Here is a 62,379-nt window from a genome sequence, read left to right on the forward strand (position 1 = left end):
AAAAAATTTCAAGGTTGACACCAATAGTAAAATGAATCACTAATATAAAGAAATTCGGATTTTATGGTAGGCACATACCCACTCTAACCATGCTTTACATTCGCCACTACTTTAATTAGTAACACCCTAAATTTCAAGCTAGTAGTTTTGGGTTTACCCAAGAGATATGTGGACCCCGTGAATTTCATAATTTAAGTCGTTGGGTTTAATTAGGTTGGAATTAGGCCAAATTAACCTTAAAAATGAGATTTTTAAATAGTTGAAGGATGAGGAAAGACCAAAAGAGCGATTATTCTGTTTTGAAATATAGAACCCTTTTATCTCTTTTCATCTTCTCATTCTTTTCATTTTCTTCATTTCTCTTCATTTCTCTTCTTCTCTTAGACTTCATAGCTTCAAGTGGATGGTAAAAACACTTTGTTGAAACATTTTAATATTTCGATATAACAAATTAAGTTAAATGGATTTTAAGATTTTCCAAATGATTTTCTAAGTATATTCGATATAACTATTCGAATATCAAAACATTACTCCAAATATTTCAAAAATCATTTTTAATTCTTACTTAAGTGTAAAATTAAGTTTTAATCATAAAACAATTTCAAAATAATCTTACAAAGTATTTCGAACCAATTCAAAGCCAAAAATTACAGATTGCTCAGAGGGAACCGATTCCCCCCCATAGGAGGAACCGATTCCCCCTAAATGGTTTTGGCCCCGAGATTTCCAGAATGCTCGGAGGGAACCGATTCCCCCCATAGGAGGAACCGATTCCCCCCTAAACAGTTTTGCTCCGAGAATTCCAGTATGCTCGGAGGGAACCGATCCCCCCCAAGGGGGTACCGATTCCCCCCTTGTACAACGGTCAAAATATTTGAATTTTACACTTAGGAACCGATTCCCTTCAAGGGGGAACCGATTCCCCCTACGCTCCAAACTGTTTTATTAAATGTTTTCACACTAAAACGGCTATAATAGCTTCTCTAATCATCCCCAACGTTCAGAAGTGATCCAAGGTGTATTTAAGCAAGCTTAGAAGCCATTGATCAAAAACAAGAAACATCAAGCAACTAGAATCAAGAGAGAATCAAAGAAAAAGCATCAAACCTCAAGTTTGAGCATTTCAAGCCTATTTTCATTCAATATTCATTTTGCTTTTAAGAACACTTTTTGTGCTCAATTGTATTCATCTTTGAGTGTTCTTTTCTTTGTTCTAGAATTGTGCAAACATCTTACCTTGTGAGGTTTTCTTGTAAGTTTGCAAATTTGTAATCTCTCTTTGAGAAAGAGTGTTCTCAAGAGTTGGGGTATACTCTTGAGGGAATTGTAAGGTTATCTCTTTGGCCTCAAAAGAAAGAACAAATTAGTGAATTTGTTGGAAAATCCTTAGTGTGGATAGCTAAGGTAGTGGACGTAGACTTTGTTTGAGAAAGTCGAACCACTGTAAATCGCTGTGCAATTACTTTCAATTTTCTGCAAAAGCTTCCACAAAATTTTTTATTGCCAATTCACCCCCCTCTTGGCCAATTTCGTCATTCGATTAACTCAACAATTGGTATCAGAGCCTAACTCATTTGAAGGTTTAATCGCCTCTTGAGTCGATTCGGGAAGAGTTATATCGATTATTAAAGTCATCAATGGCCTCCGCTTCAAACTTCGACTCCGGTCTCGATTCGATGCCCGTCAACAAGCCTCCTTTCTTCAATGGAGCTAACTATGCCTATTGGAAGAATAGAATGATGTACTTCATTCAAGCAAGTGACATGGGAGCATGGAATGCTGTAGAAGAAGGATACATCAAACCTCTCACTCATCCAAGGTTGTGGAGTGAAGGAGAGATAAGAATGTTCCAGCTCAACTCCAAAGCCATCCATATTATTTTTTGTGCTCTTGGACCAAATGAATACGGAAGAGTTTCATCGTGTAAAACCGCCAAAGAAATATGGGACAAGCTTCAAGTCACACATGAAGGTACAGATGAGGTAAAGAAATCAAAAATTAGTATTCTAACGCATAGCTATGAAAATTTCAGGATGAAACCAAATGAAGACATCAAAGCTATGACGGATAGATTTTCAACGATTGTCAATGGTCTCAAATCATATGGAGATCATCTCAATGAAAAGCTTGTGAGGAAGTTAGTCTACTCCCTCCCAAAATCATGATAATCAAGAAGACGGCAATCATCGAGTCTAAGGACCTATCGTCCTTAACTCTTGAAGACTTATCGTTCACTCCTCACTCATGAGATGATGCTTGAAGATGAGGTGGACCTTGATAAAGTTGAAGAGACACCAAAGGAGAAGGAGAAGAAGAAAAACATTGGAGTTGCTCTCAAATCCACAAAAGATGAGAGTGATTCTAATGATGATGATGATGACGAGGAAATGGCATTGTTTGCCAAACGGTTTAGAAAAATGATGAGACCTTACCGAGGAAGAAAATTCAAACGAAATGAAGGCCTCAAAGATGAACCAAAAGAGAAGGACCCGATCATTTGCTATGAATGCAAAAAGCCAGGGCATGTCAAATATGATTGCCCACAATTGAAGAAGAAGGGTCAATCAAAGAATAAGCACAAGGCTCATGTGGCTACATGGAGCGATGAAGAAGGTTCTGATGAAGAAGAACAAGAAGTAGCAAACTTGTGCTTAATGACATTTGGGGAAGATTCTAAGGTAACCTCTAACTCATCTGATTTTGATGATTTATCTTATGATGAGCTATTAGAGGAATATAATGGGTTGGGTTCGGATTATGAGAAATTATTTTTAAAATATAAAAATGATGTTTCAAAGTTAAAAAATGAAAATAAACTCATATCCAAAACCAACAATGATCTTGAAAGTAAAATCAAAGATTTGCAAATCAAACTAGAAGAGTTTGAAAGAAAAATTTAGATTTGCAAAATTTACTTTCAAAGGTCAATGATGATCATCAAAAGAAAATTGATGATCTTAAAACTTCTTTTGATAAAGTTGGAACAAAACGTTTTGAAAAAGGAGAAAATTCAAAATCCAACTTTGTTAGAAAAGATTTTAGAAACTACAATCATAGAAATCCTCAACGAACCTTAAATGGTAAAATCTTTAGAAGTATATGGGTTCCTAAAGGACTCATTACTACTAAAGATAAAGATATCCTACACAAATGGATACCTAAGGGAACTAGGATTTTGGAAACTAATGAATATGGACCCAAAAGAATTTGGGTACCAAAAATCAAAAATTAATCTATGTTTGTAGGGAAAGGAGCATTGCTACAAGGCACGGGAAACAAATTCAAATTCATGGTACCTTGATAGTGGATGCTCAAGACACATGACCGGAGACAAAAGCCGGTTCATAGAGCTTAACGTCAAAAATGGAGGAGAAGTGACTTTTGGTGATAATTCAAAAGGTCACATTGAAGGTATTGGTACAATAGGTAATACCTCTTCCATACAAATTAAAAATGTTTTATATGTGAATGGATTAAAGCATAATCTATTGAGTATTAGTTAATTATGCGATAAGAGATTCAATGTCTTGTTTGAAATTAATGGTTGTAAAGTTATTGACATTGCATCTAATCGGATTATGCTTGTTGGTCATAGAATAGGAAACATTTACATGGTGCATTTAGATTCTATTGATATGACTAATTTGTGCCTAGTTGCTAAGGATGAACATGATAGTTGGTTATGGCATAGGAGACTAGGACATGCTAGTATGAGTGTTTTGCAACGGCTAATTCAAGGTGATTTAGTTCGAGGGTTGCCTAAGCTTAAATTTGATAATGATAAAATCTGTGATGCTTGTGCTAAAGGAAAACAAAAGCGCGTTTCTTTTAAATCCATTAATGACGTATCAACTAGTAGAGTATTACAATTGATCCATGTAGATCTTTTTGGGCCAACTAGGACTACTAGCTTGGGTGGAAAACAATATGCTTTTGTCTTGGTAGATGACTATTCTAGATATACTTGGGTTCTATTTTTAAGTACTAAAGATGAAGCATTAGAACAGTTCATCACATTTTCAAAAATAATCCAAAATGAAAAAGGTTACTCTATAACTAGTGTTAGGAGTGATCATGGCACTGAATTTGAAAATCTTGGATTTATTGATTTTTGTAATTCTAATGGTATTAGCCACAATTTTTCAGCACCTAGAACCCCTCAACAAAATGGAGTTGTTGAGAGGAAAAATCGAACTTTAGAAGAAATGGCTAGAACCATGCTTTGTGAAAATAATTTGCCAAAATATTTTTGGGCAGAAGCCACAAATACTGCTTGTTATGTTGTAAATCGAGTAATGATTAGGCCAATTTTAAAGAAAACTCCATATGAAATTCTCAAAAATAAAAAGCCTAACATTAGCTATTTTCATCCTTTTGGATGTAAATGTTTTGTTTTAAACAACGGTAAAGAAAACCTTGGCAAATTTGATGCTAAAAGTGATGAAGGAATTTTTATGGGTTATTCCTTAAATTCTAAAGCTTATCGAGTATTTAATAAAAGAACTTTAGTTGTAGAAGAGTCTATACATGTTGTTTTCGATGATAATCCCCTTCCGAGGAAGGATTCTTGTGTGAATGATGATGTAGGTGTTATAAATTCAAATGACACTAGACATAAAGTTGGAGAACCATCATCAAAGGAAGAAACGAAAAATGAGGAAACTCATGATCCTCTTGAGAATCCAACCATTGAAGAAAGGGAAGTATCTTATCCAAGAGAGTACAACTATGTCAAGGGTGGTGAGATTATAGGTGATCCATCCAAAGGGGTAACAACTCGATCTTCTCTTAGAAATATTTGTGATTATGTTGCATTTATTTCATGCATAGAGCCTAAGAATATTAAAGAGCATTAAATGATGAACATTGGATTATGGCTATGTAAGAAGAATTAAATCAATTTGAGAGAAGTAAAGTATGGACATTAGTTGAAAGGCCTTGTAATAAATCTACTGTAGGTACTAGATGGGTGTTTAGGAATAAGCTTGATGAAAGTGGTAATATAGTGAGAAACAAGGCTAGACTTGTTGCTCAAGGGTATACTCAAGAAGAGGGCATAGACTACGAAAACATACGCTCCCGTAGCTAGGATGGAAGCAATTAGAATGTTATTAGCATTTGCATGTTTTCATGAATTTAAATTATATCAAATGGATGTTAAAAGTGCATTTTTAAATGGTTTTATAAAGGAAGAAGTGTATGTGGAACAACCTCCAGGTTTTGAAGATTCAAAATTTCCGGATCATGTTCTTAAATTGACAAAAGCTCTTTATGGTTTAAAACAAGCTCCTAGAGCTTGGTATGAAAGATTGTCAAATTTTTTAATTGAAAAAGGTTTTTCAAAAGGGAAGGTTGACACTACATTGTTTTTAAAGCATAAAGGTAAAGATTTATTAGTAGTTCAAATTTATGTTGATGATATAATATTTGGTTCTACTAATGATATTCTTTGCCAAGAATTTTCTAAGCTAATGCAAAGTGAGTTTGAGATGAGCATGATGGGGGAGCTCTCATTTTTCTTGGGACTCCAAATCAAGCAAAGAAAAGATGGCATCTTCATTAATCAAGCTAAGTATGTCAAAGATATGCTCAAGAAGTTTGGACTGGAAAATGGGAAACCTCATGACACTCCAATGAGCTCTTCAACAAAGCTTGACTTAGATGAAGGAGGTAAATGTGTAGATGTTAAATTATATAGGTCAATGATTGGCTCTTTGCTTTATCTAACTGCAAGTAGACCGAACATTATGTTTAGTGTTTGCTTATGTGCTAGATTTCAATCATGTCCTAAGGAATCACATTTACTAGCCGTTAAGAGAATCTTTAGATACCTTAAGGACACTCCTAGTTTAGGACTTTGGTATCCTAGAGACTCTAGTTTTAGCTTGCATGCTTTTTCTGATGCGGATTATGGAGGATGCAAATTAGATAGGAAAAGCACCTCCGGTACTTTCCAATTCCTTGGAAATATGCTGATTTCTTGGTTTTCAAAGAAACAAAATTGTGTTGCATTATCTACCACTGAAGCCGAATACATTTCAGCTGGTAGTTGCTGTGCACAAGTTTTATGGATGAAACAACAACTTTTTGATTATGGAATTGAAGTAGGTACCATTCCTATCAAGTGTGACAATACTAGTGCTATTTGTCTCACTAAAAATCCCATCCAACACTCTAGAACTAAGCACATTGAAATAAGACATCACTTCATTAGAGACCATGTCACTAAGGAAGATGTAGTTCTAGAATTTGTTGATACTTTGCACCAATTAGCGGATATCTTTACAAAACCCTTAGACAAGGAAAGATTTTGGACACTTAGGAGAGAATTAGGTTTAACTGACCTATCTTCACTTAGTGTTTAAAATAATTTAGCACTTTTAATAAACACTGAAAAATGCTTATAATAATAATTTTTGATTGCATTCTTGCTATTAGTTAGGGGGAGTTTGTGATTCTTAGTGAAAATTAATTTTATGTTCAAAAATCGATTAAAGATTAATTTAATTGTTAGAACATAATTAATTTTTGATATATGAGTTGCCAATACCACTAGAAAAGATTAATTTAGCATTTTGTGCTTAAAAATCGGATTTTAGCATTTTGGTGCAGAGGGAATCGATCCCCCCTGAGGGAACCGATTCCCCCTTTGAATGGGAACCGATTCACCCCACAGGGGAATCGATACCCCCTGGGGTTCTGTTAAAATCAGGCAGAACACCCAAAAACGCAAAAACCCTCATTTCCTCTCTTCTTCCGCCGTTCCTCTCCTCTAGATAACTCAAATCTCCATTTTTGTCTCAAATCAACGATATTAATCGGAATTTGCTTCAAATATCATCTTCTAAACCTGTTGAAATCATTAAAATCGTGCAAACAACATTTAAATCCCCTCAATCTTCATCTTTCAAGGTAATTTTTCTAAACTCTCTATTTCATTATTTTTGAACATAGGATTAGTTGTAATTATTTCTAGGTTGAAATAGTAATCGGGCATTGATTGTTTAGTGATTAGAAACTAGATATTACAACTAATTTCATCAAAAACACAAGAATTTTCAAAAACTTTTAAATTTTCGAAATTAATAAAAAAAAATGTTTTTTTCAAATTATTGTGTTTTGATTAAATTATGTTGTTATTATGAAAACTATACATATATTGTTTCTCAAAACCATATTTTTCAAAAGTTTCTCAAAAACTTTGCCCATTAGGATTGATTTAGAGAACCTTGAAATATTGAGGACTCAATTGAGTTTTGGGATTAATTGAATTGCATACATTTGTTTTAAAATTGCAGGTTATTCTATCTATTCCGATTTCCTTCACCATGTCAAATCCTAAATGTCCTAGGTCTTCATCTAGTCGTTCTAGTCGTCAACCAAATCCTCCTCCTATTCCTCAAAATCCTATTCCAAATCTTGATCCTAACTTGACTATCCAAAATTCTTGTTTCAATCAACCGAGTCCTAAAGATTATCGTTATTGGTTTTACCAATATTTTGACTCGTATAAGATTAGGGAAAAACGTATCACATCTCTTCAAACTATGGTTGATATTAACTTTAAATATCTCCCTATCTTGCACGAATGGAAATTTGATAAACTTTTCGAACTTGAACCCATTGTCTATCATCAACTTGTTCGTATCTTCTACTGTAATGCCGTTTGTATCAAAAATCGTGACAAAACCAAAACCATAGGAGTGCGTTCCTACCTCCTAGGTCAATATTTCCATCTTGATCCGGATTACATAGCCAATGCCTTAAGCTTGGACAATGAACGTTTATCAAACGAAAAACAAGTTTTAGGCTCACGATATAAACGGAATGATAGTGCAAGTGTTTTAGATCTCCATGAGCGTTTTCTTCATCTTATGATCACTTGGTGGTTTCGACCATCCGGGGGTCGTTATTCTACTCTTAGAGCTTTAGACCTTTGGTGGTTGCATTGTTTTGAAAACAATATAAAAATAAACCTTTCCGAGATTATCTTTGCTGAGATCGTTGAAACCGTTAACTTAGTACCAAATAAGAAACTCTGTTCTTCACTAGTTTACGGTTGTATCCTTAGTAATCTCTTTTCTAAAGCCGAACTCCGAGTTGGTCTAGATGCCTCATTTCCTCTTAAGAAACAAATCAATCTTCTTTCTTTAACAAGAGCGGGATGGGTCAAAAATAAGGAAACCGGTGCATGGGTTCGATCTTCTACTCTGGGAGCTAGTTCTTCACAAGCTCCACCCGAAGCTGACGAAGATCCCGAGTTTGAACAATTAATGAGGGATATCGATGAAGCTGAAGAAGAACCTGAACAACCCGAGGAGCACGTACAACAATCGACTCAAATGCCTCCATATTTTCAATCCTTTATGGAGACATTTGATTTCCGTTATACGACAATGGATTCGCGCTTTTCCTCTATAGAGTCTCATTTATCCACAATGGGAGCTCAACAATTAGAGATTCTTCAGGAGATGCGTGCAAACAATGAAGCAACCAATGCTCGTATTAATGAACTAACTCATGAAATGACTGCTATGCGAGCCCGTTTTCCTCCTACCGATCCGGATGTTTGATTATGTGTTTAGTTTTAAAACTTTGAACAAAAAGAATATTGTTTCAACATTTTGGATATTTTGGATTGTTTGATTTTGTGGATTGTTGGATTTTGGATTTATGAATGGTGTGAACTTATATGTTTGGTGTTTTATTCATTTTTGCATCATTTACATCATCATTAGCAATATGACCAATTTTGTCATATCACATTATTTATGAATATTGATTTATGAAACTAATGGCTAACCTCTCTTTTGATTGTGATCTTAGCAGCTTAAGCTTATAATTAATAAATCAATTGGCTAAATGATTTCAAAACCTTGTTTTACAATGTCTTTTTGATTTAACAAAAAGGGGAGAAGAATAGGTGTTAAATGTTTTACATGATAAATTGAAGAAGTGCTAAAGTAAGGGGGAGTAATTTCAAAACTTTGTTAAAGTAAGGGGGAGTAATTTCAAAACTTGATTTCAAAAATCTTAAAATTACTAAAATGTTTTGTTATATCAAAAAGGGAGAGATTGTTGAAATATTTTAATATTTCGGTATAACAAATTAAGTTAAATGGATTTTAAGATTTTCCAAATGATTTTCTAAGTATATTCGATATAACTATTCGAATATCAAAACATTACTCCAAATATTTCAAAAATCATTTTTAATTCTTACTTAAGTGTAAAATTAAGTTTTAATCATAAAACAATTTCAAAATAATCTTACAAAGTATTTCGAACCAATTCAAAGCCAAAAATTACAGATTGCTCAGAGGGAACCGATTCCCCCCCATAGGAGGAACCGATTCCCCCCTAAATGGTTTTGGCCCCGAGATTTCCAGAATGCTCGGAGGGAATCGATTCCCCCCATAGGAGGAACCGATTCCCCCTAAACAGTTTTGCTCCGAGAATTCCAGTATGCTCGGAGGGAACCGATCCCCCCCAAGGGGGTACCGATTCCCCCCTTGTACAACGGTCGAAATATTTGAATTTTACACTTAGGAACCGATTCCCTTCCAGGGGAACCGATTCCCCCCACGCTCTAAACTGTTTTATTAAATGTTTTCACACTAAAACGACTATAATATCTTCTCTAAGCATCCCCAACGTTCAGAAGTGATCCAAGGTGTATTTAAGCAAGCTTAGAAGCCATTGATCAAAAACAAGAAACATCAAGCAACTAGAATCAAGAGAGAATCAAAGAGAAAGCATCAAACCTCAAGTTTGAGCATTTCAAGCCTATTTTCATTCAATATTCATTTTGCTTTCAAGAACACTTTTTGTGCTCAATTGTATTCATCTTTGAGTGTTCTTTTCTTTGTTCTAGAATTGTGCAAACATCTTACCTTGTGAGGTTTTCTTGTAAGTTTGCAAATTTGTAATCTTCTCTTTGAGAAAAGAGTGTTCTCAAGAGTTGGGGTATACTCTTGAGGGAATTGTAAGGTTATCTATTTGGCCTCAAAAGAAAGAACAAATTAGTGAATTTGTTGGAAAATCCTTAGTGTGGATAGCTAAGGTAGTGGACGTAGACTTTGTTTGAGAAAGTCGAACCACTGTAAATCGCTGTGCAATTACTTTCAATTTTCTGCAAAAGCTTCCACAAAATTTTTTATTGCCAATTCACCCCCCTCTTGGCCAATTTCGTCATTCGATTAACTCAACACTCTTTTCTCAATTCAATAAGTGTCAAATCCATCCTTATTACTCTCTATAACATTCTTTTGTTAAGGAAATCCTTACATATTTGTTGGCCAGAGAAAAATTATGGAAAATCAACCAAATCATAGAGGAAGGGTGTGTGGCTAAGCAAGGAGCTTCATTTCGATTTTATAACATTAAGGTAATGTATTTTTAATCATTTGAAGTGTTAAGGCTTTCATAAGCATGATGATTTGTTAATATTTTGATATTTGAGCATTTTAGGGTTTTATACTTGATTCATGTTATGAATGACGAATTTCATGTAAAGTATGTATTTTAGGACACTTTAAGACCCTAAGCAACTTCGTAAGACTTTAGCACATGATTACGAACCAAACTAAGGCATTTGGGATGATTTTAGGTGTTTCTCAAGCTTAAATAAGCCATTTATGGGTTCGAGTATCAATATTGGATGAACAATATCGATATTGGATGAATTGGAATAAAATTTAGGGATTTCCAACTAGGAGTATCGATGTTGCTCGGGAGAGTATCGATATTGCTCCTACAGTATCGATACTCAGGATATTGGATCATATTTTCAGTAATAGAAGCTATTTTTGGTACCAATACACCTAGGGGTATCTGTTAAAAACATTTTTGATATTTCGATATAACAAATTAAGTTAAATGAATTTTAAAATTTTTACAAATGATTTTACAATTTATATTCGATTCAATTTATCGAATATCAAATTATTACTCCAAGTCTTTAAAGATCAATTTTAATCCTTACTAAATGTGTAAAATTGTGATTTGTATTTAAACTATTTTTGAAACAATTTTTCAAAGTATTTTAAACCAAAATCAAGCCTTAAATCAATTTTTCAAAGGCATGCACCGATGCATCAATACCATGCATCGATGCATCAGTGAATAAATTGAAACATCGAATGCATTCCATGCACCGATGCACTCTCCATGCATCGATGCACTCTGATTTAATTAAAACATCGAATGCATTTGATGCATCGATGCACAATCCATGCATCGATGCACCAGGCTATTTTTCAAACATCGAATGCACTTCATGCATCGATGCACTCTTAGTGCACCGATGCACTAGGAGTCCAACGGTCAAAATATTTGAAATTTTACACTAAAGCACCGATGCATAATGGTCATGCATCGATGCATGAGACGCTCCCACCCAGAAAATTAATTGTTTTCACACAATAACGGCTCTATTAACTCCACTAATTATCACCAACGTTCAGAATTGATTCAAGGAGTATTTAAACAAGTTTAGAAGCCATTGATCAACAACAAGAAACATCAAGCAATTAGAATCAAGAGAGAATCAAAGAGAAAGCATCAAACCTCAAGTTTGAGCATTTCAAGCCTATTTTTCATTCAATATTCATTTTGCTTTCAAGAACACTTATTGTGCTCAATTGTATTTATTCTTGAGTGTTCTTTCTTTGTTCTAGAATTGTGCAAACATATTTTCCTTGTGAGGTTTTTCTTGTAAGTTTGCAAATTTGTATTTCTCTTTGAGAAAAGAGTGTTCTCAAGAATTGGGGTATATTCTTGAGGGAGTTGTAAGGTTATCTCTTTGGCCTCAAAAGAAAGAAAATATTAGTGAATTTGTTGGAAAATCCTTAGTGTGGATAGCTAAGGTAGTGGACGTAGACTTTGGTTGATAAAGTCAAACCACTCTAAATCGCTGTGCAATTTCTTTCAATTTTCTGCAAAAGCTTCCACCAAAATTTTTATTGCCAATTCACCCTCCTCTTGGCCGATTCAGTCAATCGATTAACTCAATAATTGGTATCAGAGCCTAACTCATTTGAAGGTTTAATCGCCTCTTGAGTCGATTCGGGAAGAGTTATATCGATAATCAAAGTCATCAATGGCCTCCGCTTCAAACTTCGACTCCGGTCTCGACTCGATGCCCGTCAACAAGCCTCCTTTCTTCAATGGAGCTAACTATGCCTATTAGAAGAATAGAATGATGTACTTCATTCAAGCAAGTGACATGGGAGCATGGAATGCTGTAGAAGAAGGATACATCAAACCTCTCACTCATCCAAGGTTGTGGAGTGAAGGAGAGACAAGAATGTTTCAGCTCAACTCCAAAGCCATCCATATCATTTTTTGTGCTCTTGGACCAGATGAATACGGAAGAGTTTCATCGTGTACAACCGCCAAAGAAATATGGGACAAACTTCAAGTCACTCATGAAGGTACCGATGAGGTAAAGAAATCTAAAATTAGTATTCTAACGCATAGCTATGAAAATTTAATGATGAAACCAAATGAAGATATCAAAGCTATGACGGATAGATTTTCAACGATTGTCAATGGTCTCAAATCATATGGAGAGATTATTTCAAATGAAAAGCTTGTGAGGAAGTTAGTCTACTCCCTCCCAAAATCGTGGCAATCAAAGAAGACGACAATCATCGAGTCTAAAGACTTAACGTCCTTAACTCTTGAAGAGCTAATTGGGTCACTCCTCACTCATGAAATGATGCTCGAAGATGAGGTGGACCTCGACAAGATTGACGAGACACCAAAGGAGAAGGAGAAGAAGAAAAACATTGGAGTTGCTCTCAAATCCACAAAATATGAGAGTGATTCGAATAACGATGACGATGACGAGGAAATGGCATTGTTTGCCAAACGGTTCAGAAAAATGATGAGACCTTATCAAGGAAGAAAATTCAAACGAAATGAAGGCCTAAAAAATGAACCGAAAGAGAAGGACCCAATCATTTGCTACGAATGCAAAAAGCCAGGGCATGTCAAATATGATTGCCCACAATTGAAGAAAAATGGTCAATCAAAGAATAAGCACAAGGCTCATGTGGCTACATGGAGCGATTAAGAAAGTTTCGATGAAGAGGAACAAGAAGTAGCTAACTTGTGCTTGATGGCATTTGGGAAAGATTCTAAGGTAACCTCTAACTCATCCGATTTTGATGATTTGTCCTATGATGAGTTATTAGAGGAATATAATGGGTTGGCTTCGGATTATGAGAAATTATTTTTAAAATATAAAAATGATGTTTCAAAATTGAAAATTGAAAACAAACTCATATCCAAAACCAACAACGATCTTGAAAGTAAAATCAAAGATTTTCAAATCAAACTAGAAGAGTTTGAAATGAAAAATTTAGATTTGCAAAATTTACTTTCAAAGATCAATGATGATCATCAAAAGAAAATTGATGATCTTAAAACTTCTTTTGATAAAGTTGGAACAAAACATTTTGAAAAAGGTGGAAATTCAAAATCCAACTTTGTTAGAAAAAGTTTTAGAAACTACAATCATAGAGGTCCCCAAAGAACCTCTAATGGAAAAATCGTTAGAAGTATGTGGGTTCCTAAAGAACTCATTACTACTAAAGATAAAAATATCCTACACAAATGGATACCTAAGGGGACTAGGATTTTGGAAACTAATGAATATGGACCCAAAAGAATTTGGGTACCAAAAATAAAAAATTAATCTATGTTTGTAGGGAAAGGAGCATTGCTACAAGGCACGGGAAACAAATTCAAATTCTTGGTACCTTGATAGTGGATGCTCAAGACACATGACCGGAGACAAAAGTCGGTTCATTGAGCTTAACACCAAAAATAGAGGAGAAGTGACTTTTGGAGACAATTCAAAAGGTCACATTGAAGGTATTGGTACAATTGGTAATACCTCTTCCATACAAATTAAAAATGTTTTACATGTGAATGGATTAAAGCATAATCTATTGAGTATTAGTCAATTATGCGATAAAGGATTCAATGTCTTATTTGAAATTAATGGTTGTAAAGTCATTGACATTGCATCTAATCGGATTATGCTTGTTGGTCATAGAATAGGAAACATATACATGGTGCATTTAGATTCTTTTGATATGACTAATTTATGCCTAGTTGTTAAGGATGAACATGATAGTTGGTTATGGCATAGGAGACTAGGACATGCTAGTATGAGTGTTTTGTAACGGTTAATTCAAGGAGACCTAGTAAGAGGGTTGCCTAAGCTTAAATTTGATAATGATAAAATCTGTGATGCTTGTGCTAAAGGAAAACAAAAGCGAGTTTCTTTTAAATCCATTAATGATGTATCAACTAGTAGAGTTTTACAATTGATCCATTTAGATCTTTTTTGGGCCAACTAGAACTACTAGCTTGGGTGGAAAACAATATTCATTTGTCTTGGTAGATGAATATTCTAGATATACTTGGGTTACATTTTTAAATACTAAAGATGAAGCATTAGAACAATTCATCACGTTTTCAAAAGTAATCCAAAATGAAAAAGGTTACTCTATAACTAGTGTTAGGAGTGATTATGGAACTGAATTTGAAAATCTTGGATTTACTCAATTTTGTAACTCTAACGGTATTAGCCATAATTTTTCAGCACCTAGAACCCCTCAACAAAATGGAGTTGTTGAGAGGAAAAATCGAACTTTAGAAGAAATGGCTAGAACCATGCTTTGTGAAAATAATTTGCCAAAATATTTTTGGGCGAAAGCCACAAATACCGCTTGTTATGTTGTAAATTGAGTAATGATTAGGCCAATTTTAAAGAAAACTCCATATGAATTTTTCAAAAATAAAAAAGCCTAACATTAGTTATTTTCATCCTTTTGGATGTAAATGTTTTGTTTTAAACAACGGTAAAGAAAACCTTGGCAAATTTGATGCTAAAAGTGATGAAGGAATTTTTCTGGGTTATTCCTTAAATTCTAAAGCCTATCGTGTATTTAATAAAAGAACTTTAGTTGTAGAAGAGTCTATACATGTTGTTTTCGATGATAATCCCCTTCCGAGGAAGGATTCTTGTGTGAATGATGATGTAGGTGTTATAAATACAAATGACGTTAGACATGACGTTGGAGAACCATCATCAAAGGAAGAAACGAAAAATGAGGAAACTCATGATCTTCTTGAGAATCCAACCATTGAAGAAAGGGAAGTATCTTATCCAAGAGAGTACAACTATGTCAAGGATGGTGAAATTATAGGTGATCCATCAAAAGGGGTAACAACTCGATCTTCTCTTAGAAATATTTGTAATTATGTTGCATTTATCTCATGCATAGAGCCTAAGAATATTAAAGAAGCATTAAATGATGAACATTGGATTATGGCTATGCAAGAAGAGTTAAATCAATTTGAGAGAAGTAAAGTATAGACATTAGTTGAAAGGCATAGTAATAAATCTACTGTAGGTACTAGATGGGTATTTAGGAATAAGCTTGATGAGAGTGGTAATATAGTGAGAAACAAGGCTAGACTTGTTTCTCAAGGATTTACTCAAGAAGAGGGCATAGACTATGATGAAACATATGCTCCCGTAGCTAGGATGGAAGCAATTAGAATGTTATTAGCATTTGCATGTTTTAATGAATTTAAATTATATCAAATGGATGTTAAAAGTGCATTTTTAAATGGTTTTATAAAAGAAGAAGTGTATGTGGAACAACCTCCAGATTTTGAAGATTCAAATTTTCCGGATCATGTTTTAAAATTGACAAAAGCTCTTTATGGTTTAAAGCAAGCTCCTAGAGCTTGGTATGAAAGATTGTCAATTTTTTTAATTGAAAAAGGTTTTTCAAAAGGGAAGGTTGACACTACATTGTTTTTGAAGCATAAAGGTAAAGATTTATTAGTAGTTCAAATTTATGTTGATGATATAATATTTGGTTCTACTAATGATGTTCTTTGCCAAGAATTTTCTAAGCTAATGCAAAGTGAGTTTGAGATGAGCATGATGGGGGAGCTCTCATTTTTCTTGGGACTCCAAATCAAGCAAAGAAAAGATGGCATCTTCATCAATCAAGCTAAGTACGTCAAAGATATGCTCAAGAAGTTTGGACTGGAAAATGGGAAACCTCATGAAACTCCAATGAGCTCTTCAACAAAGCTTGACTTATATGAAGGAGGTAAATGTGTAGATGTTAAATTATATAGGTCAATGATTGGATCTCTACTTTATCTAACTGCAAGTAGACCGGACATTATGTTTAGTGTTTGCTTATGTGCTAGATTTCAATCATGCCCTAAGGAATCATATTTACTACCTGTTAAGAGAATCTTTAGATACCTTAAAGACACTCCTAGTTTAGAACTTTGGTATCCTAGAGACTCTAGCTTTAGCTTGCATGCTTTTTCTGATGCGGATTATGGATGATGCAAATTAGATAGGAAAAGCACCTCCGGTACTTGCCAATTCCTTGGAAATATGCTGATTTCTTGGTTTTCAAAGAAACAAAATTGTGTTGCATTATCTACTACTGAAGCCGAATACATTTCAACTGGTAGTTGTTGTGCACAAGTTTTATGGATGAAACAACAACTTTTTGATTATGGAATTGAAGTTGGTACCATTCCTATCAAGTGTGACAATACTAGTGCTATTTGTCTCACTAAAAATCCCATTCAACACTCTAGAACTAAGCACATTGAAATAAGACATCACTTCGTTATAGATCATGTCACTAAGGAAGATGTAGTTCTAGAATTTGTTGATACTTTGCACCAATTAGTAGATATATTTACAAAACCTTTAGACAAAGAAAGATTTTGGACACTTAGGAGAGAATTAGGTTTAACCAACCTATCTTCACATAGTGTTTAAAATAATTTTTAGCACTTTTAAGAATAAATGAAAAATGCTTATAATAGTAATTTTTTATTGCATTCATTGCTATTAGTTAGGGGGAGTTTATGTTATTTGGTGAAAATTAATTTTATGTTCAAATATTTTTAAGAGATTAACTTGATTGATTGAACATGGTTAATTTTCAATATATGAGTTGCCAAAACCACTAGAGCTAAATAATTTAGCATTTTAAGTGTTTAAAATGGATTTTTGACATTTTTGTGCTTAATGCACCGATGCACTTAACAATGCATCGATGCATCCCTTTGAATGTGCATCGATGCATCCGCATGATGCACCGATGCATTCCTTGAATGTGCATCGATGCACAACACCATGCATCGATGCATCCGTCGGGTTTTGGGTTAAAATGCCTCATTTTCTTCATTTTCTCAAAACCTAAAAACCCCTCTCTCAAAGCCGTTCGTCTCTCTCTCTCTTAAATCTCCATTCTTGCTCAAAATCAACGATTTTTCGATGACATTTTCAAGTTTTTCAACTCCCAAACCTGCTTCAATCATTAAATCGTGCAAAACAACTCCTCATCTCTCTCAATCCAAATTTTCAAGGTATTTTTCTAAAAAAACCTCTATTTTACAAATTTATGATTTTAGAACTAGTTTTAATTAGTTATAGGATGTACATTATATCGGGCATTGATTGTTTGTTGATTCTAAACAAGATTTTACTGCCAATTTCTTCCAAAACAAACAATTTTAAAAACAAAATATATATAGTAAGATTTTTGATTTAATTGTTTTTGTTTTCATGAAAACTATATTATTATGATTATCAATTTTTTAAATAGTTTTCAAAACATGCCCATTAGGATTGATTTAGAGAACCTTGAAATATTGAGGACTCAATTGAGTTTTGGGATTGATTGTGCATATATATGTTTTCAAATTGCATGTAATATTCCTTATTCCGTTTCCTTTAATCATGTATAATCCAAAACGTCCTAGAACTTCGTCTAGTCGTTCTCGTTCAAACCAACCGCCAAATCCCGTTCCTCCACCACCCACTAGTCTATTAGGTTCTTGTTTTAACATGCCTGAGCATCGTAGAGACAAACTGTACTCTAGGTACAGAAATTCTTTCCAAACTTATAGAATTCGTGAAGAGCGTATTCCTTCGCTTCAAGCTATGGTTGACATCAATTTCGAATACCTCCCAATTCTTAAACAATGGAAGTTTGATAAACTTTTTTTTCTTCAACCTATCGTTTTTCACCAATTAGTTCGCATTTTCTATTCCAATGCGGTCTGTATTCAAAATCAAACCCAATGTGGAACCATCGGAATTAGATCCTATCTTCTAGGACAGTACATTGTTGTTGATTCCGCAACTATTGCTTCTCATTTCGGGTTAGAGGATGATGGTGTGTTTGACGAAAAAGAATCTGTGGCTTATCCCTATACTCCTAATGCTAGTGTCAGTACCCTTCGAACCCATCACGACCGTTTCCTTCATTTTATTATTTCTTGGTGGTTTTGTCCTTCTGCTGGTAGGTACTCCACTCTACGTGCTAGGGATTTATGGTGGATATATTGTATTAAAAATAAAATCAAAATAAATCTTCCACAGGTCATTTTTAGTCAACTAGTAGATATCGTAAACATTGTTCCTTCTAAACATGTTGAAACATTAGCCTACGGATGTCTACTTAGTAACATGTTTATCAAATTTAGTCTAGACGTTTCTCTCGACACTCCCATTCCTCTCCAAAATCAAATCAATCTCACTTCTTTAAAGAAAGCGGATTGGGTTCAAGATGAACGCACCGGTTTTTGGGTCTTCCGACCAAATAAACAAACTCCGGGAGCTAGTTCTTCTTGTGCTCCTCCTCCGGCTGCGAATGTTGATCCCGAGCTTCAAGGGATATTTCAAAATATTGACGATCCAGCTAATGCACCGGAACCCGCTCGGCAAGAAGATCAAACACCACCTTATTTCCGATCTTTTTTAGAGACATTTGATCTACGATTTGCTTCCATGGAGTCTCATATTACTGAGTTTCAGAGGGAGATGCGTGATCGTATGGATGATCTGACTCTTGAAGTTCAAGCTCATTATCCTTCTCCTCCCGATCCTCTGATGGAGTAGATTTGTATTTCTTGTCATGCTTTCTTAAAATTAAAACTTGGATTGATTTTGATATTTCTGGTTTCTTTGTTTTTGATACTTTGACTGGACTTATTTTTATGGATGCTTGAACTTAATATATATATTTGGTTTGGTTAAATTTTCTTATTTTTGCATCATTAGACATATATGACCAATTATCCATTGCATGTTATATGAATATTGATTTATGAAACTAATGGCTAACCTCTCTTTTGATTGTGATCTTAGCAGCTTATAATTAATAAATCAACTGGCTTAAGTTTTTCAAAACATTCTTGTTTAAAACGTTTTATAGAGTCTTTTTAATTTAACAAAAATGGGGAGAAGATGTGTGTCATAGTAAAGGGGAGTAATTTTTCAAAAGCTGATTTCAAAAATAATTTTCTAAATCTTAAAATTTCCCAAGTGTTTTGTTATATCAAAAAGGGGGAGATTGTTAAAAACATTTTTGATATTTCGATATAACAAATTAAGTTAAATGAATTTTAAGATTTTTACAAATGATTTTACAATTTATATTCGATTCAATTTATCGAATATCAAATTATTACTCCAAGTCTTTGAAGATCAATTTTAATCCTTACTAAATGTGTAAAATTGTGATTTGTACTTAAACTATTTTTGAAACAATTTTTCAAAGTATTTTAAACCAAAATCAAGCCTTAAATCAATTTTTCAAAGGCATGCATCGATGCATCAATGAATAAATTGAAACATCGAATGCATTCCATGCACCGATGCACTCTCCATGCATCGATGCACTCTGATTTAATTAAAACATCGAATGCATTTGATGCATCGATGCACAATCCATGTATCGATGCACCAGGCTATTTTTCAAACATCGAATGCACTTCATGCATCGATGCACTCTTAGTGCACCGATGCACTAGGAGTCCAACGGTCAAAATATTTGAAATTTTACACTAATGCACCGATGCATAATGGTCATGCATCGATGCATGAGACGCTCCCACCCAGAAAATTAATTGTTTTCACACAATAACGGCTCTATTAACTCCACTAATTATCACCAACGTTCAGAATTGATTCAAGGAGTATTTAAACAAGTTTAGAAGCCATTGATCAACAACAAGAAACATCAAGCAATTAGAATCAAGAGAGAATCAAAGAGAAAGAATCAAACCTCAAGTTTGAGCATTTCAAGCCTATTTTTCATTCAATATTCATTTTGCTTTCAAGAACACTTATTGTGCTCAATTGTATTTATTCTTGAGTGTTCTTTCTTTGTTCTAGAATTGTGCAAACATATTTGCCTTGTGAGGTTTTTCTTGTAAGTTTGCAAATTTGTATTTCTCTTTGAGAAAAGAGTGTTCTCAAGAATTGGGGTATATTCTTGAGGGAGTTGTAAGGTTATCTCTTTGGCCTCAAAAGAAAGAACAAATTAGTGAATTTGTTAGAAAATCCTTAGTGTGGATAGCTAAGGTAGTGGACGTAGACTTTGGTTGATAAAGTCGAACCACTCTAAATCGCTGTGCAATTTCTTTCAATTTTCTGCAAAAGCTTCCACCAAAATTTTTATTGCCAATTCACCCCCCTCTTGGGCGATTCAGTCAATCGATTAACTCAACAGTATCGATACTTGGCCTTAGGGTATCGATAATGCAAGTAGACTATCGATACTACTCACTTTGGTTGGTTAGATTAGACCTATTTAAGGCCCGTAAGAATTAAGGATGATCAGTAATGATGGAACTTAGTCTGTGAGGGACAAAAATGACCGAGAGAGCCTAAGAACACTTGTAGGAGTGGGTTACAACCGATGTAATCATACTAAGTGTAATACGTCAAAATATCTTCAATCGAGCATGTATTGAATAGTTAAGAAATAGGATCATTGTAGAGGATATACCGATAAGTAGTATGTAAGACCCTAAATTTTGGGCTAGTGGTTTCGGGTTTACCCAAGAGGTATGTGGGCTTTGAGGATTTCATAATTAAATTCATCGAGTCAAGTGTGGGCTTAATTGAGTTGGATTTGAGCCCAATTAGCCAAAAAGAGTTTTTTTTTTAAATTGTAGAAATATGAGGAGGGATCTATAATACGAATATCCCATTTTTATAAAAGGCATAATGCAACAAAATAACCCTAACGTTCGACAGTAGTGTCAACTTTACCCGTATTGTTTTTTTGGAATATTTGGCTACCAAACGTTTATTTTTGGGTCAAAAATAACCCACGCTGGATGATAACCATTAGTCAACTGACGGTCAACGTCGGATGCTGACGTAGCGCGCACACGTGGAGGAGAAAGTTAATGTGGACTTCCAGGTCATCCAGATTGTTGACGTGGCACTGCCACATCATTTTTTTTAAAATTATTATTTTTTATATACTTTAACTTTGTAGCAATCAGAGAGTGACACGAGTCACTCTCTGATTGGTACAAAGTTAAAATGATGAAATGCATGAAGGGCAACTCGAACATATGTCTGTCTTGTGTATTGCTTCTTGTTTTGCCACCAGGCTAGGCTACTTGCTTGAGTCATTTATGAAACAGATTGTATTTAACATTCATTATTTCGTTTGAATTTCATTTAAAAAAACAAAACACGTGTTGCTATTGATAAACCAGTTTTTTTCTCAACTCTTTGTTAGATGTAAAACTCTCCAAATTCGAAAGCAAGAGAGATACAGAGAAATTTTATGTTTTTAGATAGAGAATGCAATATCCCGAAATTTAGATTGCAAAATCACGTTGAGATGGCAATTCTCCATCAATAATTCCAACAAAAAATGATTTTGATCAAAACCTAGTTCCCCAAGCGAACGAGCATTATTCTTCTTGTGGTCTATCCTCTCTCTGCCCATCGCCGTGGTCGTCACCGCCTCCGGATGATTGTTCTTCCATACCTCAAACTATGCATTACCACATGAGACTTAGGGTTCATGCTCTTAGAAAATTCTTCAAGATGATGGATATTTGACCAATAATGACTTCTGGTCTGCCATTAAATATCTCAGCCATGCCTTTAGATCTAAAGAAATCTACCAGGTTCGTTCTTTTTCGCTCCGTATCTTTGTTTTTTTTAGTTATACAATCCTTAAAGTCCAGATTTTTACTAAATTTGGAATGTTGCTTTTGAGGATTAAATTGTATATTTTTATGCTTAATGAAAATGGGACATGGTTTGGTCCCTGAGACAATAATGGGAAAAAAATTGGTTGGAGAAAATACACCGAATATAGTCTTTAAAGTTCAATTTTTTTACTAAATTATTGTTTGGTCTCTGAGAAAGGGATGGTAAATGAGAAGTTTGGGTTTAAAAATTGAAGGGAAAATACAGAGAATACAATTCTTAAAGTTTAGTTTTAGTGATGTAAAAATTATTATGATGCTTTAATCGAACTGAATGAAAATGGTACTCTATTTGGTCAGTGAGAAAGGGATGGAAAATGAGAAGTTCTGAGTTAGAAAATGGGTAGGAAATTACAGTGAAAATAGAACATGGGATGTTTTCTAGTTTTCCAATTTGATTACCTGAAATTTTATAAGTTATATATATGTGGGCAGGTTTTTCATGTGGAAGAACATAGAGAAATCAAGAATCAATGGACTGAACTATGAAAAGATAATAGGATTTTTTTGTGAAGAGTGAATGACTGAAGAAGCAATCACGGCACCACGTCAAATGGATTACTGATCTTCGACCTTCTTCGAAGATTTACAACTCGATAATCAATGTTTATTCCAAGAATGAGAAGTTTGATCATGAGGTGTTCTTTCTCAATGAGTTTAAAGAAACAAGTTCGGAACCCAGAACGACACGTAGATGGACTCATCGAAGCATATGGAAAATATAAGATGTTTTGTTTTATTTTTTTAAATGGAATTCAAACGAAACAATGAATGTTAAATACAATTTATTTCATAAGTTACTCGAACAAATAGCCTAGCTTGGTGGCAAAACGAGAAGTAATACACCCGAGAGACCCAGGTTTGAGTCCCCCTTCATGCATTTCACCATTCGAATTAATAATATAAAAATATAAATAATAATTTTAAAAAATGACGTGGCAGTGCCACATCAGCAATCTGGATGACTTGGACGTCCACGTCAATTTTCTCCTCCACGTGTGTACTCTATGTCAGTATCCGACGTTGACCGTCAGTTGACTGGCGATTTTCATCCAGCGTGGGTTATTTTTGTCCCAAAAATAAACATCCGGTACCCAAATGTTCCAAAAAAACAATACGGGTAAATGTGACATTACTGTCAAACGTTTGGGTTATTTTGTTGCATTATGCCTTTAAAAAATATGAAAGCTTTTATATCTTCCATCTCTTTTTTCTCTTCATTTCTTCATTTTTCTCTCTTTCTTCCTTTCCAAGTTCCATAGCTCAAAGGTAAGCTCTTGAGTCTTTCTCATACTTCAAATTCATCCATAATCTTTTCATCAACATTGTTTTAAGGATTCAATCTTTGGGTTTCTTGTTTTACAAGAAAAATGGGCTTGGTGTGTTCAAATACAAATGGAGATGAGAAAAATAAGATTAGTTGAAGAAATGAATTTTATTTCATATTCCTATGCTAAGGTAGTGTATTTATAATCCTTTGTTGTGTTATGAAACTCCTGAACATGATGCCTTGTTGGGAATTTGAGTATTTGAGCATATTTGGGGGGGTTTTACTTGATTCTTGTTTTATATAATGTTTTTAGTATAAAGCTTGTGTTTTTATAGTGCTAAATGACCCTAGATAAACCCTTTAAGCTTTAGAAGTTTATTTGAGGACCAAACTAGAGTGTTTGGTAGGATTTTTTTGTGTTTTTCGAGCTTATTTCTAGGTTTTCTGGGTTAAGGTATCGATACTGGATGAATAGTATCAATACTGGTTGAATTGGGTCACTTTTTGGGCATTTTATAATGGGAGAATCAATACTCTAAGAGGGAGAATTGATATTGCAACCCTGGTATCAATATTGAGGGTAACAATATCGATATTATGGGTAAAATTTGTAATCCATTAGCCATTTTGGTACTAATACTCATAGGAGTATCGATACTTGATCCTAGGGTATCGATATTACAAGTAGAGTATTAATTATATCATTTCTGGATGGTTAGAATTGACCTCATTAAGGACCGTAAGAGCTAAGGATTATCTGTAATGGTGAAACTTAGTATGTGAGAGACATAAATGGCCAAAAGGGACCAGAAAACGCTCATAGAAGTGGGTTCAATCAAAGTAACCATACTAGAAGAAATACTTATGAGTATCTTCAATCGAACACATATTGAGTAATCGTGAATGAACGATCGTTTCAAAAGATGTGTCAGCGGGTGAGACGATGAACGACGTGACTACCGTGATAGAGGAAAGTGAGTACTACTTGAACTCGTATAATCAAATATGTGTAAGTTTCCCTACCGGTTCAAGTGTAAACCGATGGGAAATTTTAAAAGAGCGACTAGGGATTTGTTGTCAACGAACTAATCCCGAATCGAAAGCTAGGCTAATTGTAATATACCAAGAGGGTAGCAATGAATATGAATCGCCTTGAAGGTATAAAACACTAAAATAATATTAAGCTCTTGTATAACATTCTAGGATAGATAACAAATGAAATAGTAGTAAGTGAGGGAGTGATTTTCCATACTGGTGTTATAATTGATAATAATAGTATGTGTGTGATAACCATAAAATCCTTATGCGGTAAGATTCCATAAGACTTATGCCTTTGTTTGCCACTAGGAAAACGATGAGGACACTCAAGTTACTTGTGTGTGTGTGAAGATCATCCAATTGTCTGATAAATATATCAATATATCCAAATCAGTGTGAGGGAACTTTAAGCGCTAATTGGGCGTAGGCTCTGATGCTACGTGACCCGGAGGCATCCCAAGTACTCTGAGGAGTAGACTAGCCAGGCAAGGTATCGATGCTATGTGACCCAAACCTAACGTAAGGTATTTGGAAGGTGTCGATGCTGTGTGACTCGGACGTCGCATGAGGTACTTGGGAGATGCTGATGTTGTGTGGCCCAAGTCTTACCCATGGTACCTCTAGTAAGCAAATAGGGGTGTAAGTTATGTGATGCTATGTGACCCCGAGCTACACCATGATGCTTACTTGTTGTTGTGTGATTGTACCTGACGTCCTTGTGATATCGGGTATGATCATTGTGTGTTGCATGATGATGCATAGTAAGATGATATTGAGGTTAGAGACCTAAAATACGTTTACACATGATGAGGCCCGTAGTAGACTAAGAGAAGTGTGAGACTTACACTAAAGAGGTATAACTGTCGAGCCTTAAGCAGGTAGCACTTGATTAGGACCATGCTTGTACCTACTACTTATTACCATGTCTTCTAGCATGCTTATGTTTATGTGATTCATAGGTTGCTCTAGATTAGCGATTTTTGGATGTTTCCGTTCGCATGTCAATATATCGAGTTGTTCGAGGAGCATCGTTGCAACAAGACTTCCAACATCCTTCCAACATCCTTATGTATTTGAGATTGTAAACTCGAGTTGTATTATTTTATTTAAATTATGTGTCATGGAGCTCTAATTTTATAAAAAGTATTTTATTACCGTATTTGAACTATTAATTTTAAATGATGGTTATGGTTATTGATTTTAAAAAATTATTAGTCATTTCGGTGGTTTCGTGTGACATTCGAATCCTCTAGACTTCAGGTCGGATTGGATTAAGGTGTTACACAGTATGACGAGTAAGTCAGATTCAATGATAGCGGAAATTATGTGCTTCAAGAATTTCATTGAACTGAGAATGTATAAGCTACACCTCCAATTCAAGGGTTATTAGGGAGAAATACAATAAGAGCGATTAGAGTATTGCTACCCAGTAATGAACCCGGGTCAGGTATCGGGATAGCTAGTGTTACAAACATCGAACAATAAACACAATAATCGTTGTAAAATCATGAAACATGTAGAGACTTCTCTAGAGATAGAGAATGACTAAAACACCTTTTAGTAATGAATGACCAAAATATAGTCATTTAATAAACTAGCAGAAGTAATAGACTAATAAACCTTTACATAACATTCTATATGAGAGAACAAGTGAGATAATAGCTAGTGAGGGGTTTACCTCACTTTAGTGTGTCGAGCTACACTAGGGTATTACACCTACTCTAATATTATATGTATTCACTGTACTTCATATTAATTACAACAATTCCACTTATATTTCCCATTGAATAAAGTATTTCCAAAAGAACACAATTTATTTGTCAAATATAATTCTTCAAAGGAAAAAAAATCAATTTTCATATCGTAAATTAACGATTTTGGCATATTTATAGATTACGAAAAGTATCAATCTAAAAGTTTGATTTAAAATGACTCAAAATTAAATTATTTAAAAAAAATCGAGGCTAAAAATTGAAACACGTTAATCCTCCATGCTCAATAAGCTCTTATATTGCGAGATTCTAAACAGATTGCAATTAATTATTTAATAATATACATGAAAAAGGAGGAAATATTTTAAAATTTTGAATACATATTTATACATTGAAACGAGGAAATATCCATTATCCTTATAACTTGAAACACATTAAACAGCACCTGCTTGCTGCAAAAGTACCCAATCCCACCTCCTCTTTGTTTTATTTATGAGTAAATACAGATTTTATCGTTCAACTTTACTCTCACGTTTATTTTAGTCATTGAAATTTTAGAGCCATTTCATTGAATTTGGTATCATTTGATTCTAAATTGTGTGTTTTAACATCTTTGAGCATTTAATATTAGAAAATATAAGGGAATAAATTGAACTCCAGCCGATCCATTGGTTTAGATAAAGAACAATGCTGTTTCAGAGTTCCAAAATGTTAGAGATAATTTCGTCGAAATGACATAATTTGATTCTGAATTCTGTGTTTTTGGTTTTTGTTTGAACGTCTCTATGCGGTTAACATCGGCAAATATAAGAAGGAAATCAAATTCAAGCCGGTCCATTGAATCAGATAAAGAACGGTACGGTTCAATCCAAATCAAATTCTAGCAATGCCTTTTATCGGAACACAGCAAAAAATGCAAGGCTTGTGAGAAGACCGTTTATCTGGTAGAACTTTTGTCGGCCGATGGGATCCCTTCCCATAAGTTTTGCTTCAAGTGCAGTCAATTGCAAAGGGACACTGAAGGTAATGTCTTTTAGTTGCTTTCCATTGTTTTCTGCTCATTTGTTCGTTTAGATGAAAATATATGAAGTTATCTATTGCCAATTATTGCATTTTTTTGAAGTTATAAGTTCTTTTACTTTGTTCATCGGTTGATTCAGTTGATCTTAGTTTGAATGTGTAAATCAATTGATGTTCAAAGGAATAATAACTCAGACACCATGCTTATCTTATTACAGTTTTTGTTTGATTCTTTGATGATTTATGTAATGAAGTCTTTGCATCTAACTTAGCAGCATTTGTGTCGTGAATTTCCAGTTGGGTAATTACTCCTTGATGGAAGGTGTCGTTTATTGTAAGCCTCATTTCTAGCAACTCTTCAAGGAATCCGGGAATTTCAACAAGAATTTCCAATCAAGTACGCTTTTTTCTCTCTGTGGATAGTATTGTTTATTCGGCTTCTTGATAGTTTTCGTTCTATTGGTTTTTAATTTGCCTTTCATTTTGTTGTCGGCAGCTGCAAAGTCAGCTGAGAAGTTGACTCCCGAGCTGGTAAAATCTCTGTTTCGAATTCGATTAAATGGGAATAATCCATTATATAGTCTGATATAGGTTGGTACGTTAGGTTACTGGATATTTTTGCTAACTCCAAATAGCTCATATTAATTTCAGACAAGATCACCTAGCAAAAGCTGCTGGCATGTTTTCCGGGACACAAGAAAAATGCGCAACGTGTGGCAAAACGGCTAATCCACTCGAGAAGGTAAAATTCAAGATATGCATCATTGGATGAGAAATCTGTATCTTTCCTGCGAATGTCGGGCTTTAATTTTGATGTGTAAATCCTATAATAGTTTCTTTAAAGAAGCAAGATTTGCTCAGCTCGGTTTTCCTTCTACGGGATGCTTTATCACATTACTGTTATGTCGATATTATCATTTAAAAGGGGAACCCCCTTCATGAAGGACAAGTATAATTAGATTTAGAGATGTTCATTTTCCATTCAAAAATAGTCGATTTGCTCACATAAGGTGAGCATCTTCGTCCAGTTAGAATTTGATTCTTTTCTCAGACATGGATAGAACTTGGCGAGTATCAGGAGTCGGACTACAGTTTTGAGAAGAGGTCATACTGTTGGAGTTTCTTAGAACTGTTATAAATTTCTATATGTTAAAACTACATGAGTTGCGGCTATATCTGCTTATACATGGTCTGAAATGTCTTCATAGTTCAATTCATACACATATTTAATATCTTCGTAATGGTTTATATGTCCAGTAGTTTGTAGTAAAATGTGGATTCTTGTTGTCCGGCTTTCCGGTAGGTTATGGTAGAAGGACAGTCATACCACAAGTCGTGTTTCAAGTGCTCTCACGGTGGCTGCCCTATTAAGACCATCAAATTATGCAGCGCTTGAGGGCATTTTCTATTGCAAACATCACTTCTCCCAACTTTTCAAGGAGAAAGGAAGATACAATCACCGCATCAAATCTGCATCGATCAAGCGCGTGGCTGTCCCTGTTCCTGAAGCTTAAACACTTTCGTTAGTACCACATATTGTTTTCGTGTTCTTTCTCTCTTCGTGATTTCTGGTGTGTTTAATTTATGTTTACCGTAGAACCAAAACAGACAAACAAAAGTCTGAGCTCCAATATGTGTTTCGGTTCGCTGATGAAGCATATATGTTTGTGACATTTGGTTATATGGGATTGTGATTATTCTGCATTCACCAAGTTGAAAAAACGGCCATTGCCTACCATTTAACTAGAAATATAACAAGGATTGAGGAAATTATGGATTCTTATAGTTCTCACAATGTTGAATGAATCTATGTTGATGAAAATGAAATGTTCTATCATGAATATTTGCTAGGAAAAAAGTCAATACCAAGTGTAGACACTCATTTCTGTCCATATTTTTACACGCCCAATCAAATGTTACATCCCAACAACCTATTCCACGTGACACATACAGTGGGTGACCCAAATCCACGCTGACCCAAACTCGCGCCTGGACCCAGACTTGCTCGAACCGAACCAAACCAGCTGGTACCCAAGACCCGTTCCAAGCCAAGTGTGAAGTCCCATCTCGCGAGCCTTCCTCATGCCGCACGTTTCTCACCCACGACCAGACTTCACGGCAACGCACCATCAAATCCCGAAACGTCCGGCGCTCATCACCAACAAACAAAAGACGTTTAGTTCCATTAGGATTTGTGTAAACTAAAAATAGAATTATTTTTTTTGTATAAATAAGCTGGTAAATCACTATTGTAAGGGGGATACGAAATGCAAAGCAAAAATTACGAGCAACACACCATTATACACAAGAAATACATTCAAGTCACACAGAAAAATACCAAAAAAATCCAATACCATCAATCAAAACACATTTTCAGCAATAAGAAAATAGAATCGAAAGCAAAATTCAAAGATATAGGGAGTTGGTTACCTTGTTTCGGTGTTCGTCGGAGTAGGGGTGTGGCTGTCGTTGGGTCTTGAGTCGAGTGGTCGGTGTGGCTTTCGGATTCACCAAGAGATTTCGTCGCCTGCCGTGGGGTGGAGAGTGAAAAGAGAGAAGGAAAAAGGCTAGGGCTCTGTTAAAGTTTCGTGCATATTGAAAATTGGAGGAGGATGAGTGTTTTACTTTAGATTTTGGGTTTATCTCATCTAGGGTCCCTCCATTTCTTGTCAACTTTCACATTGGTTGCTGAAAATATTGGTTTATTCACATTTAACCACTCTCAGTTCTGCCGTGTTTTTACACGTTGCCACTGAATCGTTGCGTCTAATCAGGTTCACGTCCCTACCTCCTTGTTTATTTCATTTTTAGCATCTCAGTTTCTTCATTTGCTACTTTAGTCACTAATAGGCTTTAATTCTAGTTTTGTTTATTTATGATTTAAGGCACTTTACTTTTTATTATTTTATTTTTACCACTGACTTAATAAATTCTGACACCAACCTTTCTCTCTCTCTGTCTCTCACTCGTCTTGTTGCACTTTATTATTATTTATATATATATTCATCTTTTTTTAAAAGTGTAAACTACCATATTAGTCATTATACTTTGGATTGGGTACGTATTTTAGCATTGAACCTTAATACGATTTAATTTTAACATTAAAAGTTATTACATTTCAATTAAGACAGTTAGTTGTTATATAACATTAGGGCGATGTGCACTTTGGTACTGGCATAGAAGTTTTTATTATTATTCTATATTATCATCTTTTTCACCAAATTTAGGATTTTATTTATTTATTTGTAGTCATTTTAAATTGTCATTCCTAACAAGCATTTGTTTTATTTTATCATTCGAACTAATGGACCAACTCTTTGTTTGTGTTTGTTATTATTTTTTTTTAACTTTATTTATGATTTTTTAGGATAATTTTAATTGATCAAAAGGTAAATAATCATGGTCGAATTTTTAATTTTTAATTTAAATTTTTAATTTTTGCAATTAAAGACAACCGACAAATTAATTGGTACCGAAAGGGCGGTTCAAGGGTGATAATCCTTCCTTGACCGTAACTGATTCCCGAACCCGTCACGTTTCTGGTGCAACGCAGATCAGGTAAGATGGTGTCCGACCCACCTAAATTCATTTTAAAATGGTCGGTGGCGACTCTAACTCATTTAATCCAAGTCGAAGCCCAATTCCGGGGCTCAACCCGAAAGACGGTTGCGACAGCTTGGCGACTCTGCTGGGGACAGGTAAGTGAGTCAGGCCAGAATTAATTTCTGGTTGTCTTTTTATGCGAAAATTGTAAGTTTAAATTTTAATTTATTTATTCGGTTCCAATTATTTACCTTTGATTATTTTTCAAATAAATAGTTGTACTAACATTTTTTCAATGATTTCAGATTTTTGAAAAGTTTCTATCTCAGGCTCTGTACCTGAGCTCTGAACCCTTTTAAGTGGGGGCGAAAGCGATGCCTTCGTGTGAATTTATTCACCGTATGGGCCTAGCAAGTAACCTTCGGGATTCATATACCTTATGCCTTCGTGTGAATTTATTCTCCGTATGGGCATAAGGGAATGTTTCCTCTCGAGTTTAACTTAGTCCATATAAGCTTGTAGTAGGCTTAGGACTAAGGGTCTGGCAAGCCCAAGGGGGCACCGGCAAGGAGAACTCGAGTACCTTTTTAGAACCTAAACCGGGAGAGTGCAGGGAATTAGAGCTCACCCCAAGACCTCATTCCAAACCCTAGGCTATTTTATTTCCTACTTTATTTTTGGCTCAAAAGCATGCGAACTAGACAAATATGCGGTTAGGATTTGTTTGAAATTAGCATGCGGGATAGAGATCATGTCCGGGTAGAAATTAAAGCATGTGAGGTAGATATCATGTGGGGTAGGATTTTTTCATTTTTATTATTGTTTTGATTTACCTCACTAACTCTTTTTATTTTTTGTTTTCTTTTATTTTGTTTTCATCATTCGCATCATTTAAAACGAGGTGTTGATCCACCAAAAATGTGTTTGTTAAACATGAATAATCAGCATTAATGGACAAAAGGGTTGTAATACAAGAGATGAAAATGCAGAGGACAGTCTACAGGACGACTATGTGGTCCCCACAATTGAAGAGTATATCACTCTGGTGCATTATAAAAGACTCAGGATGAACCGGGTATATACCAAGTAATGAAAGTCTATCTTTGAAGAATTGACTGCCAAAGGTTGTAGAGCAAAACGAGGAAAAAGTTACAGACCTGGACGCTCCTTTCAAAAACTACGAGAACAAGACGGCGAAACCCTAGCTGAGCTGAATGTCATTGCTGACGAATTCAAGAAGAAAATTTCGATATAGGGCTCCAATGGTGTTGTTGTTAGGGAACAGACTCGACAGAGAGTGGAAGCTGGAGGTGCAGTCCTTCGAGACTCTTTTTGGGGGCAAACAACTCATCATCTGCATAAGTCGGAGCGGTTCGACAGGTTATCCAACCGGTGACAGACGAAGGCAGAAGACTAGTCAACATGTCAGAAGTTGTCAGAATATTCTTGTCTCTTAAAAGATAAAACACTTTTGTCCCCAATAAGGATTATTTTTAATAACAAATACATTTTTTGGATTAATGCCTCGATCATTTCATGCATCATGCATTGAGACATTTTGTATTTTGTTATTTTCTTTGCATTTTGTTATTTTCTTTGCATTCACATTAACTAACATATACATGTCTCATCAAAAGGAGTAAATACTGGATACACCGTCTCAAGCGTTGGACACACCCCATCCACATAACACTCGTTTGAAGAAGATGATGGAAGCCAGAATTACACAAATCGAGGAGAATATGTTGAAACTACAGAAAGAGCTAGAAGACAAGATAAACCAGAACAGTCGAAATACTCTGGAAACAATCACAAAGAACCAAGAGTCCTTGGTGTATCAGATCGTTGCCAAGTTAGTTGGCCTCCAACAGACTAGTGCGCTAGGGGCAGGTTCATCGGAAGGGGTAACCATGCCACTTACCCCGCAAGTGGTTGTCTCACCCAGAATCTTACCAGGACTTCAAGATAATTCGGATAGTTATCGCATTCCGAAATTTGAAGAAGAGGTCAAAACAAAGAGGGTAGAAATTACCATTAACCCAGGAGGTAGAACGGGTGGAAAGCCTCCCCTGAAGAAGAAGGAAAGAGAGATCATCAACATTTCAAAGTCGTTTCCAGTCGTACCCTTTTGTAGGCAAAAACCGAAGAAGGAAAAAGAGCATTTTGACCCCATTCCCATGACATATAAGGAGCTCTACCAACAACTGTTTGACGCACATGTGGTGTCACCCTATCCCGAGACACCTCTAAAGCCCCCATACCCCAGGTGGTATGACAAAAATGCGCACTGTGAATATCATGGCAGTGTTCCGGGGCATGCTATCGAAAATTGCCTCCCCTTTAAGAGGGTTATCCAAAGGATGCGCAACAGGGGTTGGATTCATTTTAATAATTCAGAATCACTCTACGTTACACAGAACCCCCAACCAAATCATGAAGAGAATAAGGAAAGTGCAGCCACCGAGGAAAAAGGTAAAAAGGCCAAAACCAGAGTTTCCGAAGTGAAGTTGCCTCTTGCTTGGGTATGGAGGCAAATGATAAATGAGGGGTTTCTTGCACCACATCTTGGCACATCATATTCCAAAAGTGACAGTTATTGTTGTTATCACAATGAAGATGGACATGATGTACAAGAATGTACAGAATTTAGAGCCTTGGTCCAACTAATGATGGACAAGAAAGAGCTGGAATTTTACGATGAAAGCAATGACACTCCTAAAGCAGAAAGAGTCATGGCAAGTGGGGCATCCTGATGAGGCCTTATTCAATTTTGAGACATGTTGTTTGAATTTGTTTTTTTTCCTCTCATGTTTGGGACTTGTTTTTGAACTTTCTTTGGATATTTGAATAAATTTATGTTACTTTAAAGATTGTAAGAAATGAATCACATTTACAAACTCGCAATTCTTTGAATATCATCTGAATTAAGAAACTCTGTAAATGGTTCAAAGTTACAGATCTTTGACGAAGTAACATGATTTAAAAACAAGGACTTTGACCTTACCCAGAATATACTCTCAAACACCATACCCTACTCTTGCAATTAACCAATATAACCTTTTCCTTTCATAAGGTGCGGACAACATGGGGCATCGTTTGCATATGACGATTACTATACTTTTTATTTAAGACGTTCAGTGATGATAATGATCTTCACAGATGGAATAGTCGAGTAAGTGAATCTAGTTTAGGTCAGTTGTTTGAAAATTGAACTCTAAAGATGAAATTTTTGACTTTCAACAAATACCTAGGCTATAACAGGTTCTTCTTGACAATCTTAAGAAATTAAATATGTAAAGCTGAGCTATTCCACTAAGGCAATTGGTTATAGATGAAACTTGAAAGCCCTGGCCTTATGAGTAGATTACGTTCAAACCATGACATTGCTCGGACACTTGGCAATTCGGTGTTTGCTCCACTGCTCTTGTCAGGCCGAAGACGCTGTGATGAGATGAACCCTTCAGTTAACTTGATAAGAGTGATTATAATATTAAGCTGTCCCTCTAAAGCAATTGGTTAAATGCCCCGGCTTTATGGATTCAGCTAGCCAGATAATGACAAGTTAAATCAAATTTATCTAAGCAAGAAATTTTCGGTAAAATGGACTAAGGGAGTTAAGGAACACCTGTTATAGTCAACTACACACGAGCACTCAAGAATTTCATTTTTAGACCGATATTTCTACACTACCTTTGTTAGAGGAGCCTACAAAACTTGAACAAATGAAAGATTTCGGAGAACCGAAATAGAAGGCCTAGTAGTTGATAATGCTAGTTGCGTCATTTTGTCTGCATCCAATCAAAATGTCAAAACATGTTCAATGACCAAGAAAAATGACATTTTTTTTTCTTTTTGCCAGAACCTTAGAAAATAGGAGGCCAACCTAAAGCCAACTCATCCCTTTGAACATTTGTCAAAGACCTGTAACTCTGAAATCATAAAAAGTGCTATTGATTCTTTTGATATACTTTGAACTCATGTTTACAATTTGATTCAATTACGAACAATATTTTACAGAATTTTCATCATTTTCCCTCCTAAAACAAGAAAAAAGGAGAAAAACATTTTCAAACAGGATAGTCTCGGATATGAAAGGTCTGTAAAGCCAAAGCCCGGAAAAGGGAATGGGGCACGATCGATTCCAAGGACCAGATTGGCAGACAAAGCACGAGACTCCATCCAAGGAATAACACATAATTCATTCATGTTGCATGCATCTTAGACATACTTAGGTGCATCACATTCATAATTTTGCAGCTTTCAGAGTCAAGCTTCGACTTCAGGATGAAGGTTACTCGACTTGCAAGCACCTTTAAAGAACGATGGTGTAACTCAGCAGCAAGAAGCTCCACCTCAATCGACTTGACATATCTACAGATCTCGTAATCAATTTCAAATAGGTTCGAGAACCAAGTCAGATCAAATCTAGTTCGGCTCAAACTCACCATGAGCAACATGTTTTCAGTTAACACTTTCAAGCCAGATTTCAATTCCACGACGGAAGATATCCGGCTGTCAGAATTTATCAGTAGGTTTTCCCAGACCAGCTTAGGGGAACCACCTGAAGAATCATGACCGTTTTCAACCCGTAAAGGGAAGCCATTTTTAAACAAACTATTTTGCAGCTTAGCTCAAGGCCAGAAGGGCTACCTGCCACCAAGACCTTCGAGTTCGACTACGCTCAGCTCCAAGGCACATCATTTGCAGTATAGCTTAAGTCGAGAAGAGCTATATGCCAAAGACCCTTAAGTTCGATTACACTCAGCTTCAAGGGCATAACATTTACAGCATAACTCAAGGCTATAAGGGTTATCTGTCAGCAAAGACCTTTGAGTTCGACTACGCTCAGCTCCAAGGTACATCATTTGCAGTATAGCTTAAGTCGAGAAGAGCTATATGCCAAAGACCCTTAAGTTCGATTACACTCAGCTTCAAGGGCATAACATTTACAGCATAACTCAAGGCTAGAAGGGTTATCTGTCAGCAAATACCTTTGAGTTCGACTACGCTCAGCTCCACGACACATCATTTGCAGAATAGCTTAAGTCGAGAAGGGCTATCTGCCAAAGACCCTCGAGTTCGACTACGTTCAGCTTCGAGGGCATATCATTTACAGCATAACTCAAGGCTAGAAGGGTTATCTGTCACCAAAGACCTTCGAGTTCGACTACGCTCAGCTCCAAGGCATATCATTTGCAGCACAACTTAAGTCTAGAAGGGTTGTCTGCCAACACAAGACCTTTGAGTTCGACTACGCTCAACTCAACGGCACATCATTTGCAGTATAACTTAAGTCGAGAAGGGTTATCTACCAACCAAAGACCTTCGAGTTCGACTACGCTCAGCTCCAAGGCACATCATTTACAGCATAACTCAAGGCTAGAAGGGTTATCTGTCACCAAAGACCTTGGAGTTTGACTACGCTCAGCTCCAAGGCATATCATTTGCAGCACAACTTAAGTCTAGAAGGGTTGTCTGCCAACAAAAGACCTTTGAGTTCGATTATGCTCAGCTCCAAGGCATATCATTTGTAGCATAGCTTAAGTCGAGAAGGGCTATCTTCCAAAGACCCTTAAGTTCGATTACACTCAGCTCCCAGGCACATCATTTGCAGCATAGCTTAAGTCAAGAAGGGCTATCTGCCAAAGACCCTCGAGTTCAATTACTCTCAGCTTGGAGGGCACATCATTTGCAGTATAACTTAAGTCGAGAAAAGCTATTTGTCAACAAAGACCTTTCGAGTTCGAGTTCGTTCAGCTCGAGGGCCTATCAACCACATGATGGAGTCAATGAACTACTTTCCAATCGAATTTCCAACCAGAGTCTTTAAACCGAGGAAAAGACTGAGGCGGACTACAACGAGAAGCCACATCCCGATTCAAATCCCGAACTGCGGCTTCAATTCTATATCATTTCAAGGTGGACTCGACTTCACGACGAAGGAGCCATCTGCAACCCAATCCGACAGGAAGTTATTCTTCAACACCACCGAGCGAAAATTTGTGTCTTTTTATCTTTGTCCTATTTTTCGTTACACGAAAAATGACAAAGAGGGGCAGCTGTAGACACTCATTTCCGTCCATATTTTTACACGCCCAATCAAATGTTACATCCCAACAACCTATTCCACGTGACACATATAGTGGGTGACCCAAATCCACGCTGACCCAAACTCGCGCCTGGACCCAGACTTGCTCGAACCGAACCAAACCAGCTGGTACCCAAGACCCGTTCCAAGCCAAGTGTGAAGTCCCATCTCGCGAGCCTTCCTCACGCCGCACGTTTCTCACCCACGACCAGACTTCACGGCAACGCACCATCAAATCCCGAAACGTCCGGCGCTCATCACCAACAAACAAAAGACGTTTAGTTCCATTAGGATTTGTGTAAACTAAAAATAGAATTATTTTTTTTGTATAAATAAGCTGGTAAATCACTATTGTAAGGGGGATACGAAATGCAAAGCAAAAATTACGAGCAACACACCATTATACACAAGAAATACATTAAAGTCACACAAAAAAATACCAAAAAAATCCAATACCATCAATCAAAACACATTTTCAGCAATAAGAAAATAGAATCGAAAGCAAAATTCAAAGATATAGGGAGTTGGTTACCTTGTTTCGGTGTTCGTCGGAGTAGGGGTGTGGCTGTCGTTGGGTCTTGAGTCGAGTGGTTGGTGTGGCTTTCGGATTCACCAAGAGATTTCGTCGCCTGCCGTGGGGTGGAGAGTGAAAAGAGAGAAGGAAAAAGGCTAGGGCTCTGTTAAAGTTTCGTGCATATTGAAAATTGGAGGAGGATGAGTGTTTTACTTTAGATTTTGGGTTTATCTCATCTAGGGTCCCTCCATTTCTTGTCAACTTTCACATTGGTTGCTGAAAATATTGGTTTATTCACATTTAACCACTCTCAGTTCTGCCGTGTTTTTACACGTTGCCACTGAATCGTTGCGTCTAATCAGGTTCACGTCCCTACCTCCTTGTTTATTTCATTTTAGCATCTCAGTTTCTTCATTTGCTACTTTAGTCACTAATAGGCTTTAATTCTAGTTTTGTTTATTTATGATTTAAGGCACTTTACTTTTTATTATTTTATTTTTACCACTGACTTAATAAATTCTGACACCAACCTTTCTCTCTGTCTCTCACTCGTCTTGTTGCACTTTATTATTATTTATATATATATTCATCTTTTTTTAAAAGTGTAAACTACCATATTAGTCATTATACTTTGGATTGGGTACGTATTTTAGCATTGAACCTTAATACGATTTAATTTTAACATTAAAAGTTATTACATTTCAATTAAGACAGTTAGTTGTTATATAACATTAGGGCGATGTGCACTTTGGTACTGACATAGAAGTTTTTATTATTATTCTATATTATCATCTTTTTCACCAAATTTAGGATTTTATTTATTTATTTGTAGTCATTTTAAATTGTCATTCCTAACAAGCATTTGTTTTATTTTATCATTCGAACTAATGGACCAACTCTTTGTTTGTGTTTGTTATTATTTTTTTTTAACTTTATTTATGATTTTTTAGGATAATTTTAATTGATCAAAAGGTAAATAATCATGGTCGAATTTTTAATTTTTAATTTAAATTTTTAATTTTTGTAATTAAAGACAACCGACAAATTAATTGGTACCGAAAGGGCGGTTCAAGGGTGATAATCCTTCCTTGACCGTAACCGATTCCCGAACCCGTCACGTTTCTGGTGCAACGCAGATCAGGTAAGATGGTGTCCGACCCACCTAAATTCATTTTAAAATGGTCGGTGGCGACTCTAACTCATTTAATCCAAGTCGAAGCCCAATTCCGGGGCTCAACCCGAAAGACGGTTGCGACACCAAGTAGTATTGATAAATACATACATACGTGCATGAAATCCATACATACATTGATATATAAGAGATTACATCACGTATGTATGGAAAGCATGTATATGAATCAATATATGCAGCATTGATCACATCATGCCTACATACATTGATATATATACATATACATGCATAACTGCAAGCACGTAAAAACTAAAAACACCAAGGTAAGGCAATAAATCACAAAACGGTGAACTTGGTGAACTTTTTATCCATTAAATCAAATATAAGACAAGTAAATAACAGATGGAATTATGTAAAGAACAATTCTATTACCTTTGTCTTAAAGAATAAAAAACATGAAATTCACATTTTCTTCTACGACCCCGATCTACCAACCAGCCACTTATTGGAATTCTCTAGTTTTTTACTAACCCAGCAATCGGTTCCAGTACACAAGAAAGATCTCTTTCCCAGGCCTCTAGGGGATAAAAAGATTGAATCTAACATGGCCCCTATTTGCCTAATTCGATGTTGCCACTGTCCTCACAAGAAAGGAAACAAAATATACGAACGGTCGCATCCATACCGTGTCAGCAGGATGATGATGTCTCATTTACTGCATTTCTTGGCTTCACCGTAGAGTATAACCCCAAAGACTGTGAGTGTATAACCAAGCATTCCAGTAACGGACACTGGGTTTCTAAAAATTAAAATCGAAACCACCACAGCTACAGCTCCTTTTGCGTTTCCTAGAACCTGCAAGTGAAAATATCAGTTATTCAAAAAGCTGAAGACTAATTTGATCATTCATCTCGTAAGTTTTTATGTAAAACTGAAAGATGTGTAGAATTCATAATCATAGGGGTTTGAGTTCGAAGTTTCGGTGAATCACTTTCTTGTTTAATCTTTCTTCGTAAGTGTACTTCTTTGACTTTAATGTCGTATACCACAAAAGAGATAAACTGTTCATCATCTTCACCTTGTTTTCTTCATGACAAAGGAGACAAAATAAATGTTGCAAATTCCATAAAGCCTGAAAACCGGGAAAAATGACATTGAGAAAAAGCTGGCAGCAAGGATCTGTTAGGAAAATAAACCGAGTACAAGTAATTTCCCTATAACCAGATTAGTGAGAATGCGAAATAAAAGCGGAAAAATAATACCCGAAAATTGATAACGGAGTTCAGCCAATTGTGCTTACGTCTCCGGGCTGCTGCAGATCTTTTACTAAGAGAGAAAATTTACAGGTGTTTACAAAACACTCACTACTCACAAGAAAACTCTCTAGTATAGGAAGAAAGAAATGTTTTGGGATGATTTTGAAGCTAAATGGGTAAGGGTATTTATAGTAGAAACTTAGGGACTAATCTTTGAAAATAACCTAAAGTGCAATGACTAAAGTGAATTTACCCATTCCTATTTTCAACAAACATCTACCAAAATTTTACCAAACTTTGAAAAACATTTTTCAAAGAAACATTTACCAAACTTTGAAAAAAACATTTTCCAAAGTTGGTTGCCAAACTTTGAAACTTTTAACAATCTCCCACTTGAAGACTGATTTTAATATGTCTTCACACCTCGATCAATGCAGCAGCATGTCTGGTCTTGTTATTCTAGCATGCCAACTGAAGTTGAACACAACTTCAGTTTGTCCGTAGTCACCGTCTTTGTCAACATGTCTGCCGGATTTTGAGCTCCACTAATCTTTTCAAGTTTCAAAATCCCATCTTCCAGAAGAGACCGGATAAAATGATATCTCAATTGTATGTGCTTTGTCCTGGAATGAAAAGACGGATTCTTTGCTAGATGGATAGCACTTTGGCTGTCGCAATACAAGATATTGTTTTCTTGTTTCTTGCCTAACTCTTCCAAGAAACTTTGGAGCCAAACCATCTCCTTGCTGGCTTCCGTAACAGCGACATATTCTGCTTCAGTTGTGGAGAGAGCAACTATCTTCTGTAGTTGAGAAACCCAACTCACTGCAGTTCCTCCTAGAGTATAGACATACCCTGTAGTGCTCCTTCTGATGTCGACATTTCCGGCTAAGTCAGCATCTACATAGCCTGTCAGTATCATATCTCCACCTTTGAAACAAAGTGCTTTGTTTGTGGTACCCCGAAGATATCTGAGGATCCATTTGACTGCTTCCAGTGTACCTTGCCCGGATTATTCATGTACCTGCTAACAGCTCCCACTGCATGAGCAATATCTGGTCTGGTACAAACCATGGCATACATCAGACTTCCAATTGCTGAGGCATACGGCACCTTCACCATGTGTGCACGTTCTTCCTCCGTCTTTGGTGATTGGTCTTTGGAGAGTCTGAAATGAACACCTAAAGGTGCACTTACTGGTTTAGCATCTTGCATGTTGAACCTGGCGAGTACTTTGTTGATGTACTCAGCCTGTGATAACATCAAAGTCCCCGACTTTGTGTCTCTCTTGATCCTCATCCCAAGAATCTGCTTTGCAGCGCCCAGATCCTTCATAGCAAACTGCTTCGACAATTTTTGCTTCAAGTGTATAATCTCTTGCATGTCTGAGCCTGCAACGAGCATGTCATCAACGTACAATAATAAAATAATGAAGTTGTTGTTGAACCTCTTGATGTAGCAACAATGATCTGCTTGACATCTGATAAAACCACTGCTACTCATGAAGCTATCGAACTTCTTGTACCACTGTCTAGGAGTTTGTTTTAAACCATACAAGCTCTTCTTCAACCTGTATACCAGGTTTTTCTTGTCTGCCTCTATGAAGCCTTCTGGCTGCCTCATATAGATTTCTTCCTCCAAATCACCATGAAGGAAAGCTGTCTTTACATCTAACTGCTCAAGATGTAAATTCTCTGCAGCTACAATTTTCAACACCAGTCTGATTGTAGACAATTTTACCACTGGAGAGAAAATTTCATTGTAGTCAATACCTTCTTTTTGCTGAAAGCCTTTGACAACCAATCTTGCTTTGTAGCGTTTGCTCCCATCGTGCTCTTCTTTGATCCTGTAAATCCACTTGTTGTGGAGCGCTTTCTTGCCTGGTGGTAATTCAGCTAATTCCCATGTCTGATTTGACATAAGCGAGTCCATCTCATCTTTCATGGAAGACTCCCACTTGACTGAATCCTCCACTTGCATTGCTTCATCATAGCACTCTGGTTCACCATTGTCAGTCAGCAACAAGTAGTGTAAAAAAGGAGAATACCGTTGGGTTGGTTTAGGAATTCTGGAGGAGCGTCTCAGTTCTGGTGTGCCTGGTTCTTCTTGAACTGCTTCAGGATTGATCTGAACATCATTTCTAGAAATCTCCTCGAACTCAGCAAATTCCTTTGTTTCAGCTTCGGTATTACTTGATTCTGCGGTTGACCTATCTTTGTACATCACATTTTCATTGAAAATGACGTCTCTGCTTCTGATGATCTTCCGATTTTCATAGTCCCAAAACCGGTAACCGAACTCATCACCGCCATAACCAACAAAGGCACATTTGTTGGACTTAGCATCAAGCTTACTTCTTTCAGCAGAGTCTATGTGTACATAAGAAATACAACCAAACACTCTTAAGTGTGAAAGGTTTATTTCTTTCTTGCTCCAAACTTCCTCTGGTATTCTGCCATCCAAAGGAACTGAGGGCCCACGGTTGATCAAGTAAGCTGCAGTGTTGATTGCTTCAGCCCATAGAAATTTGGGCAAGACGGCATGTATCCTCATACTTCTGGCACGTTCATTCAGAGTTCTATTCATGCGCTCTGCTACACCATTATGTTGCGGTGTCTTGGGAACTGTTGTCTCCATCTTGATCCCATTATTTACGCAGAAATCTCTGAATCTACTGTCTCTGTACTCTCCTCCATTGTCAGACCTCAACCGCTTGACTTTCAAACCAGTCTCATTTTCCACCATGGCCTTCCATTTTCTGAAGATATCGAAGACTTCTGATTTCTTCTTCAGAAAATAAACCCACACCTTCCTTGTTGAATCATCGATGAAGGTGACATAATATAGTGAGCCTGCAAGAGATGGAACTGGGGATGGTCCCCATACATCAGTATGAACCAATTTTAACCTTTCTGTCTTGGGTGTCTTGCCAATCTTTGCAAAACTGACTTTCTTTTGTTTGCCAAAGATGCAATCCTCGCATAGTCCGACATCTACATTCTTTAGATCCGGCAGCTTCCCTTTTGACAAAAGTGTCTTCATCCCTTTCTCGCTCATATGGCCAAGCCTTTGGTGCCATAGGTTTGATTTTCCATCAGCATCTGCTACTGCAATGATATTATCTAAATTTGAGGTTACATAGAGAGTACCAGTCTTCTTACCACGAGCAATGACGAGTGCTCCTTTGGTAATCTTCCATTCACAGCCTGAAAAGGTTGTGCTATATCCTTCTCCATCAAGCTGTCCAACAGAAATCAGATTTCTTTTGAGGCCAGGAATATGTCTCACTCCTGTCAGCTTCCAGGTGGTCTGGTTTGGCAACTTTAATCGGATGTCTCCTTTTCCGACGATCTTTAAGGTTTCATCATCAGCAAGATGAACCTTCCCAAAATCACCACTGACATAGTTCTCCATGATTTCTTGGCATGGGGTGGAGTGGAAAGATGCCCCTGAATCCAAGATCCATGATTCAATCGGACTGTGACGCTTAGAATCATGGCATCACCTGTCTCCTCTGTCACGTTGGCAGATTCCTGTGCACCGGTATCTTTCTTCAGTGCTCGGCAATCTCTTTTAAAGTGACCTTTTGCCACAATTATAACAGGTAAATCTTTCTTTCCCGTTCTAGATTTTTCCCGTCTGGATTTTGATCTGCCACGATTTGAATATTTTGAAGTTCTTCCTCTAGACTCCGTGTGCAAGGCTGGGGAGGTTGATGCTTCACCCGATTCTCTCCGTCGAATTTCTTCACTCAGTACCAGATCCCGAACATCGTCGAATTTTAATTTGCTGTTTCCCGATGAACTGCTGACTGCTGTAACAGTAGCATTCCAACTGTCTGGTAGAGATGATAAGAGAATTAAAGCTCGAACTTCATCATCGAACTCAATTTCCACTGAACTCAACTGGGTTGTGATTGTGTTGAGTTCATTTAGGTGTTGTGCCACCGATGCCCTTCCGTCATCCGCAAATGAATAATCGCCTCATCAAATGAACTTTGTTTGAGGCCGATGGCTTCTCATACATACTGGAGAGAGCCGCCATAAGACCCGCCGTGGTCTTTTCCTTTGCTATGTTGAAAGCAACATTTCGGGACAACGTCAGTCGGATGACTCCGAGGGCTTGTCGGTCGAGAAGAGCCAGTCTTCATTCTTCATGCCCTCTGGTTGCTTTCCTGAGAGAGGTTGATAAAGATTTTTCTGGTACAGAAAATCTTCAATCTGCATCTTCCAAAAGCCAAAGTCCGCACCATCGAACTTTTCAATTTTCACCTTCCCTTCGTCTGCAGCCATCGCTTCCACTCGAATCTGGCTTCTTTTTGGATCGTTTCTGACAATTCTTGTGAACCACCGTGTATTAGAACACCACCGTCGACAAACTCGTATCGCCGACCGAAATTTCACTATTCACGAAATTCACTATTCACGTGAATAGTAATGAATAGTAACCTCGCAGAAAAATTGACAAAATTCACAACCAAAAGCTCTAATACCAGTTGTTAGGAAAATAAACCGAGTACAAGTAATTTCCCTATAACCAGATTAGTGAGAATGCGAAATAAAAGCGGAAAAATAATACCCGAAAATTGATAACGGAGTTCAGCCAATTGTGCTTACGTCTCCGGGCTGCTGCAGATCTTTTACTAAGAGAGAAAATTTACAGGTGTTTACAAAACACTCACTACTCACAAGAAAGCTCTCTAGTATAGGAAGAAAGAAATGTTTTGGGATGATTTTGAAGCTAAATGGGTAAGGGTATTTATAGTAGAAACTTAGGGACTAATCTTTGAAAATACCCTAAAGTGCAATGACTAAAGTGAATTTACCCATTCCTATTTTCAACAAACATCTACCAAAATTTTACCAAACTTTGAAAAACATTTTTCAAAGAAACATTTACCAAACTTTGAAAAAAACATTTTCCAAAGTTGGTTGCCAAACTTTGAAACTTTTAACAGGATCGTGCATGTCGTACCTGTAAAGTGAGGGCAATGGTGTGTTTCGTGACCAAAGAGTTGGTCAAGTTCACAAAATATGCTAGTGTTGAATTGAATAAGAGATACCAAATGATCTTGACGTCTTCTCGGGCAAGGGCAAGGGTAATACCAATCACGTTTTCCTCCATAATGAGTGCTGCAGGAAGTAGGAACACAATAGCCATAGGAGCCATGTACAGAATGAGGTTCATGGAATTCAGTTTCTCTCTAAAAAAAAGACTGAAAAAATGTCAGTATCTTGTATCTAATGTAAACATAAAAAATCATGCCATCAACCACAACGTAGAAGCAAAAGTGTAAAGTATTCCTCACCCTAAGAAGAAAGCAAAATTCCTTGTAAAACCGACTTGAGAGCTCTTGCAGTTGTAGCTGAAAGGCACGTGATAAAACCAAATAAATGAAAACTCGGTTCACCCTGTCGCCACACATGAAAAACATAAACTGTCATAAAGCGGACTAATTAAACAAAGTAAAAACAATGCGAATAAAGCGGAACGGAAATTTCGAGTATATACTTATAAAAAGAAGAAATTTGATGGTTTTTGAAATCAAATAGGAGGCAGAATTCCAGACCACACTTCTAAATGCAACAACCAAAACATACAATATGAAGAAATGCAAGGAAAAGGGAGGGAAGATGAAGCATTGATGAATCATAAATAATAACAAGGTTTTCATACCATAATTAATGTTTTAACCATCCATTTGAGACCAAGAAAAAGATAATCAACTCATGCAATCATTTTGTTGAGAAACCTCCAAATTCAGCTAAAAACCAGGGCATAAACAATATATCCAATTTCAAACCTTGCAGTTCCTTTCTTTTCCATTCTATGTTCTGAGTACCGAATCGAGCTTAAAGTAAATACTTCGATTCATAATTCCAACTTAAATAAAATGCAACCCTTCATTAGGTTACCATGAAGCTCTCATCTCAATTTTCACATCAAAATCACTTTAAAATCATATAAAAACAAACATAATTCAATGAACTCAAACAAATGCTTTCCAAATTTCCTTCAAATCATCCACAAAGAAAAAGAAGGGTTAACTACATGAAAATCACTTGCGTTTTTGTTTTGTCTACTTTTGGTCACTGAATTTCAAAATACATAAGATATGGTCATCTTCATTTTTATTTAATTAAGATATGATCACTTTCGTTTTTATTTAATTAAGACGTGGTCATCACGGATTAACTACTGTTAACAATTAACAGGATATGTGATGTGATAGTTAGTATAATCATACATTTGGTCCATGTTATTTACATATTCTCTCAATTTATTCATACTTTTAAACAAATTTTAACATAAAATATATATTTTTAAATGAAAATAAAAATAAAATACTTTTAAATAAAATGTTCTCCCAATTTGCTTTCCTTTGTTTCTTTCAACCAAAGGGTGACACGCATCACACTTTGATTGGTGAAAATAAATATATTAAATTAAAATAAAGTTAATCATTCAACCGAATTGTGACACGTGGCATTAGGGGGTGAGCAAAATTCTACTCGACTCAAAGAATTGGTTTTTTCGACTTGACTCTTGAAAACTTGACACGAATTAACTTCAAGTTGTAATTTCATAAACTCGGCTCGACTTGAAAAATTTTTAAGTTTAAACCGAGTTGTAAAAAAAAACTCGAATAACTCAAAAATTTTAGTAATTAGTGGATTGATTTTCAAGTTTGAGTTGAGTCCCTCAACTTTGTATGATAAATGTATATCACATATGAAAAAATATAAAGAAATACACATATATTGTATATGGTTATAAAAGATCATTTAAATTAGAATCAAATAATATCATAATATTATAAATATTTATAATTAAATTTAAACAAAAACTTATAAATTTGACTCGACTCGACTTTTAAAAATTTCAAATCAAATTTGAGTTGTAAAATAGGACTAATCAACTCGAATAACTCGCATTTTTTTAACTTGACTCGACCCGACCCGACTCGATCGAACGCTCACCCCTACGTGGCATGACATGTAACATCATTCGATTGGAGTATTAAATTTATTTTAATTTATTAAAATTATGACTAAATTAGAGAATGTGTAACTAATATGGACCAAATATGTGATTATATAAAAATATTTAATTGTCTTTAACGACAGTTAACTCGTGATGACCACATCTTAATTAAATAAAAATAAAAGTGACAATATCTTATGTTTTTTTAAATTAGAGATCAAAAGTGGACAAAACATAAACGTAAGTGATTTTTCATGTAGTTAATCCATTAAAGAATTATCATACACTTTAATCGATATTAAGAAAACGAAAAATATATTAACAAATTAGATTGAGAGATTATTATTAACACATCATAGTAGGACTGTTTTAATTGCAATACTATTGTTCTTATTAATATTCATAAATATAAATTCACATCGGTTAAAAGATAAGCATAAATTTAATTAATATAGATTAATTTTTTAGGGCTATTGTATTTTAGTATTACTTTCTTATATTTTTAATAAATGAAGTAATTTAATTATGTTTTGCTAGCTTGAAATATATGACACAGGTGAAGGGGCTTTTGACTTGGAAAAGGAGAAAATTTTGGCTTCTTTTGATGGTGGCAAAGTGGTTTTATAGGGAAAGAAAGGATGAGATCATGTGATTAAGTTTGTTCAATTTCTTTAAAACTAAATTTCAATATGAATTTTGATATAAATTTCAAAAAAGGAGGTGTCTCACAAACCAAACCACAAGCCAACAAACATCCCACCTTCAATATTAATTCACCATCAAAACCTTATGTACTGCCTCGTTTCAGTAAAACCTCCCCACTCTGATTATGCTAAGATAATCATAAAGTACTATTTTCCTTAAATATTTTCAACCATTTGACAATAAACATTCAATCACCTTTACAATTATTGGTGCTCGAACCCGTGACCTCTAAAACTAATAACAATTCTTTTAACAACTGAAGTAAACTGATTTATTTCGTACCACGTAAGTTTAGTTGCGAACCAAGAGCACCTTTTGTAAATAAATAAATAAATAGTGTATCTATAGAAAAAATGATGTTTGAAGCCAAATTGGATAAATTGACCCTAACCATGCAAAAAGGACGAAGCTAAAGAGAAAATTGAGTTATAAATAATGTGGACGCAGTGGGAAAATTCAACCTTAAATCCAAATTTCCTACTATATTTCGTCAATTGAATCAAAAGTTTTCATTCTTTTTCACATCCATAATAGCTTTTTGAACAAATTTTACTTAGAAGAGGGATAGAGGGAATTTTGCTCTTAATAGGCATTAAACTCACAAATTGAGGGAGAAGAAAGATGTCAACTAAGAGCTTCTAACCACCATCTGCTCTAAAGATTTTAACTAATATCCATAAAATTGTAAATATACTTGTCTGATATTTATTAGTCCGGTAAAAATGTCAATTACAAATGTACATATTAAAGGCATTTTTGCATACGTAATGTGTTTGCATCGGATTCAAGGTTGTGCGTTTTGATTATGTATCTTTTGTTTGACTCTTCAAATCAAAACCCTTTCGATGGTTACAGGCCAACTGATGATGCCTGATGGCATTAGTAGGATACCTTGTTGAGTTCTATAAATGATTGATTGATTACTCTGAAACTACAAATTCATGGTGCAGATGGGTGAAAAATACTTGATAGAAATATGTTAAGATAAAGCTGAGTCTCATCATCCACCACCCTAAAGAAACAAAATGACAGAATCAATACACAAAAATCTTGACCAAGTTCATAACAAAGAAAATGCATAGCCACTTGAGTCATGAATTGAATCCACACTACTGCAAGCAGGTAACAAATACATACATTAGTAGCCATAAAAATAGATTTGCAATGACAAACTGTTCCGAAATCTACATGAAATATTCATATAGTAATCATAATGTTCAGAAAAGCTAGAATCCACTTTAAAACAACAGCTTAATATCGCCATCTTAACAAGGCAATCAAAAGCTTATGACAAATACAAAAATCAAAATCAAGAAACGGACTAAAAGATCATTGTCATCATAATAATGACCAAGATTGCAAAGGCACAAAAACAACAAATAACTACAACAATCATGAAAATTAGTATAGTTGAATTGTGTCACAGTTACCATAAAGGTGCGTTTGATTCACGGAATATAAGATTACTAATGGGAATGTAAGATTACCAGAGAATAAGATTACTGGGAATATTGTATTTTGTGTTTGGTTGGCTTAACAGGAATGTAAGATTATCGTGTTTGGTTAAAGGAATAAAATATTATTAGAATGTATATTTGACCAAATTGTTCTTATTATATATTTGTATAATATTACAAGTTGAAAAATATTTATATATTTTTTTTAAAAATTTAAATTCATAATATTTATATAATTTTTTTACAAAATTAAAAATATAAAAACAAAATTTAATGAAAGGGTAAAATTTTATTTTAACCCTTGAACTTTATATAAAATTTTAATTATAGATTTTTTTTTGTAAATCTAAAATAATTTAAGGATAAATTTGTAATTTAATCTTCGTAGAATTTTTATTATTCAATGACAGAAGAATGATATTTTTGAAAAAAAATAAAAATTTAAGGGTATTTTAATCCAAAACACCGGTAATCCAACAATACCTAAGGAAAGGGAAGTAATGGCATTCCCGGTAATATACCCCAAAAATCCACTATTGGTAATCCATTTGGGTTAACAGATTCAATTAAAATATAACAGTAAACTCGTGAACCCAGTAAACAGCTATGAAATATCATGAACTGGTAAGTGAAGATTACCTCATATATTGCTGGGGTACATGAAGACTCTGACTCTATCTCCCTGCAAAGGAACCGAAATATACATGTAAAATCAAAAGCAGAAATGTCGAAAAACTTGTTAAATAACAACAATATTGAACATATACCATAGATTTGGGGGGAAGGTTCGATTTGAACTTAGCACGAACAACCCCGCTGTTACCATGAGGTCTAGCAACCTTTCCCCCAAATGCAGCGATAGTGTGAGCCATTCTTCTTCACTTTAGCCTTGTAAATATAAGCCATGCGCTTACCAGCATACCAAGCTACTAACTCCTTGGTGTTAACTCCCTCAATTTGTATCAAAGAAGTGTTCGGATACTGGTTTGATTTCGACCTAACACCCACCACCGAACAGATCATAAGGACCAACACACACGAACAAATAAAAACAAACAAAAGGTACTCCAATATCAATTTCAAGTTCTTCCGCTCAGTTCAACATTTAAAAAATTATACAAGGTAATTTAACAAAGTGAATCAGCTAATTTAACTAATATATTAATCAAATATTGAATCTTATTCAATAAATTACCCTAATCCCCCCAAAAGAAAAAAGCTTAAATCATGAAAATGAAAACGGATAAGAGCACGTCAAATGGGATAAAGTTTTTGTTACCTCTTGTAACCCAAGATGGTTCCTCGTACATAGAGTCTGCATTAAAAAAATCAATGAAAACGAAAACGGATAAGAGCACGTAAAATCTAAGAACTATATTCCGTATATTAAAACGGGGAATTGAAAAACTTTAAGAATTTTTGAAAGATCGAAAGGTACTGACTCTCTCTCCTTGGCGTCCCTTCACCATTTCCTCCGACTCTGAAGCTGTAGCAAAGCCCTCTAGCTTTTGATAAAGGCGAGTGCAAGATACTGTAACCCTAATTAGGTTTTGGGAAATTTATATAAAGTGGCTAAAGGTTGTAGATGGTAAATTGGATGTATGAGCTTTTAGGATATATTTTTGGGCCTTCTAACTAGCGGTGGGTATACGGGTTATCCGCCAATTTAGCCCGCGGGTTTTGACGGTGCGGGTTTAAACGGTGCGGGTTAAAAAGCCCGTATTTATAAACGGTTTTGAATTTTAAGGTCCGCGGCCCGTCCATTTAACCCGCGGGATAAACGAGTTTACCCGCGGCCCGTTTAATAAAAATAATTTTAAATGCTTTAAATACAATAAAAACTAATGTTTTAACTTACTACACCTTTAAAAATGATCGAACAACTTGAAAATAAAGGTAGCACTGTCAAAATAATAAATAATATTTAAATTTTATTTTAAATAGCCGGAAATGATTATAAAATAATATTTTTTAATTTTTTAATCATTAATATATATATATATAATGATATAATTACTTAAACTCAAATTAAAAAAATAATATTCACTTATATCACCAAATTGAAAAACAAATAAAACAATAACCACATTATACTTTTATAAAACACGATTATTCAAGGCTATAATATGAATACACAGAAGTGTCTGAAAGTAGAAATTCAAACATAAAAATTTAACAAAATCAAACATTATACAAATCTAACAAGAAAGTTGTCAAGTGTTTCTAATAATTGTATTTTATGAATACTTTAGAGAAATACTAAAACATAATATGAAAATATAAAATAAAATACTTATAGTATAAGAGCAAATTTAAAATATACAATTATACTAAAATTGATAAAATATAAGTCATTAATTTGTTAAAATATACTTATTTTGTAAAAGTCTTTAAAAGTTGAAAAGTATATTTTTAATTTTTTATTTTACTTTTCTTTCTTATTTTTAATCCAAATATTACGTGTCATGTGATATATTATTAGAATATCACATGACTTTTTATAATTAAAGAACAAAATGGATAACATACTTCATGAAAAAAAAATAAAGGTCAAAATTAAATAAAAAAAACTTTAAATACCAAAATGATAATGATGTATATTTAAATAAAAAAAATATCAAGCAACGGTAAAATTATGACAAACACCCTAATAAATTTAAGAACTACAATAGTTTATTGATCAATATCAAGCAATAGTAGCTTAAATTTATGATAATCATATTTATAAGTAATTTATTTTCTGTTTCTATAAAATTCTTTAAGTTTATTTTTTCTAAAATTTTATAAATTTTAAATTAAGCGGGCTTTAACGGGTTTAACGGATAGCCTGCGGTTATACCCATTAAACCCGCGGGTTTAACGGTCCGGGCTAAAAAGCCCGCAATTTAAACGGTCTTCAATTTTTAAGGCCCGAAGCCCGCACGGGTCGCGGGTTAAACGGGTAACCCGCGGGCCTTAGCCCATATACCCAGCTCTACTTCTAACTATAAATTAAAGGCTTATTTTCAATGTCTTATTTTAGTCACAATTTTTAAGCAAATTACATTCTGGTTACTTTTAATTTTTGGTTGTCGTATTTTGGTCACCGAATCACAAAATATTAATTTAACCATGAACTTTGATATTAATTTAACATCTAAAATTTAGATAAATTATCATTTTTACCTTTGAATTCGATCAAAATCTCTCATCATCAATCAACGTCGGTAGCCATCAACCACCATCATTGATGACTATTAAACCTTAAAATTTCTAGTTTACTCATTTTCATCCCACGAATGAGAAATCAATATCTATTTCACTGAAAATGCCCCATACTCCACAAATTTATTCTAAAACCATTCGAATTCTTTTAAAAACAAACTATAATAAAAAATTCGCCATTGATATTCCTTAAAAAATAAGGATGCTAAATCAATCTTTAAAAATGAATAGACACCTAATGACATGGAAAAATTATGTTAAAATGAAATTTATAAATAGAATTGGAAAATAATAAAAGTGAAATGTAATAATCATTTATCAATTAATTAAAATCATTTAATGACGTCTTTTTTATGAAAGTTTAGGGGCCTTGATAATTTTCCAAAAACTTTGGTGGGGGACATAACATATAAATCTAATTACATCTCAAATTCGCATAAGCATGGGATAACGATACATCAATTGCCAAATTCCACATTCATCCTTGTCATATAAAAGGTTGAAGGGATTTGAGTTTTCTTGTACTCAAATCAACGATCATAATAAAAAATGGATGAATATTTACTTATTTGAATTCAAAACAAAAATGTACCATTTCAGTCTTTTTAATCCATTACAACTAGAACATTAAACCATCGTTTAAATATATAGTAATTGGATTCAAAATTTTAAAAGATGATGAATCTAAGAACTAGTAAATTTGGTAACCGCCTTGGTTCCTTCAGAGACCGCGTGTTTGGCCAATTCACCAGGCAAAACCAATCTCACTGCCGTCTGGATCTCCCTTGACGTAATCGTCGGCTTCTTATTATACCTAGCCAATCTAGAAGCTTCTTGAGCCAGTTTCTCAAATATATCGTTGATGAAACTGTTCATAATCCCCATGGCTTTGCTTGAGATCCCGATATCGGGATGAACCTGCTTCAAGACTTTGAAAATGTAAATCTTATAAGTTTCCGTACTCTTTTTTATTTTCTTCTTCTTCCTATCTCCGCCTTCCTTCGAGATCTTCTTCTCCGCTGACGGTGGAGCTTTCTCCGCCATCGTTTTTTTCTCCACGGGTTTTTTCTTAGCCTTTGGTGCCATTAAAAAGAGAAGATGGGAACTTATGGAGTCTTGTGAGCCAAACAATAGAGAAAGAACAAGGGAAGTTCGGTTGGAGAAAAGTAAGGCGAAATGTGATTGTTTAATTATAGGGGTATATGATTGAGTGAGATTTGTTAATTGTATTTCACACAGATCAATGACGTGGTGTTATTTAATTAAGTTTGTTAAATTTGAGCCCAAGTACCTAGGGATGGGCATGGGTCGTATTTGACCCGATACGAAAATTTTACATCTTTCATCCGACCTGACCCGAAAAATATATACATTCCACTTGATCTAAATCGACCCAAAATAATAAAAAATATTATTTTTATTCAATAAGAACAGTAATTTAATTGAAAAAAATAATATATAGAGAGATATTATTGTAATTATACCTAAATATATAAGATAAAATTATTTTTTGGGTCAGGTTGAATATTTTTCACCCTAAACCCGAATCCGATCCAACCGATCCGAATCCAAACCGTATGGTCGGAACCCATCGGGTTCGGATCCCATGCCCATCCCTAGAAGTACATGTGCCTTATGAGTAGTTAATGAGTTGAGTAATTCATGAGCAGTTCATTTGATTTAATTAAAATTTGGTAAAAGTTTGATTTGGGTTAATTTGATTCAAAATTTAAGTGTATATACTGAAAATGAAGTATCAGTTTAACATTATAAGCATATTAGAAATGAAAATTTCGAGTTTTGAATCAAAATAAAGATTGAATAGAATGAAGTAACAAATTAATATTTTAAATAAAAATTTTGAGTATTGGATCAAAACAAAGATTGAATCAAAACGAGTGTTTTAACATTTAACTCAAATAACTTATAAGTATCGTATTTAAATCCAAATTACTTAGATGAACGCATGGCATATATCAACGTTTGATTTTCTTTTAAATGAAAGATAAGAACCCCCGATTGAGTGAAAATATAACAGATGTATACCTCATATCCAGGCAAATTACAATAACATAATTCACGGAAGGTACATCAAACATTAAACAAAGTAGCCAATGAAAATGAAGAGACACCCGAAGGAGGGGCAAAAAGAATTTATAGCCACGGCCATCACCATTACGATGAGAATTATAAAAAAATATTATCGCACCAAATAACTATTTCACCTACATGATGTAATTCAAAGGGATAATCACACATTTACTTCGTAGGGGTTGAATTCTTGAAAAAGAACTCCAATATATAGCAGCAACAGATTAATATTGTATGTATAGACGGGATGAGGAGAAGAACTACCGCCTTAAGCTCTCCACAATGTAGTCTGCATAAAGATTCCTTTAAAACGGAATGTTGAAAAGAAATTAAAACTCCTGTTTCAAGACTGATTTTGATTTTGGATGTGGTATAAATGGACATGAAACAAGCAAAAGTTCAAAAGGAGAGTATCACAAACTGCAACAAGAGTGTTAGAGATGCCTTTGTAGGCAAGACAAGAATTCAAAGGCCCCAAAGATGAATGATTGTCGCAGAGGTTTCGGACTTTGTGTTCCGAACGGATCTTACCAGCTCCTTTTGATCATAGATTCTTTTCGAGAGAAGAATTACAAGGGTAATGCTACAGACAGCATTTACAGATAGATACATGATCATGACAACATAGTGAGTTCGAACGACAAGGGACAATCAGATATAAGTTGCATGAACTTCTCTGGCACAGAAAATTAGAGACCGGAAAGGCGGGAAGGAACTATAACTTACATGGAATGTTGGATTGCCTCATAAGCATTAGAGGCCGGGAGAAAGTCATTAACAGCAACTTCCTTGTTCTCATTCTTCTTGTCTGAAGTATTTATCAAGGGAAAAGAAAGTTAGGCAAGTTCCAGGGACAATAGAAGTTTAAAATAGATATTCTTCCTCATAGCAGTTACATACAATCTTCAAAGAAGCGTCGGATCTCAGCCAAACGGTGGGGTGGGAGTTCCTTGATGTCATTGTAGTGACGATACTCGGGGTCATCGGCGCAAACAGCAATAATCTTGTCATCTTTCTCACCCTGCATTTATAAAATTGCTCAGCTTCTCTCATTTGCTTTTAAACGTGTATCTAAGAGTCGGGAGTATTGTAATCAGTGCTTATTGTTTACCTGATCAATCATAGGCATCAGACCTATAGCTTTAGCTCGAAGAAAGCATCCTGGAAGAACCGGTTCCTGTTGGTATTTCAATGGTAACATAAGTATTGCCTTAAAAGTCCTAACATTTATGACATTCGCAGCTGTACGACCAACAGAATTTTCAGACTCTGATTGCTTCAAAGTAAAGTAGGCAAAACAAAGCAATACAAGAGAGTTTCAAAGCATGAAATAGGCAAATCAGCCATGGATTAAACTCTCATATATTCAAAGAAAGCCGGGACCTTTAAAACATGCCTGCATAATAATTAGGACATCAATCGGATCACTGTCTTCGCAAAGAGTACGAGGGATGAAACCGTAGTTGTGAGGATATACAACTGATGAGTACAACACGCGATCAACCTGCAAATTTGGGCAATTTTCATCAGCAACAAATACAGGGTCTACAAGGTGCTGCAAATAGTAGTGAATAGTAATTTACCTTGATCAACCCAGTTTTCTTGTCAAGTTCATATTTCACTTTACTCCCTTTTCCAATCTCAATCACCTGTACATATTAATCAACGTCTTCAATATAAATATTATCGGGCAATAACTCTAAGTACTTCACTATCTTTCACTTTTCAAGGGAATTACATCATAATTCGTTATTAGTTTTCTCAAACAAATCAACATCAATCATGATCATTATTTAATTTACGAGTTATGGCAAACCAATAGGAATAACCCAATACACAGCTGATTTTGACATTGCATACCGATCTCGAGATCATGCCATGGATGAGCAGCAACAGGCCTTCGGGTTAACGATGAAAGAATCTTTTCATTCAAAGGAGCATGTGAAGAGTAATGAGAGTTACTGCCAGAAGACTTGGTTGGAGTCTCAATAGGTGGAGCCATCACTGTAAGTTACAACAATGTATCAAGAACTACAAAAATTGTCGAATCAAATTAACTACACTAAAAGTTCATTCTCATGTTAGACGTTATAATCAACGAAGATAAACAATGATACAAAAATGTCAGTGTATCTGTTACAATTTTAAAAAAATTCCTCCCATAGCATATTGCTTAACTAATCAAATGCTTGTAAAAACTAAGCAGCCAAAACAAAATCGTCGACACGTATTGGCTAAAATTTGTTTCCCTTTCACAAAACTTCCTAAGAAAATTTCCTCAGATAACTATTCTACAGTCGATTTTACAGAAAAAAATGTGGATTGCGAATCAAATAAATGTAAGCGTATAACTTAACAAACGCAGATCTACGGAACTATTACCACTTAAATCCAAGCAAAATACGAAAACAGCGGAAAATAAAGAACCAAAAACAACTGAAATGATTTCAGCTCAATATCACCAGATGGTTTCTGGCCAACAAGTTATAACTCGCAGCAAAGAGAAGCAATAAGGTCCAGAAACAGAGCAAAAATGCTAAAAAAATTTAAATAACAAAACGTTGAAACGTGCATTTCAAACGCACCTGTAACTGTTTCCAACTCTTACAAACGGAAGCTTGGAAAGAAGCTAAAGGGGAAAAAGCAACACAGATCTCAGAAACAAAGAAAAAGAAGTTAGGCAAAAGAGTGTATGCAAAAAGTAAATGAGAAGAAATGATAAAACCCTATAAGACGTAGGGAGCAATGCAAGTTGTACGAGTTCCCGCTCTCTTTCATCACTGCCATTTAAAGGCATCCCCCGGCAATGAAGAAAGGGGAAAAAAGAAGGTGCGAAATTTAATTAAAATATTATTTTAAAAATAAATTCCTTGCGTTTCGATTCAACTTTCAATGCGGTGAGAGACAAGGATTATATACCTTATTTCTATTTACTACAATATAATTAATCAATTGGAGTACTATTTTAAATTATAAAAAATAATTAAGATTTTAATAAAAATCTGTTTTTTATATAAAAAAAATCATAATCTATTTTTACAAGGGAGTTATTAGGTCTTAACTCTGAACGTATAACACTATTATTTCTGTTAATATGATAAAGTGTTTTTTTAAATTATTTTCTATATTGACAGTATTTTTTTATAACTATGATTCTAATATTATGATGTGTAGAAAAATTAAAATATAAATAATAAATATTAAATTCCAAAAACCTAAGTAGTACATATAAACGGTGAATATTATACTATTTTTAAAGTAAAAATATTATTTCCAAGAAAATTACATTTTTCGCCTTAATGTTTTATATATTTGTTGTAAACGAGTTCATAATAATCATATTTTTAAAATTAAATTAAATAAAAGATAATATAAAGAGTATACTACTTGAAGTCTGGAACCGGTATTGACAGGGAAAGAAGATCCGATCATATCTGCTTGAATAATAATATTAACAATGAAACATCGACAACCACCCGGTTCTGTGCTATGAACGTTCATGTTCTGCATGTTAAAATATTTTACGATGATCAACTTTAACCACAATATCCGTCATTCATTGATGCCATTATTTTTATTATTTTGAAATAAACCAAATAAACCTCTCTTACTATTGTTTGGAGAATATAATAATTAGTTATAGGAGATGAACTATGAAATTCTTAATTACTTTGTAATAATATAGTTGGAGATGATCATGATTATGATAGGTTATTTTTTTTATCATTATAGGGGGTTTTATAATCATTTTTATAAATAATTTAATTTTTAAATAATTATAACTTTATTTTAAAAAAATTTGAATTCTCGTTTAATTTAAAATTTGGAGTCGTCGTCAACTTTTGAGTTATGTAGATCGAATACCTAGAAATGTATTTTTAAATAATTTTAAGAAAAAACATTTTAAAGACAAAAATTAGTCTGCGTGTCACAAAAAAAATTATTTTTAAGGATTCGAGAATCGATTACGCGTGGGGAAGGATTAACACCTCACAACACCCAAAATTGACACCTCTCGATTATATGTTGTTTAAGTAGTGGGACTTTATATATTCGTATCTAAAGTTTAAATTACGATCCTTTTATTTCGATGGGGTAGTTCTGCTGTGCGACGCTTAAAAAACGGCTAATATACGGCGTGACCGGTTAAAGAATTGACCGGTTAAAATTTAGACTGGTTATCTTATATCATTTAACCGGAAATATTATCAAGCATAATAACATATTAGGTAGCGCTTATATAATGTAATAGGTAGCGCTTATATAATAAAATAGGCATTTAATCGGTAATATATAATGTAATAGGTGGCGCTTATATAATAAAATAGGCATTTAACCGGTAATATTATTAAGTACAATAACATATTAGGCAGTGCTTATATAATGTAATAGGTAGCACTTATATTGACCTATTTTATAAGTAAATCGGTATATATATACCGGTAACATTATAAATTTAACTATTACATTATAATTCGGTTTCGATTTTTTTGGATCGATACTTTAGGCATTTAATCGGTAATATATAATGTAATAGGTAGCGCTTATATAATAAAATAGGCATTTAACCGGTAATATTATTAAGTACAATAACATATTAGGCAGTGCTTATATAATGTAATAGGTAGCACTTATATTGACCTATTTTATAAGTAAATCGGTATATATATACCGGTAACATTATAAATTTAACTATTACATTATAATTATCGGTTTCGATATTTTTTGGATCGATACTTTTTATAAATGTATCGACATATATGTGTTCACCTTTTGTCATTTATAAACCGGTTTTATCATATTTTTACATGTTATATTATTATGGATCGATACATTTTTATAAAGTATCGACACTTTATTGGCGCTATAACTTCTTCTCTTATTAATTCCAAAATTGTCGATACTTATAATAAATTATCGACACTTTCAACATATCCGGTAGCGCTTTACCTGTTTTGTCATTTCGAGATCGGTTTTGTCATATTTTTACCTGTTATATTGTTATGGATCGATACATTTTTATAAAGTATCGTTACTTTATTAACGCTATAACTTCTTCTCTTTTAAATTCCAAAAGTGTCGATACTTATAATAAATTATCGACACTTTCAACATAACCTGTAGCGTTTTACCTGTTTTGTCATTTCGAGACCGGTTTTGCCATATTATTACCTGTTATATTGTTATGGATCGATACATTTTTATAAAGTATCGACACTTTATTGGCGCTATAACTTCTTCTCTTTTAAATTCCAAAAGTGTCGATACTTATAATAAATTATCGACACTTTCAACATAACCGGTAGCGCTTTACCTGTTTTGTCATTTCGAGATCGGTTTTGTCATATTTTTACATGTTATATTGTTATGGATCGATACATTTTATAAATTATCGACACGTTATTGACGCTATAACTTCTTCTCTTATTAATTCCAAAAGTCGATACTTATAATAAATTATCGACACTATCAACATAACCGGTAGCGTTTACTTGTTTTGTCATTTCGAGACTGGTTTTGTCATATTTTTACATGTTATATTGTTATGGATCGATACATTTTTATAAAGTATCGACACTTTATTGGCGCTATAACTCTTCTCTTTTAAATTCCAAAAGTGTCGATACGTATAATAAATTATCGACACTTTCAACATAACCGGTAGCGCTTTACCTGTTTTGTCATTTCGAGACCGGTTTTGTCATATTTTTACCTGTTATATTGTTATGGATCGATACATTTTTATAAAGTATCGACACTTTATTGACGATATAACTTCTTCTCTTTTAAAAAAGGTAAAATTTACCTAATATGTTGAAAGTGTCCATACTTTTTATAAAAAAGGATCCATACTTTTTTTAAAGTTATATAATTTATGTTTCAATTTTTTTAATAGTGTTTCATGTTTTCCACCAACAATATTAATTTAATAATTTCATTTACACAAAAAATTATTTGATTGTTTTGATATTTTATAAAATATTTTTAGAATTTAAATTTAACAATATGTTTAGGTAGAAAATGTATTGACACATGTTTAGGTAGTTATTGTACATACCTAAATATGTACTGCGAATTTAATGTTATACCCACCCTTTAACTACCATTATCAATACCACATCCTATTGAAAGCAGCACGACTGAAACATGTTCAAAATGAACCTTTGCTTATATTTAATCGATACAAATATAAAAGTGTCGATACTTTTGAAAGGATAATTACGTATTTCTTTGAAAGTATCGATAATTTATTACACGTACTTACGAAAGTATCGACAATTTTAATATATCCGGTATCATTTTACCGGTTTTATCATTTTGATACCGATTTTATCATATTTTTACCTGTTATATCGTTGTTTGATCGATACATTTTTTTAAAGTATCGACACTTTATAGGCGCTAAAATTACTTCTCTTTTAAATTCACAAAGTGTCGATCCTTATATAAAGTTTCGACACTTTCAATATATCCGGTAGCGTTTTACCGGTTTCATCATTTGGATACCAGTTTTATCATATTTTTACCTGTTATATCGTTGTTGATCGATATATTTTTTGAAAGTATCAACACTTTATAGGCGCTAAAACTACTTCTCTTTTAAATTAATGAAGTGTCGATCCTTATATTAAAGTACCGACACTTTAAATATATTCGATACCGCTTTACCGGTTTTATCATTTCAATACTGGTTTTGTCATAGTTTTACATGTTATATCGTTGTGGATCGATACATTTTTAATTTGGATCGACACGAACCGAAAAGTTAAGTTTGCCGGTTGCACAATTTTTTAATATTTCTTCATGACTTAGACCTACTACATTATTATTAATCAACATTTTCGGTAGCGCTAAACCGAATTTATTAAATATCTTTTAATATATCCGGTAACGCCGTATATTAACATGTCGTTCCTGAGACATTCCCATTTCGATGAGTTTTAAAAATGAGTGAATTTCTTTTTAAAATACTTGATGAAAGATTATTCAATTCACTCCGCTTTAAAAAGGATTTCCTCTTGCTACCTTGATTAACGGAAATTAAAATTCAATTATGTTGGACGTAATTTCGTTAACTCACGACGCGAGACGATATTGCCTTTGAATAAATAAAAAACACGAAAATAAATGCATGATTTATGAATGCAACAATAATAAATGACATATACAAAGTGTATGAAATATTCACATGAGGTAACAAATGAATAAATAAACAAACAAAAAAACGAGATGCTAAAATAAATAAATACACAATAAATATTTATTTATTAAAATAATTTCATATATATATATATATATAAGGATACCTTTAAAATGAAACATGAGAAAATAATCTCAGTGACCGAAAATCCCTTATAATATACGATTTTAACCAACTTTTTTTGGATTTGCCAAAATGACCAACAAAATCGCAATGCGATCTCTAAATCGCAACGCGATCTCCAGTATCGCAAATAAGTTTTCAGATTCACAACGCGAATTTGGAAAATCGCAATGCGATTCTGACTATCGCAATGCGATAGTCCAAATTCGCGTTGCGATAGTCCGTATTGGCGTTGCGATAGACTGTTCACCGTTGCGATAGCACTGTTCACATTGCGAATTTACGATAGTATTGTTGTTTCCTGTCCAGAAGGATGCAAAAAAGCTTCAAACTTGGGATTTTTTGTTTGAATTCTCTTTAATGGTGTATGAATTTATATAGGAAGAAAGAGATATTGTGATGATCAACGACAAGTAAGAATCATCTGGAATTAGTTAATATGCTGAAAAATAATTGAGCATCCATTAATAATTCGAAAAGTGACGAAAAAATAACACTGAAAGGAAAAAATTTACAAAAACAAGATAAAAATTTGTACAAAATAAGATAAAAACTTGAACAATTTTTGTAAGAAATTAAAGAGACTTATTGCACAAAGAAAACTAAAATCCTTGATCTGTAAATAAAAGAGATTTATAAACTAAGTATGTGAAATAGAGATCATTTGTAATTAAATTATTAGTGATCAGATCGATGTAGATATTGCGAGCGTAAGAAGAGAAAAAGAGTGAAAGAAAGAAAGAGAGATTGACGGTGAATTAAAAGAAGGAAAATTAAGAGATTAAATATAAATAAATAATTATATTTTATTCTATCATAAATAATTTAGAATTTATATTTATTTAATTTTATATTATTTAAAATTTAGAGTTTATCATATATAAACATTATAAAATTTATTTTTATTTTTAAAAAAAATTATATTCTATCATAAAATCTTATAAAGAGA

The 62,379-nt window shown here is 34.5% G+C and overlaps 2 protein-coding genes and 3 pseudogenes across 2 annotated transcripts; 1 reads left to right on the plus strand and 4 right to left on the minus strand.

The window, feature by feature from the left end:
* Positions 1 to 26,791: 26,791 nt before the first annotated feature.
* On the plus strand, positions 26,792 to 28,737 carry LOC120116714 (annotated as a pseudogene).
* Positions 28,738 to 38,968: 10,231 nt separating this feature from the next.
* LOC120116827 (probable sugar phosphate/phosphate translocator At3g11320) lies at positions 38,969 to 45,094 on the minus strand. The gene is made up of 3 exons (XM_039137241.1): positions 44,974 to 45,094; positions 44,640 to 44,868; positions 38,969 to 39,264 (listed from the first exon to the last, which is right to left on the minus strand). The coding sequence occupies exons 2-3, from the start codon at positions 44,850 to 44,852 to the stop codon at positions 39,118 to 39,120; spliced, it is 360 nt and encodes a 119-aa protein (XP_038993172.1). The 5' UTR covers positions 44,853 to 44,868; positions 44,974 to 45,094; the 3' UTR covers positions 38,969 to 39,117.
* A 3,215-nt stretch (positions 45,095 to 48,309) lies between these two features.
* On the minus strand, positions 48,310 to 50,396 carry LOC120116767 (annotated as a pseudogene).
* A 2,196-nt stretch (positions 50,397 to 52,592) lies between these two features.
* Positions 52,593 to 53,158, minus strand: LOC120116766 (histone H2B.5-like). Its single transcript, XM_039137181.1, has one exon. The coding sequence runs from the start codon at positions 53,099 to 53,101 to the stop codon at positions 52,700 to 52,702; it is 402 nt and encodes a 133-aa protein (XP_038993112.1). The 5' UTR covers positions 53,102 to 53,158; the 3' UTR covers positions 52,593 to 52,699.
* A 1,074-nt stretch (positions 53,159 to 54,232) lies between these two features.
* Positions 54,233 to 56,921, minus strand: LOC120116768 (annotated as a pseudogene).
* Between the last annotated feature and the right edge of the window lie 5,458 nt (positions 56,922 to 62,379).

This window comes from Hibiscus syriacus, unplaced genomic scaffold (assembly GCF_006381635.1).
Source record: "Hibiscus syriacus cultivar Baekdansim isolate YM2019G1 unplaced genomic scaffold, ASM638163v2 tig00110303_pilon, whole genome shotgun sequence".
Taxonomy (NCBI): Eukaryota; Viridiplantae; Streptophyta; class Magnoliopsida; order Malvales; family Malvaceae; genus Hibiscus; species Hibiscus syriacus.

What these genes read in the sequence shown, in the direction of transcription:
- LOC120116827 (XM_039137241.1), bottom strand. Translation starts at nt 44,852, where the DNA reads ATGAACCTCATTCTGTACATGGCTCCTATGGCTATTGTGTTCCTACTT. An exon ending in CCATTGCCCTCACTTTACAG is followed by an intron (nt 39,265 to 44,639) that starts GTACGACATGCA and finishes TTTCACTTGCAG; the next exon opens with GTTCTAGGAAACGCAAAAGG.
- LOC120116766 (XM_039137181.1), bottom strand. Translation starts at nt 53,101, where the DNA reads ATGGCACCAAAGGCTAAGAAAAAACCCGTGGAGAAAAAAACGATGGCG.